Source organism: Lycium barbarum, chromosome 9 (assembly GCF_019175385.1).
Source record: "Lycium barbarum isolate Lr01 chromosome 9, ASM1917538v2, whole genome shotgun sequence".
NCBI classification, from domain to species: domain Eukaryota; kingdom Viridiplantae; phylum Streptophyta; class Magnoliopsida; order Solanales; family Solanaceae; genus Lycium; species Lycium barbarum.
Genome location: NC_083345.1, coordinates 120600394 through 120672482, shown reverse-complemented (window position 1 = coordinate 120672482; position 72089 = coordinate 120600394). Strand labels below are relative to the sequence as shown.

Genomic DNA, 72089 nt, shown 5'->3' with positions numbered 1-72089 from the left:
TAACATTACATTATTGGTTTCTTAATATGCTTGTTTTTGGCTAAAGTGACATTTATTATGGGATGGAGGGAGTATATCTTTGCAATTTATTTACATTTTTCTTATAAAAATTCATTCATGTCTCAATTACGTAGTTAATAAAAGAGAGGAAAAGCAAAGGAAAAACTTGATAATCTTTCAGCTCTCTTATCCACCGCCACCAACAACATCCCCAATATAAAGAGGTTGTTTCTGGTAGACCCTAGGCATAAGGACAAACAATTCAAAACAGTATAAAAAATCATGAATTGTTTAAATAAAAAACATGATAAAGCTGTCTGGAAAAAAAAAAAAAAAGTCGCAACTACCATAAATCAACACGATAATCGAATCCTTATCCGCCAGATTTAAAATTATGGGCCAAGAGGTGGAATACTTTGCTCATTCCTAAAGTAATTTCCTGGATCAACACTATATTTCACCCTAGCCAATTTCTCAAAATTACCTTTGAAATACATTTCACCCCAACTCTTTGCTTCTGAGTACTTCTAACTTCCATTTTGTGTTCTTCCCAAGTCCAAATCTCTTGCATTTAGATATGCTGTTCTTGGATTAGAAACAAACTTCCCCATGTAGTCATAAACACCATTAACCCAATCAAACTTTATCTTCTCTACTGTTTGGTTCGGATACTGCCACATTGCAAAATATTCTATATTATACAAAACTCCTTTTCTACGTGGGAATGGAATTGCATCCTCTAATATTTCACTCATTTTTCCACCATAAGGGGTAAAATGCACAAGTGCATCTCCTATGTTTTGGAACGCATTCCATAACCCATCTAATGCTTTTTCTGATAGCGCCTTTGTCACATAGTCCAATTTGATTTTGTAAAATGTCGCTCTCTTGTCCTTCCTTTTTAACAAATCTTGGATTGTTGTGTCATTTCTATAACTATCTAACCTTATTGTTGAATTAATCCAGCTCATCTCTTGACAATCTCTAAACTTTAAGTTCAATTCAGGGAATGTCCTTCTCATTAGTCTCAGAAGATGGTGCCTCGTCCCTAAATATATCGAGTTAAATGAAGCTTCTATCGAAGATGGCCCTATTTTAGGGCTTATGTTTATTCTTAGGAAAACCTCCTCAAGGAATTCCTTTACTAACTTTTGCCATTTCCTAACTAGCTTTGTAGCACCTTCCTCTTGAGTTCGAATAACGTTAAAGAGAGTGACCACGGGGGGAACCTCCACTAATTGTAACTTCCAAGATAGAACCACCCCGAAACTAGCTGCTCCGCCACCTCGGATGGCCCAAAAAGGTATTCTCCCATTCCTCTCCTATCGAGAATCGTTCCATTAATGTTGAGGATAGTGGCATCGAGCATGTTATCCACTGCAAGGCCATGTTTTCTCATCAACGGTCCTTGTCCGCCGCCACTAATATGGCCTCCAACACCTATAGAGGGCCAAATTCCAGCTGCGAAAGCTAGGGTTTTGGTTTTATTTGCAATGTTGTAGTGAAGTTCCCCTAGTGTCGCTCCGGCTTCTACCCATGCAGTCTTTTCTTGCATGTCGATATCGATTTTTCGGAGGCTGTATAGGTCAACTAGGCAAAAGGGTTTGTAAGAAATGTAAGAAAGACCTTCAAAGTCATGTCCACCACTTCTAATCCTAGTTTCCAATCCAGAAGTTTTGCAACAAATCATGGCCGCTCGCACTTGTTCTTTATTTTCTGGCACAATTATGTAGTATGGTTTCGGGATATTGGGATCGTTGAACCTAGCATTGTGTATCGATGATTCAAGGATAGATTGGTAGCTTTGTGACAATTTAGTATGAACAATGTTGTCAATGTGTGATTGATTGCCATATTCATAGGAGAGGCAGCAAAAGAAGTTGGCATTGGCATCATCAAGGTGACGATGATGTATAGAGGTGACTAAGTAAGGAAGAAAAAATACAGCAAAAATTATTGAAGTTGAACCAAGAGTGACCATTTTCTGGTCACTTTAATTGATTTCTTGAGTTTTATAAAATTGTTAAATTAGAAATTTATTCACATCGTGTAACTTAAGTTACCTACACAAAATTAATTCATTGAATCTAATTCCATTACCATTAATAGACTTATTAATTCAAACAAGTTCTTTGTTAACATTAATGTTGGTGTTTTTTGATGCTTTTGATTTGGTGTAATAATAAAAGAACCTTCAATTCTGTTAATTTACTTGTGTGTTGCATGCATGAATTAATTAATAGTAGCTTGTTAAAGGAGAACCGATCAATCAATGCACAACTGTCATTATATCACACATATAGTTCCTTTTTATATGTTTATTTTACCTTGGCAAAATAAAAACTTAATTCTTTTGACTACTGGACATATAGAATTTTCATAAGAAACTATCTTCTTTTTTCCTGTTTTTTTGGTGCTGGAAGAGTCTACCAGAACTTTATTTTTGACATCAGTAAAAGATTTAACTTTTATTCATTGACAGCATACAAAATTTCTAGTGTAATTTAGCATATCATACTCGGTTGTGTGTCTTATTTTTCAGATTTTTTATTCCACTAATAACAGGTAGATTTTTACATTTATCTTTAATTAACCTAATAGTGCGAGAGTACGTTTTCATTGTCAGTATATAAATGTTAAACTCATCAATAAAGTACATTAGAGATTAAGATAGCAGCTGAGAGAAAAAGGTAATAGGGAAATTGTTCTTATTCTTATTGGTATTTGTCATGAATTCAGGTGCACAAGTTTTGTCCAGAAATTTGAAAAATCAAACACACGATTTGATACAAAATCTACCTCAAATAAGCCCAAATTTAAAAATAAGTTTCACATATCATAAAGAACAAATCTCAATTATCAATTTGCCAAAACAATAATAAAATCTAACAAATTCATTTTGCAACAATGGCGGTTTGTCCTTTTTTTTTTTACCCGGTGTACGGTACTCGCGTTTGCCCGGCCAAATTCAGAATTGCGTGTTGCAAGGCCCATTTCTTGGGGCAGAACTCCTTACATAATTTCTCCATTACTAAGGACTCGAATCCAATATTTCTGATTGAGGGTGGAGGGATCCCGAACCATTCCTACGAGCTACGACCCATGTAATCCATGTAGGTGTGGTTTGCCATTGTTTTCATACTTTAATTCCAATAATACCTATCTGATTTATATTGTGCAAGCTTTTATAGCATGAAAAACATTTATCGAAACAAGGAGTCAAAGAAACAACGACCAAGAGCCTATATTTCCCCATAATTACCTGAAACTTGAAGTGACAGTGGATTGATAGACCTCAAAAAACAAAAAAAGCGGAAGCGAGTAACCTTTTGTCTGAAGTATATTAATATTGGGCACAAATTAAATAATTTTCAAAAATTAAGTATAGTTTAAATGACAATGCCTAAACAGGACACTGAATTACAGTCCAATATCTTTAGGTGGTCTAGTTTACAAGTATCCAACAAATGTATAGGTTTTGTATATTTATACTTAAATATACATATACATATATATACCCAGGGGCGAATCTAGGTATAAAAAATGGGTCACGTGAACGCATGGTCACCCGACTAAACTCGGTATATTATGTATATAATCCCTAAAATGTATCTAATATTAACTGAAGGAACATATGATCAAACTAGACGGAGTGGAGCACAAGTTAAGCGTTGTGCTAGGTTTAATCCCTTAAGGTTGTGGATCGAACACTACTAAATCCACTTTTGCATCTGTTACACCCCGTACCTCGGAGAAGCACTGGTTAAATTTGAATTTAAGTATGTCGAGTTATGGCTAGGTAAAACAACTTCGGAGTATGAGGAACAAGGCATTATTAAGTATATTGTTTAAGTAAAGGATGATTACGATCTCGTAAGTCGTAATCGGGAAAGACTATTTTGAAACACGAGAACATGGCCATTATCATGTATAATAAATGATAAATATCATGTATGGAGAGTTTCGGAAGGTTTCGAGATCAAGCAAATTGAAGAAAATAAGTTTGACGAAAATTTGAGAAATGTTGGGCAAATTTTTAGTCAACTTTGGAGGGGTATATCTCCATGTATATTTGGAGTTTTAAGGCGTTTCAAAAGCCTAAAATGAAGTTCGTCGAGTCTAGTTTCTAATGCAACAGACCGCTCATCGATAGGACATCGGAGTAGAGAATTATAGACGTTACAAACTGAGCTGTCGACGCAGAAACAGTACTGCTACAGTACTGTAGCTACAGTGACGCCGCCTCAGCCCTTATAAAAAGGGGCAAACCCTCATTTTTTTCATCCAAAATATTCTAGAATTTTCAGCCATCAAAGGGGCTCTTAAATCTCCCATAGAATTGAAGATTTTGAGCAAAAATTCAAGCTACGAAATATCAATCGAGGTCCGGACAACGCGTAGACATGATTATGATTTCATTTTGGTGTTGGAGTAGCTTGGGAACAAGTGGATGTTGAAGATCTTGTTATTTTAGTAAATACAAGGTATGAATTATTGAATTGCTTTCTTTATCAATATGGATTAAGGAATAATTGCAAGAATAAAGGTTATATTTTTGTTGTGTTGATGTTGTTGAATTATGGATTGAGGTTTGAAGAGAATTTTGGATAAAATATATATATTTATCTTGTAGGATGTTGAGGATGTTGTTATTGATGTTGTTGGTATTAATTTCGGCTTCTTTACGGAAATAAAGTTATTAAATAGTCGTATCACAAGTTGGTTAGTTGAGAAATTTAGAAAACATCGTGTGGGATGTTTAGGAAATATATTGGTATGGATAATGGTATTGATGATGTTGGTATTGTTGTTGTTGATTGGTTGTTGAAATTATGATTTCGGGCTAGGCATATAAACAGGGGAGATGCTGCCCGAATTTCGACAGAACCTAAAAGGGATTTTAATTAAGGGCTTAAGACGAGCGTATGATTATGATTCTAACAATGATATGAATGGTTGTATATGTAGATTACGAGGCTACGAATAATCTTCAGTGAATTGCAAGACGGGAAGTAAGTTGGAAGTCGAGAAATTATCTTCCAGGTATGTTAAGGCTAGTCCCCTTCTTTCTAAAGGCATGATCCTTTCGTTATAAATCTTTGTATCGTACTCATAATATCATTGGTTCCGCAAATGCTAGAAGTCCACGAATTTCGTGATCCTTATAATCTTATTGAGCTTCTAAAGGCATGATTCTGATACTATGGCTTCATAAAGGTTTCCATATCTTCCTCGTTTTCAAAAGTTAAATGTTTACGACTCCAAGGCATAATTCCTTTCCTAATAATTCATAGTTGTTTTCCCAAAATGCCGTATTTTCCAAATCAGAGATTTATGATTCTGTGAGCTCTTATGATAACAGCGATGAGCATGTTTTTATGATGATAATGATGATGTCAAAAATGAGGATATTTTCTATGATGATTATGATGATGATGATTTTATGGCTAAAAGTCTCAAGTTATGAGATCAATGCTTTTATGAGATGATTTTATTCATAGAGATTTCCATGTACATGAGCTTTACATTATTATGATGACTATGATGAGAACGATTTTATGTTCAAAGGTTCCAAGTTTATGATTTCAATGACGATATGAGAATATTGAGCTATCTTTTGACCTTTCTTAATTTTATTCATTGTTGTTGGTCTCACCTTATAATAATTTTTCCTTCAAGGTGAGACAAAGCGACGATGATTATTCCATAATATAATCGGAGGTTACCGACCTTACGTCACTCCGATGTACTCATAGCTTTTATTTGGCTCTCATGCATGCTTTATATATATATATATATATATATATATATATATATATATATATATATATATATATATATATATATATATATATATATATATATGTATGTATGTATGTATGTATGTATTTTCTCACACCGCGCCGCGCTATAGTCGGCCGGGCAGGCACGTAGATGTGCACACCACTGCAGTGGGTATGTTATGATATTGCCCCGGACGCGGGCTAATAATGATAATACCGAGCCTTAATGGCCGGGCATGATACTATATATATATATATATGACACCGAGCCTTAATGGCCGGGCATGTTACTATGTATATGTATAGAAATGTTTTTTTAAAAAAAGGTTAAGCATGCATGACATTCGCCCTACGAGGCATTCAGATGTACAAGTTATCTCTCTTATTCCTTGTTACTTTTCATATCTATGTTATGTTGCTACTCATGCCTTACATACTCAGTACATTATTCGTACTGACGCCCCTTCTTGTGGGCGCTGCGTTTCATGCCACGCAGGTGTATACAGATGAGTAGAGGATATGGCTAGAAGATGTTCCAGCTGGATTGGCGAGCTCCACTTTCTTCCGGAGTTTTGCCGAGTCAGAGTATCTATGTCATGGTATATTGATGTATGTTAGAGACTTTGCAGACAGAGTCATGTATACAGTATGCCAGTCTTGTAAGAGGCTATTTAAGCCGGTGTATCATTGTGCATTACTTTACAGATTCATATGATTACAGATTTTATTTGATTCGAGAAAGACGAAAAGAATGTTTTCGAAAAGCTTCCATTATGCATTATATTTCATGACTTAAAAGTTCTGTGAGATTATGAGGATAACGAGAACCAGTAGGTTCGCTCGGCTCTAAGTAAAGGTCGGGTGCCCATCATGCCCTATCAGGTTTGGGGTGTGACAACATCTTTTTTTTAAAAAAAAAAAATCTAAGGTGAACTCATCCTTTGTATATACCATACGTATAATATACATATTAATATATAAATTTTGTATATTTAGACTACTGTCGATAATTAGTTTGGCCGAAGGGACAGGAACAAAGGTATCCCCATCTTGGACCAGCATATATTTACAACAACCAAATTGGGACACTATTTGTCTCTGCTCAGTCTTATTATGTGGGTTGGGTAGGGGTTTGGGGTTGGAATCTTTAATTTTTGTCCTTCGCTAAAGTTCCTTGCTTTAGGGTTCGAATTTCCGCTCAGTTAAAATTTTAAGAAAATTCGCAAGGTCGAGTTTTGCCTTCAGGCATAAAGCAAGACATAGGGTAAAACTCTACCTTAAGATAGAGGTTTGCATAAAAAAAATAAAAAAACTCAGTTGGAATTTTACAAAACTCTGCCTTAAGCCTAACTTTTGTCTGAATCGGCTTAATTTTGGTATGAAACTTTGTCTTGTGATTTTATTTTTACCGAGCCAGGATGCGAATGCCAAATATCATGGGATTAGGCGAGGGGTAAAAACTAAAGACGGGCAATTTGAGGGACAAAAATTAAAGACCAGTGCCTTTGAAGGACAATCCGCACAAAAAATACAAAGTATCCCCATCTTGGACCAGCATTGACAACAACTAAATTGGGCGTGTGTCAATTGGTCCACTAGTTGTATCTGCTGCAGTCTTATTCTGTAGAGTAACTTCAGGTGCCACTTAAATTATAAATTCGCAAGAATTTTCAGACATTCGGAAAACACAATATATTTATAAATTTGGGGAAAAAGGTGTTTAGGGTTAGGACTAAAAAGGATATTGTAATGGCAGAATTGGAATATCCAAAAGAACATGATTTCCAAAACGACATCGTAATAGAAGAATGCGATACTGATTTTCATGCTATGTATGCTGGGGGTCATAGAATGACCCGAGAAATGCAAGACAAATATAATAAACAGATTGATGAAAGCTAGGTAGATACCTACCTTTTTTTTTCCCACCCATTTAGGAGGATTTATAGTGTTTCCACACTTCCCCTCCAGTGTGACTCGAACCCAGGACCTACCTACGTTATTCCTATGATGTTTTTTATATTGTTTTTTTTTTTAAATAGAAAATTACGCGACATGGCAAATTTTTAGGGGATAATTTCAATAATATATTATCCAGCATAAAATATTACATTCATGTAGTCATATTTTAATTTACACCCGCATAGCCAATTTTTTTTTTTTTTTGCAACAATGTTTATACACACGATATACAACGTTATACACTTACAGTAGACAATGTATAAACCTTGTACTCCATTAGTTATGAGGAAAAGAAAAACATTTACATTGATGAGAGAGAGGTAGCTGCCTACGTTATTCGTAACATGCTTTTTCTGCTTTTTTGTGTTTGATTTGTCTGTCTTGTTGGTTTATGCAATTAGGGATCGTTTGGTAGTTGGTTAGACTTATGTGTATTAGTAATGTGGGATTAGTTATAAGGGAATCTATGTATTATCTTATGCAGAGATTAGTTATGAGAAAATCTATGTATTATCTTATGCAGGGATTAGTTATGCTGGGTTTAGTTATTTATGTATTTGTTTCGTCTGTTTTTCTTTGTTTTTTGATTTGTCCGACTTGTTTGTTTATCCAAATAGGGATTTGATATCACTTTGGATTTGGAATTGGGTGTTCGTATTGAGGCTCCAATTGTTCAAGCAAGGGGTATGGAGAACAACCCAAAGTTTAATGAGATATCCCACTTAGCCATTGACGATTACAATTTACAGAATGTAAGTGCATTGCCTTGTTCTTTTTGGTTATTACTCCCTCCATTTCAATTTATGTGCACCTATTTTCTTATTAGTTCATGCCAAAAAGAATGACCCCTTTCTATATTTAAAAACAATTCACCTTTATGCACCTACTTATAACAACACAAAATATATGTGGCTCATTTAACACTACAAGTTCGAATGTTTTCTTTTCTTTCTTAAACTTTGTGCCCAGTCAAATGGGTTCACGTAAATTGAAACAGAGGAAATATTAGAGAGAAAACTGTTATTTTGCCATTTGTAATTCGGGTTTCTTCTCTTTATTAGAGTACAAGATATGAATTTGTCAAAAATGTGACTGTGAACAAATCACTTGCTGCTGGATATTGGTGTTACAGCACCTTTCTAGCCAGGGATGTTGATGCTACCATCAATACTTTTCAAGCATTGGGGTTATGGGGAATTAGTGGAGAGAGAATTATTAGTTTTTGCAGGCTTAGGAAAACATCGCGTGATGAAGGTAAATTTTTTAATATGCATCTTACTCCTTGTTACTTACATTGCATAAACATATGACATGCTTATGCTTAGTAATATATAAACTTCCAATTTTTGTGCCTTTTTAATCCCCTAGTCCCATGTGGGGTTATTCTTGCATAGGTGTGTGTTCTTTTTGGGGAGGGGGTATATGTTTTGTCTAGCATACAAGTCATGGATTTATGCCTTTGCATATTGTGTCACGATTTGAGCTGTAGATTAGCTCAATCCGTGAGAATTTCACTAGAGAGGAGAAGAGAGAGTAAGAAAATGGGGAAGAAGTGTAATATTCATAAATTCAATGAAAATGACAAATACAACAGCTAATAAGGACACTGGATTCCGCTAACGTGTAGTGGACACGTGGAATACCATTACTAGGAAACGTAAAATACGAAGGACTACTTTGCAAATACATGCATAGCCATCTTTCAGAGTGAAAACTCACAGGAATGTCTTTTGCTTAGATAGACAAATGTATAGGCTATATAACTTTGATGTGCCTTAATAGGTGCTATTTGTTTTGTATAGGAGAGACTGGGAGCAGTCTCTCAGCTTAAAAAAGTTTCTTTTTGTAAGCTTAAAAGGATCCTACTTGATTGATAGAATGGAGTATGGTCCACTCTAAGTCGGTGCAGGGAGATTTACTCCCTTGCTATGTACCTGGTGCCTTGAATATATATACAGAATATGCTGCCATTCTATAGTGATAGAGATGGAAGAGATTGATAAAAAAAGTAATTTGCAAATACATAAGGACATAATCTGAAAAATGTAAAAGGGCTATAACATAATATGTAAACTAATTGGGCCAGCAGCTAGATGACTTGGATCTCTTCTTCTCTTGTATATGAATGAGCTTAATTTTCCGGCACTTCATATCATGACATATTGCTACACAACAAATACAACTGCCTCAACCCTGAGATCCGCGGTATCTCAATCCATTTCACTCCATTGGATACTTTATATATGCCAACATTTATTGCTAATGTTTTAAAAATTATGTTGCTTTTTTTGCTGGTCTTTAATTTTTGCCCCTCAAATGGAACTTATGCCTAGCAGGGCATAAGTTCTTTAAGGGAGCCGGCACAAGTTGTGTCGGATTCGTTAAAGAACTTATGCCCAGCGGGGCATAAGTTCCATTTGAAGGGAAAAAATTAAAGACCAGCCCATTTGAAGGGCAAACAGACAGTTTCTTCCTTAATAGCTAAAAGACATGAACTAGTCTTTAGCTATCTTGGGTCTTGACTAAGTAAAATTTTCACTTTTGTTTTCTAAAATGCATTTGGGCTTTGACATCTGAACTGACTTAAAGTAAATTGTTGGCCGAACTGACTCTGGTACACGTATTTTGGGTCTTGAACCCTTTTTAGAAATGAGGCTAAAGTGTTTTTAGGCTTGATCCAAAAAAGCATTAAATAGGTTTAAAAACCTAGTCTACGTCATTGCATAAATACAACTCCAAATTCATTTTATTTATTTCAAAGACTATGGGGTTGTTCGTTAGCTGGTTAGAGTTATGTAGGTATTGAAACACCAATGATTTGGATAATCAAGATAGAGGGACAATAATATTGTTCTTAGCCCCTCCTGGTTAGTGTTTGAATTATCTGTGCAATGTGATGCCTGAATGAATATGTTAAGCTTTTGTAATTTATGGTTTGAATTCAGAAATGCTCCTCTTGATTTGAAATGCTTTATAATTATTGCCATTTGAAAACATGAGTGCACACTCACATTTTCTGAGGTCTCTTCCTTCCTCGAGTGAGGAAGCCAGATGAGTATGAGGAAGTTGTGCTCACATTCCTTTTGGGTGGTTTGTTATGCGTCTCGTTGCAAGTACAGGTGCACTGATGGCGTTGCAATAAGCTAGGATATCTCCCTCCTTTTAGTTACTTTTGGTGAGCCCCACTTCATGTCTCGTGAAGGGTAGACTTTATTATTCTTTTGGTACAGTCGGGGATTACCCTGAGCATTGATTTCATTCATGATGTGATAGAAAGATATGGGACATTACTAAGGATTAAGACTTGGTAAAACCAGGAGTACTTTTAGTATGTTCAGAGTTATGTATTTCAGTAGAATATGTAGATAACATGTAGTGTTAGTGAACTTCAAATTTTGGAGTCAAATGGATCCAAATGAAATGAGATAAAATGGATAATGATGATCCAGGGCTGCATTGGCAAGATCCTACGGTGATCAAAGAAAAATTTCCTGCAAGTCCGGGTAACTTTAGGATTGTACTCTACCACCGAACCAGTAACCTTCGTGCCAAGCAAGACCGCTTGAATTCCTTTTAGTATCCATGACATAAGTCGAATCTCAGATATAGAAATACAAGAAGTGTATTTTTGTGAAGAATGTGGAAAATGTAGATAACATGTAGTGTTAGTGAACTTCAAACTATTGTATATTGGAGTCAAACAAATGGATCCAAATGAAATGAAGGGTGTGTTTGGTACGAAGGAAAATGCTTTCCAGGAAAATAAGTTGGCCTCTTACTTATTTCCTTGTGTTCAATACGTTAAAAGCATTTGTATATAATATAGATAAATACTATGATGGTTGGAGGTAGAGTGTAGGTGGTGATAATGGTGGGAGGACCCAATAAAAATGTGGAATGCCATTTGTGGAACATGTTTTCTCTACGACTAGAGTAGTCATTTTCCTCACTTTTTAAGAAATTTCTTTTTATAGAGAAAAAAAATTCCAAAAATTTCTACTAATCGAATATGGAAAAATTGGTAAGTATTTTATAAAACAATATTCCTCCGTACCAAACACATCCGAAATGGATAATGATGTTCCAGGGCTGTATTGGGAAGATCTTACGGTGATCATCTATCCAAAAGAAAAAATGCTTGAAAGTTTGAGTACCTTTAGGATTGTACATTACCGGCCTTGAACCAACGACCTTCGTGTCAAGCAAGAGCGATTGAATTCCTATTAGCATCTATGATACAAGTCAAATCTTGGATGTAGAAATACAAGAAATGTAATCCCTTTGGATTCTTGGGACCTAACGAACCACGTAAGCCTATACCGAAGGAGATAAATTTATATTATTATTGTTGTTATAGAGAATGAGTTCAAAACAATATAGTATTATATTGTTGTTATAGAGATTGAGTTCAAAACAATATCGTAGCTAATTGTGCCAAATATACAGCCCTTGGAAATTAATGTAGTCGAGGGGAAAGTAATTTTTCTTATAGATTTGACTGTCTCCAAAATAAATCTTCCCTGAAATATCATCCTTAAGGCAAAAATGACTTCCACACACATTATTACACATTGTGACTAGAAATTAGCGTAAAATACCCATGCAAAAAGTATTACAAGGATGTTGCGATTGCTTCGATTGAAACAGATAATTGAAAGGAACGAAAAGGCAAAGAAGAATAGAGAAAATTAAGAGAGAATAAACCAGAGGAAAAGATGAAGTATTTGAGGTTCAGGTTACAAGTTCGAGTCATATATCCAGGGGCAGCTCACCCAATTTGGTTGCCTAAAACCAAAATATATTAAAAATGTCTTAAATTTCTTTCATAATATCGTAGGATGATGAGACACAAAAGAAGCACAAATGACTTTGATCTATAGTGATGAGAGCGCAACGTGTGATGTGTAGGTTAGCGCATGTCATGGTGTCGAACTATCCTCTATACAAAAATATGGTATATAAGTGGAAAAGGGTACAAAGATGAACTCATAATCCACCGAGTTTCAAACTTTGAGACACTTGTCTCGTGAAAGAAGAAGGAAGTGTTTAACGTAGGTGTGGAAAAAGTGTTTTTTCTTATAGATTTGTCTCTGTCTCCAAAATCAAGCTTGCATGAAATAATCCTTGAGGCAAAAATGACATCCACACGCATTATTACTGTTACGCGGCGCCTTCCTGAGACTTCTTGGAAGGGCGACGTAAGGCTAAGCAACCGATGATTCCAAGGTTACTGTCCGCCAACCGGGGTTCCCTCCGCACGCTAGACGAGACTGTCAGTGCCGTGCGGGAAAATCAATGTCAAGAACAATTGCGGGAACAGAAAAGTGAATTGAGATTTAGAAAGAAGGCTTGTTTGCATTAATCAAAGCTATTACAAAGAAAGCAAGCGGTGTCGAGGGGGAGAGACGCCAGTACAGAGAATTGATTGCTTGCTTGAAAGTTTTGATTGCTTGATCCCCCTTAATAATGCTTTAAAAATAAAAACCCAAGTCATAGAACTAGACATAGACTTGCTAGAGAAACATAATCAAAATTACATAAAGTAAACTAATCTATAATTACAACAAAAGAGACCTAACTAGAGCAGGTCCATGTGCACCCTCGGTCGGGGCACTGTCATGCGCGTAGGGCACGGTGCGCGCGCGCACAGGGGCGCGTGCACTGGGCGTTGAGCGATGGCACTGTAGCAGGGCTGCATTGACACTGGGCGTTGGGCACGCGTTGGGGCACGGCCAGTGCAGGAGCGCGCGCGAGGGACATAGATGGGGTGACATAGGCAGAAGCAACCTTGTCACTTGGGGCATCCGAGACCACGGGGCAGTCCATGGCGCTAGGCGCTGAGAGGCTTGCCATGGCGCCATAGGGCGCGCCCAAAGGGTCATGGGGCATGGCTGGAAAGCCGCCCATGACATTCTCCCCCACCTGAGTTGGCGACGTCCTCGGCGCCTTGCTTGCAAGATAGTCATCGATCAGGTGCTTGTAGGCTTTGAGGCTGGTACCCCTTTCCCATGTATTTTCTTCGGCATCACATCCTAGCCATTTCACCAGGAACTCTTGGTGATCTTTTCTTGAGGTATGTATGACTCGATCGTTGAGGATGGCTTCTACTACCCTTTTCCCAGTTGCTTGTGGGCCTCGAATACTGGGTATTGTGAGCTGACTACGGGAAGGGTCTTCTGTGTCTTCTCGAAAAGGCTTTAAAAGACTGACATGGAACACAGGATGAATCTTCCACCAAGCTGGGGTATCCACCCGGTATGCTACCTTCCCAATGCGCCTCTCAATAGACAGAGGGCCAATATATTTTTGCAACAGGCGAGGGTCATGGACCCCTGCAAATAGGTATCTCTTTGGGATCTTCACCATCACCTTGTCCCCAACCTGATATTCCACAAAGCGACGATTCTGATCTGCATGTCTTTTCATCCGCTTTTGTGCTTTCACCAGATAGCTCCGCACTATCTCTAAATTTTGCTTCCATTCTTTCGAGAAGCTAGCTGCTCGTGGGGATTTAGCCATGTTTGGGGCATTCACAGTGTGTGGAAGTAGCGGTTGCTGCCCGGTAACAATTTCAAAAGCGTTCTTGTTTGTGCTAGAGCTCTTTTGAGAGTTGAAACACAGTTGGGCCGCATCCAATAGCTTCACCCAATTCTTCTGCGAGCCGGTAACAAAGTGCCGCAAGTATTCCTCCAACATGCCATTGAACCGCTCCGTCTGTCCATCGGATTGCGGGTGAAAACTCGAGCTGTGACTCAATTTAGACCCCAAGCACTTAAAGAGCTGGGTCCAAAAGTTGCTGGTAAAGCGAGAGTCACGGTCGCTAACAATATCCTTGGGCAGACCCCAATATTTGACAACATGGGTGAAGAAGAGTCGAGCTGTCTCCTCTGCTGATATATACTTGAGTGCTGCAATGAAAGTAGCATATTTAGAAAACCGATCAACCACGACCAAGATAGTCGTGAGATCTCCAACCTTGGGCAAGCCGGTGATGAAATCCAAGGAGACGCTTTCCCAAGGCCTCTTTGGGACAGGTAATGGCTCCAACAGGCCCGCTTGTGTCAAGCGGTCAGACTTGTCTTTCTGGCATACCAGGCAAGTCTTCACATACTAAGCGACATCATCTGCCATCTGGGGCCAGTAATATGCACGGCGTAGCAATGCCATGGTACGTTCTTCTCCTGGGTGGCCTGCCCATAGAGTATCGTGACATTCCACTAGAAGAGTTCTCCGCAAATCTCCTCCTTTAGGAACATAAAGGCGGTTTCCTTTTGCCTTCAGGAACCCGTCCTCCATGTAGAACTGGCGAGTTTTTCCTTGACCTGCTAGGTCGACCAAATACTGTGCCGAAGGGTCTTTGGTGAGAAGATCCTGGATTTGATCTTTTATAGTGGTAGCCACTTCGCTCCCCTTGAGGGTGGCAAGCAAGCATACCGATGCTAGATCGGCCCTTCGGCTCAGTGCATCCGCAACATGATTGGTCTTCCCACTTCGGTATTCCAGATTGAAGTGAAATTTCGCTAGGAGTTCCTGCCATCTGGCCTGGCGGCCATTTAGGTTTGGCTGGGTCATGAAATGACTGACAGCCGTGTTATCCGTCTTTACCACGAATGGGGATCCCAGAAGATAGTGCCTCCAAATGCGCAAGCAGTGGACGACAACCAATAATTCTTTCTCGTGAGCCGCATAGCGTCGTTCCGCATCCTTCAACTTTCGACTCTCGTAGACCACCGGGTGCCCCTCTTGTAGCAAGACTCCGCCCAAGGCGTAATCAGAGGCATCCGTTTCCACCTCGAAGGGTTTGGTCAAGTCGGGTAAGGCCAAGACAGGGCTACTAGACATAACCGCTTTTAGTGAGTTGAAAGCGTCTGCTCTCTTTGGCGACCAGTCCCAAGGTGTGATCTTCTTGAGGAGTTCTGTCAGTGGTAATGCAATGAGGGAGTAGTTCTTGACGAACCGTCGATAAAATTTGCATAGGCCAAGGAACGCCCTCAAGGCATGGATATCCTTGGGTGGCGGCCAGTCTGTGATAGTCTTGATCTTTTGTTGGTCCATCTTGATGCGACCTTCTTCAACAACATGCCCGAGGAAGTCAATCTGTTTTTGGGCAAAGAAACATTTGGACAGCTTCACGTACAATTCATGCTCTCGCAACCGAGTTAGGACTTTCCTCAGGTGTTCCAGGTGTTCGCCTAATGTTTTGATGTACACCACAACGTCATCCAGGTATACTACCATAAACTCGTCAATGTATTCTCGAAAGACCTGGTTCATTAGTGTGCAAAACGTGGCCGGAGCATTGGTCAAGTCGAACGGTATGACCAAGAAGTCGAACGAGCCATATCTTGTCACCCATGTCGTCTTGGACTCATCTCCTTCAGCAATGCGGACTTGCCAATAGCCTGTCTTCAGGTCTATTTTGGTGAACACTGTGGCGCCGCCCAGTCTGTCAAACAAGTTCGCCATTAGTGGTATGGGGTACTTGTTCTTCACGGAGATCTTGTTGAGGGCTCGATAGTCAACACAGAGCCTTAGGGTACCATCATGTTTCTTTTGGAATAGCACAGGCGACCCATAAGGCGACTAGGATGGCACGATGATCCCCGTGTCCAGCATTTCCGTCAACTGTCTCCGAAGCTCGGTGAGTTCGGGTTGTGACATTCTGTAGGGTGCTCGGGCAGGTGGCTTCGCACCCGGCACCAATTCAATTTCATGATCGACCGTCCGCCTAGGCGGGAGTCGCTTCGGCATATCTTGAGGCATGCATCCTCAAATTCCTTCATGAGCTCTTTCACGGGCTTTGGAATGGGGCCCGAAGAACGCTCAATCTCTTCAATGCAAAGGGTCGCTAGAAACGTGGGTTCTTGTCGATGGACCCCCTTCTTCAGTTGCAATGCAGAGATGTTTCCTGAGGCCATCTTTATGGTGGTACATGGGATAATGCAGGGTTTGGCCCCGTTTGTTCCCATCATCAGAAGCATATCCGCATAGGGTACGGGAATGATGTTAGTTTGTCTCATGTATTCCAACCCCACTATCAAGTCGAAGTCGTCAATGATCACTACCCGCAAGTCGAACTTGCCTTCATAAGGACCCATCTTTACCGGTACTCCTTTAGTTATTCCACCTACGAATTGGGGCGGTGAGTTGATAGCTTTGACACGACCCTTTCCCTTTCCAACAACTAGGCCAAGACGTTCTACTTCTGTGGTGGCCAGATAGTTGTGCGTAGCACCTGTGTCTATTATGGCCTTAATAGGTTTACCATTTACTCTCAAGTCGACAAACATCAGGGTCTTCTCCTTTCTAGGAGGAGGCCCGCTGCCTGTCTTTGCCTTTCCCTTCTTGGTAGTTGAGCTTGGGTCTTTCTTCTTGCATATGCCGGCACTGGTACCCTCAACGGCCTTGGAAATGGAACAAACAAGTGCATTGAAGGCACCTATTGGTTCTGTCTGATCCGCATCATCCTCATCATCGTCCGTCCCATCATCCAAAATTTGGTGGGCGTTCATCTGTGCATGTGGGCACTCCTTGTTCCAATGTGGTCCACCACAATTATGACATCCTGTGGCGGGCGGAGGCCTCCGCCCCCGATCATTATTGTGAGACGCAGCACTATTGCTGCCTGAGGAGGAACCTTTAGATTTGGCTGCACTCCGATCTCCCCCACTTTTGCTGGGGCCAATATTGTAGGATTGGCCTCCTTTGAATCCTCCACGGGCTGGTGGTTGAGGTTTATCCTTTCGAGTATCCACTTGGTAGTCGCTGAGGCACTCCGCAGCTTGGATAGCTTTGGGCAAAGAGTCAACCCTTTGTCTTTGTATCTCCATGCGGGCATAGGGTTTCAAGCCTTCCATGAACGTAAAAAGCTTGTCCTTGTCACCCATGTCCCTTATGTTCAGCATGAGGGCAGAGAACTCGCGAACATACTCTCGAACTGACTTCGTTTGCCTGAGTTCGCGAAGTTTCCTTCGTGCATTATACTCGACGTTCTCGGGGAAGAACTGTAAGCGAATGGCTGCTTTTAGTTCTTCCCATGTCTCCAGAGCGTCCTCACCCGCCTTAATGGCTTCATATTTCACCCGCCACCAGAGTTTGGCATCACCCTGTAAGTATATGGCAGCAGTTGCTACCTTCCTGGACTCCTCCAATTCTCCCACAGCGTCGAAGTATTGCTCAATGTCAAAGATGAAGTTTTCCACCTCTTTGGCATTTCGAGCGCCCTGATAGGGTTTTGGTTCAGGAATCTTGAGCTTCGGGGTTGTTGCGACAGCATGTGCCGCGCCCCCAATAGGATTGCCTCCTCCTCGGAGTAGGCCTTGTAAGGCAGCGTTGACAACATTGAGCTGATTGGTCAAGTTGTCGATGGCTCCTTGTATGGAAGTCAGTCAGTCTGCCTCCTGAGTCCTCTGGGCGAGGTCCTCATCTCTTTGGATGGCAGCCGTCCGCGCGGCTGCATCCGTGTCAGTAGCTATATTCACAATGTCTTGTTCGGCCTGCCGCATCCTGCGGTCCAGGTCCTCCACTCTTTCAGTCACTGGTCGAAGTCTGTTAACCGTCGTTTCCAAAACTAAGAGGCGGTCTCCATGGTTCACCATGGTCAGAAAATAAGGGCAATAGCAACGTGTTCCCTCGTCCGATTTCGAGCCTAAGCTCTGATACCAACTGTTACGCGGCGCCTTCCTGAGACTTCTTGGAAGGGCGACGTAAGGCTAAGCAACCGATGATTCCAAGGTTACTGTCCGCCAACCGGGGTTCCCTCCGCACGCTAGACGAGACTGTCAGTGCCGTGCGGGAAAACCAATGTCAAGAACAATTGCGGGAACAGAAAAGTGAATTGAGATTTAGAAAGAAGGCTTGTTTGCATTAATGAAAGCTATTACAAAGAAAGCAAGCGGTGTCGAGGGGGAGAGACACCAGTACAGAGAATTGATTGCTTGCTTGAAAGTTTGATTGCTTGATCCCCCCTAATAATGCTTTAAAAATAAAAACCCAAGTCATAAAACTAGACATAGACTTGCTAGAGAAACACAATCAAAATTACATAAAGTAAACTACTCTATAATTACAACAAAAGAGACCTAACTAGAGCAGGTCCATGTGCACCCTCGGTCGGGGCACTGTCATGCGCGTAGGGCACGGTGCGCGCGCGCACAGGGGCGCGCGCACTGGGCGTTGAGCGCTAGCACTGTAGCAGGGCTGCATTGACACTGGGCGCTGGGCACGCGTTGGGGCACGGCCAGCGCAGGGGCGCGCGCGAGGGACATAGATGGGGTGACATAGGCAGAAGCAACCTTGTCACTTGGGGCATCCGAGACCACGGGGCCGTCTATGGCGCTAGGCGCTGAGAGGCTTGCCATGGCGCCATGGGGCGCGCCCAAGGGGTCATGGGGTATGGCTGGAAAGCCGCCCATGACATTACACATTGTGACAGAGAGCTTAGCATAAAATGTCCATACAAAAAGTAGTACTAGGATGTTGCGATTGCTTCGATTGAAGCAGATAACTGAAAGGAAGGAAATGGCAAAGAAGAACAGAGAAATTTAAGAGTAAGAATAAGTCAGAGGAAATGATGAAATATTTGAAGTTTAGGTCACAAGTTCGAGTCATATGCCAAGCCCTAAGCATGTTATTTAAAGGTGTGGTTAGTCCTAAGGTCTGATTCTGAATAAATTTCTCGGTATAAGAAAAGAAGTGATATTGCTATAAGGATACTACCAAAATAAACTACTCCATATAAGTAGGACTCAACTGTAAATCCTGAAACTTCTGCTAACTTGAAAACAAGGGAAATTAAGGTAGAACTAATCTTGTTCACAGAAGGCAATCATGCTTTGTATGATGGCCTTTCTTATGCTACACTAGCACAACTAAGTAAGTTTCCAAATAAGTGTCCACTAATCAAAATTCAAATTACTCATTATAGAGCTTTAAAAACCTCTTGCTAACAATTCTCACTGAACCACAAATATAGATTTTAAAGAGGCTTTTACACATTTTATTTATAAGATTATTTTTCACATAGCCCAGGAGACGATATATATAGGGCAATTTGCAGGATTGCCCTTCATTTTAATGAGCTGTAATTAGTGGGGCATATAGTAGTATCACTAGGATTTTTTAAATTGATGTCCATTATTTTAGAGCGCTAGTTGATGCTTTGTTTGTATTTAAATTCATGAATACAGTAATCTCTAGACCGTGATTTAAAATTTGTGAAAAAGTTATAAATGTTTTCTCTAGTTTTTTAGTGGATGTTATACTGTTATCTACATTTTATATATAGTGAATTAGCTTTGATTCTTCTTAATCGCAAAGTGTAGATTTCGGTCTAATATTTCGAAAGAGCTTTTTATCAAGGCGTATATTGGCAGTATCATAATTTCTAATCGAAAGAAAAATGGAAATGAGAAGAAAGAAAAAATGATTTTTTTTTTGTATTTGCCACTTCATTGGTGTGTTTCAAAGTAATCCCTTTGAATCTATTTTCTTGACAAATATTATATGCATTATTTCTGTTTTTGATTTATTTTTAACACAATTTTAAAAGGAAGTACTAAATTTAGCCAATAAGCTGGAAATATTTTTCAGCAAATACTATTTTGATTTTCTGTAACAAACCAGAATTCTCAATATATATATATATATATATATATATATATATATACTCCACTGATAGCCAAATTACAATTATAATACTCAAAATACTGAATAACAATGGAAAATACTGAAATCAAGTAACTAAGGATAGAGATAAGAATGGGGATAAGAAGTTAGACTTTAAGGAAGGGGATGAGAGGAACATACAGTTTCTTCATTATACGCATCGCCCTATTTTCCTCTCACAAACTGCTATTTATCAACCCGGATCCCAGACATACCACTTAATCAGATGTTGGGCTGCTTTGTCAATACTTATAAGATAAAGTGAACCAAAATGGTAATTTCTAATTGTTAATTCTCAGTCGTTTTAGCCTCGAGTGCTGGTACTTTGGCTCAATGATAAAGGTAGTGAAGTCTGGGATGTGGATAGGCGCATGTCACGTGTTTGAAACATAAAAATGTCTTTAACTACCAACCACCAACATAAAAGACCCCCTTGGCTTGATCACGTGTTTACTTTTTTATATTATTGAACTCCCTTACTAAAAATCTTGACTCGGACAATGTCCTTAACTATCAACCACCTCCTCTACCACTAGTTATCACCACCAACGACTTCTATCACCAATCATCTTCATTGCCATTATCCACCACTCCATTGCAACTCATGTTGGTGCGGCTAGTCATTGTTTTAAATATTTTTCAATAACACCTATTTGATTTTATATTATGTCAGCTTTTATAGGATGACAAATATTTATTGAAACAAAGGAGTGAAAGAAACAACGATGAAGAGCATATGTTTTCCTGTCATGATCTGAAATTTGAGGCAACAATATTTTATCTGAAGTAAATGAATTTTAAATATTGAGTACAAGTTAAATGGCAATGCCCAAATAAAGCATGCCATGAAATTTGTATGGAAAATTTCATAAATAGCTACAGTATAGAATGTAATTACCAAATATATAGTTATAGTTGTGTATTTACAAAATGTAGCTACAGTTGTTATATCAGGCAGAATAGCCGTATCAGATGGGTATTAATTCAACTGTATCAGCTGAAAATCGCGCAAAAAAGTTGTGTCAGTGCTGATTTGTCAATAGCTATGTTTCGTAAATTTTTAACACCAAAGCTACATTTGTCAATACAGTCTAAATATTTGCCATATCACCTAATTTTCTCAAATTTTACCATCTTGGACCAGCATATATATTGAAACAACTAAAGTGGGCCTGTGTCAATTGGGCCACTATTTGTATCTGCAGTCTTATTATGCAGGCTGACATCACGTGCCACTTTAGTAATTGAATTCGCAAAAAATTTCAATTCAGGGAAAATAATATATCAAGGTATTTTAAAAAAATTTGAGAAAATAATAATCAAATAAAAATTGTTTGACATCCCAAATAATAACACCTTCACATAATTTGAAACGAAGAAAGTACTATGTTTCTATCAAAAATTTGGTCCAGGCTAATGACGGAGCTAGGAATTTTGTCAGGGGTGTTTGAATTCATATAATTTATGTATTAAGTGTGTTCAATATGTAATATATGTATGTAATATATAATAATTGACATGTCTACACGGTATATTTTTTTGGCGAAGGGTGTTCGACCTTGCCGGGCTGTGGCTCCACCACTGGTCCAGGCTTAGGACGGACCTATTGCAACTAGTATAGGAAAATAACACTCTATGTATAGTTGGAGAAATTATTTACTCGAAATGGCCCTTTTATACACTTTTATACAAGATTTATACATTATTTGTAGTGACTGTATAATGTTGTATATGTGTTTATAAACACTATTTCGAAAAGAAAAAAAAAGCTGGCTATCTGGACGTTAATTAAAAATATGGCTATGTAAATGTACTATTTTGTGCTGGATTGTATATTATTGAAATTATTATGGAGCCGCTTGGCCATGAGAATTTTCACTTTTTTTGTATTTTTTTTCACTTTATTTTGAAATCAACGTTTGGCAATGAAAATTTTAAATATAACTTAAAGTTGTATTTGAAACTTGGGAATTAGCTAAACCTTGTTTTCACTTTATTCATTTTCACTACATTCAAATAACTAAATATTCTTTGCAAAAACTATAAGTAAATATAACTCTTTCTTCAATTCCAACTTTAAAATTCTAAAAAAAAAGAAATAAAAAATATTTGATTTTCTTAGCCAAACGCCTACTATATATATCTTCACAGCTAAATTGGGCGTGTGTCAATTGGGCCACTATTTGTATCTGCTGCACCCAGTTTTATTACGTGGGCCAACATCGGATGCCATTGAATTGGCAGATTGGGGGAAAGCAACAATATTTATAAATTTGGGGAAAGGCGCGTTTAGGGTTAGGACTAAAAGGATGGCAGAGGTTGCTCGTCAGGGGAAGCGAAAATTGGAAGAGGAAATTAGTGTGAAGAATAATGTGGAAACAGAAGAGTATGATTCTGATGATGATATGTATGCTGGTAACCAAAGGATGACCCGAGAAATGCGGGACGAGTATAATAGACAGATCGATGAGAGCGAGGTACGTTATTCCTATCCCAGGGTACCAAGGTAGGGGTAAGATCTGCGTACCTCTTGTGGACCACACTGGTTATGTTGTTGCGTTTTTGATTTGTCGTGTCTTGTTGGTTTATGCAATTATTAGGGTTCATGTGGTAGCTGGTTAGAGTTATGTAGATAGTAGTAATACATGATGTAGTTATGCATGTATGCCGGTATTAGTTATGCATATATTTGTAATATGGGTATTACTTGTTCATGTATAAGTTATTTTATCTTCTGTCCTGCATAAAATAGTAAATAGATTTCTTCATAATTTATATATGTATTAGTTATACGGAAAAGAGAACATTTATATCGATGAGAGCGAGGTAGCTACCTACGTTATTCGTATGGTGCTTTTTGCACCTTTTTTTTTAATTTGATTTGTCTTTCTTGTTGGTTTAGGCAATTAAGGGCTGTTTGGTTTTGGTTAGAGTTTATGCATGAATTAGTTATGCATGTATGCTGGTATTAGTATGTTGCAGGATGGATTTTGAGCTAAAATCTACAACTAAAGTAGTTAAGCTAAGCTATACTACATATAGATAATTGATAAAGTTCTAAAAGGGTTACATAGCAGAATATAAGGGAGAAGCCCTAGCTAGCTTATGGGGTCTATAATAACTATTACAAGGGAAAATGGGGTAATTGTGTAAATAAAGAAACCAAACTTAAGGGGTTCAGGTACAACCAATGAAACTTGTGTACTTCTTCTGTAAATCAACTATCCACAGGTGTGAACTACACTAACTGCACTTGGTATAACCATTGCAAGCACCAGCCAGTCTTTCTTATTCTATAGGTCCGAAAGTCATTCTGCTTCATTGTAATACAAGTATTAGTTGTTCATGTGTTAGTTATTCATGTATTAGCTATTCATGTATAAGTTATTCTATCTTCTAGCCTGCATAAAATAATACATAGGTTTCTACATGATTTATACTTGTATTAGTTATGCGGAAGAGAGAAACATGAATTAAACATTGTATTAGCAATGCTATTTTTTACGTGGAAAGACAAAAAACCCACCAAACGTTGTATAACTTATGGTATTGATGAGAGCAAGGTAGCTACCTACATTATTAGTATGATGCTTTTTATAGTTTTTGATTTATCTGTCTTGTTGGTTTATGCAATTAGGGTTTTGATATCACTTTGGATTTGGAATGGGGTGTGAGTATTGGAGCTCCAATTATTCCACACCGGGGGGGTGAAGAGCACGACCCAAGGTTTAATGAGATTTCCTGCTTAGCTATTGATGCTTACAATTTGCAGAATGTAAGTGCACTGACTTGTTCTTTTTTGGTTAGGGATAATAGCAGTTTTGGTCATTCAGTTATTGGTAAATTCTAGTTTTGGTCCTTGTGATATATGATTCGACACATTTAACTTTCAATTATTAAAATGTGTGTTTTTGGTCCATTTGAGGAAGGAAATGTGTTATATTTGAACTATTTAGAAGTATACTGCCCTGAAATATGGTACATTACCATTTTCCAGAAAGAAAAAAAAACATAATGCCCTGAAATATGGAGGAACAATACAAGTTTACATAGCACATGGATAATTAAACACAGAAGGGTTAATAATCCTGAAAATATGTGAATATTCATAAGCAAACGGATCAAAAGTGCATGTTTCAAGTAATTGGAGGTTAAATGAGCTTAGTCAAATCTTACAAGGACAGAAAGTAGAATCTACATATAATTGAGGGACCAAAAGCGCTATTAATCCTTTTGGTTATTAGAGAAAAAAAAGTTATCTGCCCTTGTAATTTGGGTTTCTTCTCTTTATTAGAATAAAAGATTCGAATTTGTCGAAAATGTGACTGTTAACACATCACTTGCTGCTGGATATTGGTGTTACAACACCTTTCGAGCCAGGGATTCTGATGCTCCCAACGCTGTAAAGACATTTCAAGCATTGGGGTACTGGGGAATTAGTGGAAAGAGAATTCTTTCATTTTGCAGGCTTAAGAAAACATCCAGTGATGAAGGTAAACTTATTAATTTTCACAACTCCCCTTGTTACTTATATTGCTTATACATGCCTATGCTTAGTAGGAACTTCCAATATTTGTGCCCTCTTGGGATTTCCTTGTCTCTTGTGGGGTTTTTCTTGCATTGGCATGTTTTTTTGGGGGGGAGGGATCTATGGTTTTTCTAGCATACAAGTCATGGATTTATGCCTATGCATGATACACAAAAATACAACTGGCCCAACCTGAGGTCCGCGGTATCACTATCCATTTCACTCCGTTGGACCCTTTATATTCCATATGCCAACATTTATTGCTAATGTTTTAAAAATTATGTTGCTGCTATTATGTGTCCATTTCACCAAAAAGCTTTAAGCTCAAAATGCTGATCTGTAGTTATTTAGCAACAAGGATTTTGGCTAATTCACTATTAAGAGCATCCCTACCTTTGTGGTTGAGTAAGGTTTATGATGAACAAGGAGAGAACCTCGTATTCAAGTTGTTTAGAAAGCAGAATGTGTCGGACAAAATGTAGCTTTTCAGAAAGAGCATCGAGTTATCTAAATCATTAGAAAAAGTTCATGTTTAGTGAAAAGTGTAAAAAGAAGTGGAGAAGTTCCTAATGTCACTTTGTGAGCCCTTGTTTCCTTTCTTTTCAAATTGTTCAAATGAGAGTCAACGGGGACAATATCCTTCCTAATTAGGTTACTTTGGCAAACACTTTAGTAGGCGGGGTTTTTGTTTCACGTCAAATAATGTTATACCTAAAACATTCAACACCCTTGCCGTTGCAACTTGTCTTTCTTGAGAGCAATTTTTGCATTTTCTGGTTCTAGGTGTTTGCTTTCTGCAGGTTAGAACTGCCAAATTGTTTTATATACATACAAATTATGAGAAATTGATGTTTTAAATTTGTTTTGGGTCAGCCCTGTTTTGCTTTTTTTTTTTTTTCAAGTGGCTAGAATCATTAACATTTTATTTTTGGCAGGTGATGAGTGCCCTCCCGATTCCAATGTTGACGTGAAAGCTACACAGTGAGCTTGTCATCTCTTTAAGCTCGTCAGTCTTAGAGCCCGTTTGGATTGACTTATAAGTTGCTTATAAATTGCTTATAAGCTGTTTTCAGTTTTTTTGAGTGTTTGACTGACTAGCTTAAAGTCATTTTGTGCTTAAAATAAGCTTAAAAAAATAATTGGGCCCATTTGACTTAGATTATCTAAAGCAGCTTATAAGCGGAAAACAACTTATAAACCAAAAAAATAATTTAGACTACCAACTTATTTTTTTTAGCTTATAAGCTGTTTGCAACTTATAGGCATAAGCCCATCCAAACAAGCTCTTAATCTTGTAGTAGTAATTATTGAAAATGTAGCGTCACTTGTTCTACTATTAAGACCTGAAAAGAAGTGTAGTGATGTGTCTTCTACTCTCCTAGTTGTTTTATTAAGAATGTAGAATTATTTGTGTTATTACTAAGACAAGGAAAAAGGTGTTTTGATGTTATGATTATGCTTGATGATGAAGCTTTTATCAGAGTAACTTGGGGTTGAGGAACCCTTTGTAGCATGGTGTGTTGTTTCACTTTTATCTATCTCTGGTAGTGCACTATTTTGTTTAACATGATCCTGCTTGGTCACGCAACTGCTGATCTACATGAACTCTGCGATTGTGAGAGTCATCATACGATCGTAAGGGCTCTCGCTCTTGATGGTCCTCAATTTGGTTGCCGTTGCCTTTTACTTCTCATTATGGAACATTACATATTCATGGTTTAAAAAACATACTGTCGTTTTCTTTTCAAATTTCATACGCTTTTCATTTCATTTGACATGTCACTATTATGTTACGCTATGTACTTTGTTTTATTATAATACTAGATGGCATGTACCTGTGCTACGCACGGCCCAACACTTTTGATTATAGTGTATCTATATGTATGTAGTTGTGTTTGGATAGAATAATAAATATATTTTATATTATTAATAAACATATATAAGTTTGCACTGTTTTTATGCATATATATATAGTATATTCAAAACACGATTAATATAACATTGTAGTTTGTGCTCTGTATTCAAAATTTTATTATATTAGTGTTTGTTATGAATACAAAGTTTGCAAAAATTTATTAATACTTTTTAAAAGAAAAGACTTGTTTAAAAGGAAATTATTTTCCTCTTTTTGAGACAAAATAATAGTAATACTTAAGCATCAGTTGATACTTTGAATTTTAATTCGAATAATTTGAAGGTGTAAGATATTCTATTGTTAATGTATGTAGATTGAACTTAAACAATACTTATTATTTTTTATCAAATTTTGATTTGGATAATTCTAGTTCAAATTATTAAATTAATTTTAAATGTTTAAAACGAAACAAAGTAGAAATTTGATTTTCTATTTAAACGAAGAACTACTATTTTTTAATTTTTGGTGAATGTTTTTGATTTAACTCATTTTACTTGTCGTGTTGTCCTTTGCACATTTTTTTTAAGGAAACGTCAATTAGAATTATATTTTGACTAACTTACCTTATTTATTATTTGATTTCCATTTAATATTATTTTTTCTTTTACGACATTAATCTTCAGAAAAACATAATATATATATATATATATATATGTAAACGTAACAAATAAATAACATGACGGAATAGCAAATACAATAGTTAAATAGCTAGACTAGATCTCAGGCTAATATAAGAAAAGAAAGGAAATTGTATGGTTTGGCTACCTAACCTTTTGAAGAAAAACAATAACATGGAGTCCACATTTTTTTGCTGTTCAATGATTTCATTTGCTCCCATAATGGGTTGATACGCATGTAGCAATGAATCCACTATTATTGACTCAATGAGGGATACTTTGGGAATTACATGGATATTGCTTGATTTTTTAATATGGGTTCCACTTTTTTTTTAATGAGTTTGGAGGTGGTGGAGTCCACCTTTTTTTTTTTAATATATATATATATATATATTAGTAAACATAACAAATAAATGACATGGCGGAATAGTAAATACAACAGTTAAAATCTAAATTAGATCTCAAGCTAATATAAAAAAAAAAGAAGGAAATTGTATGGTTTGACCACTTAGCTTTTTGAAGAAAAGCAATAATTTGGAGTCCACGTTTTTTGCTATACAATGATTTCATTTGCTTCCACTAATGGGTCGATACGCATGCGGCAATGAATCCACTATTATTGACTTAATGAGGATACTTTGGGAATTACATGGATATTACTTGATTTTTTAATATGGGGTCCACATTTTCTTTTATATTGCTTATTTTTTAAAATGGGGTCCACCTTTTTTTTTCCACTACATGGTTTGGAGGTGGTGGGGTCCACCTTTTTTCCACTACATGGTTTGGAGGTGGTGGGGTTCACCTTTTTTTTATTTTTTATTTTAAAATAACATGAGTTAGAGGTGGACGATGAAACCGCCTCCCCTCATGTTTCTACATAGTAGTAATTTACAGAACCGATGTTAAGCACACCAAATAGCCATCATCAACAACATAACTCCACGATCTGACTCATGAACTTTGATCTACATTTTTATTTGTCACATTTCGCTTTTTGAGAGTCAAACTAGATGGACTTTGATCTACTTTATAGAATGTATTTTTTCATCATATTAATATGAAAAGACTTGCAACATATAGTATTTCTCGTATAGGTTTTGAATGAAAATTTTTATTTTGTGAGTCACATAACCAACACTACTTATGCGAGTCTAGTTCATTATTTGATAAGTGGACTAGTGGGTCCACAAGCTTGTATTTAATTATAAAATATAAAAGATATTATTGAAGTCCACATTTTTCTTACAAATTAGAAAGGGAGCAAAAACATATAACCGAAGCAAAGAATGAACAAGGTGCTTATTTCTTCGTTCTTGTGAAGGGAAATCCCCTTTGTATTTTAATTATCAAGAAAGAAAACTTCAAAGGTTAGAATATAGATGTGATTGCATGGCTCGTATAAAGTTTAAGATTTCAAATGGGATATGGGAAGTATTTGAATTTTCTGAATGAGCATAATCATCTGATGATAGAGAAAATTTGAGGCATTATGTGATTGCATGGCTCGTATAAAGTTTAAGATTTCAAATGGGATATGGGAAGTATTTGAATTTTCTGATGAGCATAATCATCTGATTATAGAGAAAAATTTGAGGCATTATGTGATTGCATGGCTCGTATAAAGTTTAAGATTTCAAATGGGATATGGGAAGTATTTGAATTTTCTGATGAGCATAACCATCTGATGATAGAGCAAAATTTGAGGCATTTCATATTGTCTGGCCAAAGGCTTATAGGTGCTACTAAAGACATTCTCAGTTCTATGGTTGATGCTGGCATTCGCACTAAAAAAGTTGTTAGGTATATTCAAAATGAAGCAGGTGGTACTGAGAATGCTGGATTTATTGAACAAGACATTCATAATTTCATACAAGCACGTAAGAGAAGTATAATTAATAGTGGAGATGCTCAAACTCTTCTGAATCGTTTTATGCATATGCAATCAAAGGATTCAAACTTTTTTCACTCTTTTCAAGTAGATGGAGATGGAAGAATGTGCAAATTTTTTTTGGAGAGATAGTATATCCAAGTTGCACTATGAGTGTTTTTTTTTTGGAGAGATAGTATATCCAGGTTGCACTATGAGTGTTTTGGGGATGTGATGATTTTTGACACTATATATCGTATAAAAAGATATGACATGATTTGTGCTCCATTTGTAGGTGTGAATAATCATTAGAAGAATGTTTTTTTTGGATGTGCATTCTTATGTGATGAAACAACAAGTTCTTTTGTTTGGTTATTCAATACATTTTTGAACGCCATGGGAGGAAAAGCACCAAAAACCATTTTTACTGATCAAGCTCCTGCAATTGTAGAGGCCATGAAAGAAGTTTTTTGTAATACTTGTCATCGCTTATGTTAATGGCATATTGAAAGAAATGCTCAAAAGAATATACCTCAACTTTACTGGAAACCAGAATTTAGAGAGAAATATTCTGATAAGCTCTTATAGAGGTGCAATCGGAGTCGGAGTTTGAACCTGTATGGCAAGAAATGATTAAAGAAAGGGATTGTGGGAGTAATAATTGGCTTCAGAGGTTGTATGATTTGAGGGGAAAGTGGTATCCTGCATTTAGTCGATCAATTTTCTCTGCAGATATTAAATCTACTAAGAGGAGTGAGAGTACTAACAGGGTCTTTACCGAAATGGCTTGCAAGACCATGACTTTAACTGAATTTGTTCATCATTATGAGCAACAGGCAGCTGAAATGCATGACATTGAAGCAACGGAGGATTTTAAATGTCTAGGAATACCTAAGCTTGCGATAGAAGATTATGGCATATTAAAACACGCTGCCACTCTATACACAAGAACCATCTTTACAAGATTTCAACATGAACTTTTGCAGGAAATATCTAAAAAAGTGATCAATATTGAAATGAATGGCACTAGTCACACATAAACAATTCTCAAAGGAGAAAGTGGTCACTTTGAAACTGTTCAATTCAATTCTATGGACAATTCCATAAGTTGTAGTTGTCTTATGTTTGAATCTCTGGGTTGGCTATGTTGCCATGTACTGAAAGTTTTGTTCCTTAAATTGGACTTTTCTTATATTCCTGCACAATACATCATGAAAAGATGGACAAAGACTGCTAAACAAGGAAATGAATTTGAGGAGTACAATAAAAAGAAAACACCAACTTCATCTATGGCCATTCGCTTAAATAGGTTGATCAAAGAATCATTTGCTGTAATGACTTTAGCTGCAAATGATGTCGATTCTGAAGAAATTACTAGAAAATATTTGCATCAAGCGAGGGTTGAGATTACTAAAGTACAAACTGAATTATATGTTAAAGGTATTCATAAAAATTGTCCCAAATCTAGTACATCTACTGGCCCTTCTTCAGGAATTCATGATCAAGTTTGGATCCAATTAAGAAAAAGGGTAAACGAAATGGATAGGGAAGATTGAAACCGAGAATTAAGCAAAGGAAGAAAAGGGCACCACAAAAGACATTAAAAGCTAGAGCAACAGAACAACAGGAACAACAATCCTTGGGATTAAATTTTAAGGTTTAATCTCTAAACTATCTAATTATAATTTTTAATTTGTTACTAGTGCTTATATTTTAATTTGTTTGTCGATCTTGATTCTTTTTTCTTTTAATTCAATGATGCAGCTATTTGAAGATCAAAATACTAGCTTCACACAATTGTTGACTCAGGCTTCAGCTAGCCAATTTGAAGGATGCATTGAGAACCAAAATTCAAACATCACAGGAAGAAATATTGATTTCACTAGTCAAGAGAATTAAGTTGAGGAATCTATTTGTACTTTAAATTGGAACTATTGGTACTGACAATGACTATAGTTGTTTCAATGATTGAATAAATTCCTCTAAACACCTAAATTTCTCATGTTTATTGTATGAATAATTTGATGAGTCAATAGTTATTAATCAGCTTTCCTTACTTTATAATGTTGTGATCGTTAGGCCTGAATGACGACTTTTTCCCTCTTTGTTCCCATTCCAAGCACCAATTTAGCTAGTTAAACGGCTGTGCTGGCTTCTTTAGATACTCAGAGATGAAAATGCGTGTCTTAACTACTCTTTGATGCGTTGAACGCAGAGGCAAATTTAAAGTGTTGGTACTAGGTTCATTTGAACCAAGTATTTTTGACATGGAGTATAAATTATGTGTAAGAATTTATTAAAAATGACAACGAATAGTTGATATGAACCCATAACGAGAAATATATAATGCGTTCAATCCTAAGAACCTTAAAGGTTGAAACCATAAAATTTAAATCCTGAATCCATCTTTGGTTGAACCCCACCTTGTGCAGTTAAGAGTTCGACCCGATGACGGGCGTCGAAGATAGTTACAGCGTCATCAATCTACTTATTAGTACATTTGGAAATACTGAAGGATTGAGTTGGGTGGTTGCTCGAGTAGTCACCCGATTAGATTGGTTAAGATCTGTTTATTAGCAAAAGAACCAGTAAGGATTATTTGTGTAAGGTATTTGGATTCTTCATTGAAAAAGAGAAGTCTCAATTTTTCAAAAACCGGGTCTTAGTTTGATGCAGAAAATTGGACTCAGTTACTGTAGTTTTTTTTTTTTTTCATGAACAATAAAATTAAATATGATCTTAATTGTGTAAAGAGCTGATAAGTTGCAAGCAAAAACCTTGTAGAACACTTTGCAGCAACTGAAGTCCAAGCAAAGACGTTTGGGGGAACAGATGCCGTCAAATTTGATTTTGGAGATCTTTTCAATTTTTGATTTCCCTTTTAGCTAAGTATCCTAATAAGGAAAAATGTGGACTTCAATAATATCTGTTATATTTTATAATTAAATACAAGCTTGTGGGACCCATTAGTCCAGTTGTCGAATAATGAACTAGAATCGCATAAGTAGTGTTGGTTATGTGACTTACAAAATAAAATTTCTCGATTTTAAACATCTAAATTTCGATGCTAAAATATTGAATAATAATCTAATCTAATTTAGCTTCGAAGATGTCACACCCCGAACCATGGCCTGGGCTAAACACGACACTCGGTGCCTTGCTGCATGTGACCGAGCGAACCACATGGCTTGCTGAATCATCATGAGGCATAACATGAGCGGAATATAACGTGAATGCATGATGAGCCTTTATAACACGTAGTAAGTCATAATACTTAATAAAAATACTTGTTTAAACATCAGTGCGGAAATAACATGAATGAGCCAAAATGACTATATGACTCCGAATGTCTGACATAACATAACTGACTTGTCTAGTCTATGAAACCTCTATCATGAGTCTGACTGGAAAACATACTTACTGGGACAAGGCCCCCAGCATACCTTAGAGATAACTAATCATAAACCAAAAATTAACTAAACCCTGAATGAGATGGGGCTCACCAATAAGTTGATACGAATGCTATCCTACTGAGCAGATGTGTCGTCCTGTATATCAGTACCTGCATCGTGAAATGCAGGCCCCCGGGCAATAAAAGGGGACGTCAGCACATTGAATGTACTGGTACGTAAACAACTGAATGAAATAACATGGGACATGAAATAACATGATAAGAACTGAAACTGAAAACCTGAACATGAACATAAGCATGAGTACATATGTATATATATAACATAAGTAAAAACATGATAAGTAGGGAGAACATTTCATAAACCGACATGTAATATCACCACGTGGGTACGTGGAGTCTGGTACCTACCAGCAGAGCCCCTATACCTTGTCAGGGTATAAGGTGATAACGTGCCTGATGGATCCATTCAGTGTAAAATTAAGGTATCGTCCTAACTGGGCGGAGCGATCCTTGTCCTATGGTAGCTACATAGTTTCAGGCTATCTGATCCTTCTCGGTAATTCGTGCAACTCCCAAAAACATGAACATAATATAGTTGGCTAAGAAGCGCATGACTTTCGTGAATTAACTTGTACTTGTCTTGTAATCATGATTTCACGAAATAACTTGTAAACATGGTTTCATGAAATAGCTTGTAAACATGTTCTTGATTTATGAGTAATAAAAATAGTTCATAATCATACATATAATTGACTTGAAAACATGCTTGGAACTTGCTAGGAAAAATCATAAAGTTTCATATAACCATAATGAGAACACATGAGGAAGAATTCATGATTCATGGATTAAGCTAGGGTTCCTAATAACCGTAATAGAAGATTAGGAATACAACAATGAATATAAATACAAAATTCATGTACATAAATACATAAATACGGGCTACCAATATGTTGGGTTTAATGCCCTAGGATTTGAACTTCATGAATATCAAGAAACGGAGCATGGGGAAGAATATAGAGATTCCCACATGTGGATGGAAGTTCTACATACCTTAATTGCTCCAAAACTTGAATTAGAGACTTGAGTTTTGAAGAAGAATTCTCAAATCTTGATTCTTGAACTTTGAGATGGGTTTTCTTGAAAAACCTAGATTAGGAAGAATGATTTCTTGTTTAGATTACAAGGATATATGTTAGAATTGAGTTGGAATAATTAGAGTGGGCTTACCTTGGTGTTCTTGATGATGGAGGAGAGTAGGAGGTCGTTCTAGGGTTTGAAGGAATGAAAAATAATGAGTTGAACTGATATGGACGAATATATACTGTCCTGTGAAATTGCAGTTTACGTTCTGAACAGTGCTGGCCGTATTTTCAGTTTACGGGTCGTAAATTGAATTTACGGGTCGTATTTTGCAATGCGGACTGCACTGCGTCTCTTCAGTAAAATGACTATAACGCTTTCCACAGATGTCTGTTTGACCCCCATAATATACCGTTGGAAAGGTATTTCAAATATATACAACTTTCATCAAGGAAGATTTTCCAAATTCTAAATAAATTTTGAAATACGAGCCGCAAAGTGAAATATGGTCCGTATTTAACCATATGGCATCAAAATGCCAAATTCCAGAATGTTCAGAAATTCTTGGTTTCAGTTTACGATCACTGTTCATGGGCGTAAACTGAAATACGGCCACTGTTCATGGGTGTATACCACCATCTTACAACTGAACAGAGAAATTCTAACTCTCACATTCTTTATCTGATTTTCTAAGTCTAGGATCATGATCAAAGTTTAAGTTAAAGGTACGGAGTGTTACAATGTCTCCCCCTTGGGATCATTCTTCCTCGAATGATGGGTCATGGTTAAGAATATGGCTGGACATGGCTTGAATACATGAACATGAATGAAACATGACATAAAACATAAGAGCTTGACATGGTTACGTGGGAGCATGATCATGGATCATGAGAACTGAATGCATGATTACATGGAAACATGGATACTGAAGCATGGGACATGAAACATGAGCGCTAGATACATGACATGAGCGTGAAACATGAGACATAACGTGACATGGACTATGGAAAGTTACCTTGAGAGTTCTCTGTCTGCTGCTCAAACAAAAATGGGTACTTGGATTTCATATCCTCCTCGGCTTCCCATGTAGCTTCCTCAACCTTCTGGCTCCTCCACAAGACTTTCACTGAGGCTACTTCTTTAGTTCTCAACTTACGAACCTGACGGTCAAGAATGGCTACGGGGATCTCCTCATAAGTCAACCCATCCTTGACTGTTATAGTATCAGCAGGAACATTTTGAAGCAAAAGGGAGTTGAACCTACGGCAGAGGCGGTGGTTAGAATTATTGAAGGACTATGATGTAAATATTTTATACTATGCCGGGAAAGCGAATGTGGTAGCCGATGCGCTTAGTCGTCAATCAATGGGCAGTTTAATTGAAGTTCCTTCAGAAAAGAAAGAGATGGTTCATGAGCTTAGCCAATTAGCTAATCTTGGAGTGCATGTAATTGATTCGAGCAACGCAGGAATTAGTGCTAATGATCCTACAGTCTCGCCTTTGAATATTGAAATAGCAGAGCACCAGTATGAAGATCAGCGAATGTGTCATTACAGAGATGTATCTCGTGAGAAACAAAAGTCTCCATTTGAAGTTTCCATGACCGGAATTCTTAGATATCGAGGAAGGTTATGTGTTCCCAATGTTGCGGAATTGCGTCGTCAAATTTTAGAAGAAGCTCACTATTCTCGGTATTCTATTCACCCAGGTGCAACAAAGATGTATCACGATCTTAGAATGATATATTGGTGGGATGGCATAAAGAAAGACATAGCAGAGTTTGTGGCTCAATGTCCGAACTGCCAACAAGTAAAGATTGAACATCAGAAGCCAGGAGGCTTATTGCAAGCAATGGACATCCCTACGTGGAAATGGGAAGTGGTCAACATGGATTTCGTTGTAGGGTTACCCCATTCCCGAGGCAAACATGACTCTATATGGGTGATTGTGGATAGATTAACAAAAACAACTCATTTTCTTCCAGTCAGGACCACATATTCGGCTGAAGATTATGCCAGGTTATATCTCAAAGAGATTGTGCGACTCCATGGTATTCCAATATCTATTATTACAGATAGATGGGCATATATTACAGCTAAATTCTGGAAGTCTTTTCAAGAGGGCTTAGGTACCCAAGTGAAGTTTAGCACGACATTTCATCTGCAGACCGACGGACAGGCCGAGCGGACTATTCAGACTTTGGAGGATATATTAAGGGCATGCATATTAGATTTTGGTGTTAGTTGGGAAGACCACTTACCCTTGATTGAGTTTGCCTATAATAACAACTATCACTCCAGTATTCAAATTGCTCCATACGAAGCTCTATATGGGAGGAAATGCAGATCCCCAATCGGATGGTTTGAAAGAGGAGAAGTACAGCTAATAGTCCCTGAATTGATTCAGCAAGCGGTAGAAAAAGTTAAGGTGATCCGAGATCGATTGTTGACAGCCCAAATTCGCCAAAAGTCTTATGCGGACAATCGCCGACGGGACTTGGAATTTCAAGTTGATGATTGAGTATTTTTAAAAGTGTCGCCCATGAAAGGGGTGATGAGATTTGGTAAGAAAGGGAAGTTGAGTCCCCGTTACATTGGACCCTATAAAATTATCCGCAAGGTAGGTCATGTAGCCTATGAATTGGACTTGCCTTCAAAGCTTGAATTAGTCCATCCAGTCTTTCATGTCTCAATGGTCCGTAAATGTGTTGGAGATCCTACGAGGATTGTTCCAATGGATGATGTGCAAGTGACAGAAAATCTAGCATATGAAGAAGTGCCTATTGCCATCTTAGGTATGTAAGTACGAAGACTTCGAAATAAGGAAGTAGCTTCAGTCAAAGTGTTGTGGCGAAATAACAACCGGGAAGAAATGACTTGGGAAGCAGAAGAGAAAATGAAATCCACATATCCGCACTTATTTCAACCCCCAGAAGAGGTTCATGATGAAACACCAAGGTTATAAGGTATGTACACTTTCTTGTTTATGCATATTGGTCGTGTGTGGCCAAATTCTGTTACTATTATATTATGGCCCTATGAGGCACAGTTACTATGGGTTGTTGTGACAGGATGGTAGTGTCATATTACAGGGGAAACTCTGGCAAAATTTTTGTAAAATTCCAGGAGAGTTTAACATTCGAGGACGAATGTTCCAAAGGGGGAAATGATGTTATATCCCGTATTTTCGTACGTTGGATTATTCATAAGCTGAGGTGGGGTTCACATGTCGAGATTTTTTTTAGGACATATGACAAGTTATATGAATAATATATGCGAAGTTAAACACAACCCAAGAAGGACCCTTGAGCCAAATCAAAGTGAAAGCCCTCCAAAACAATATTTTTAAGATACGTTTTCGAGTGATTTGACTTCGGGAGGTCATAAACCTATCAGTATTTGGGAATTTGGGAAAACTCCCAGAATGAAAGTTGTAGATAATTGAAATAGCTTTCCAACCATAGGTCGTGGTTCTGCATGTGACATCGGGATAAGGAGATATGGACATTTTAAGGCAGAAAGGTCGAGCTGAACAGTGAATTTGGCCCAACCCGATTCCAACTCGGGTCAGGCCCATTACCCATGATATTTAATGAAAATTTTCAGCTTTCTAGTTCATTTTTCAGACCAAAATTTCCAGAATTTTCAGAGATAGAGAGAGAGGAGAGGTAGAGAGAGAAACCAAATTTTCACCACAATCTAAGCCCCGAATCGCGAAGCTCATGAAGAGAAAAGTGTTGTACGTCGCGTTACCTTCAATTTGAGATAAAAATCAGCCAAGAAGGAGATGGTGGAAGTGGTTGCTGCATACTTAAGGTAAGATTAAGGTCCATTTTTCATTGTTAACAAGTTTATTTAGAGTTTTAACGGATTAGAACGAAGAAAATAGCATTATAAACTCGTTTATTGTTTTGTTGGGATTTATGGATTAAGGGGCTGTTTTAAGTGGATTAAATGGATGGAATTAGCTGAGTTATGATGTATAATAATTTTTGATATTGTTGTTGATGTTGTTGATAAGTTATTGTTCTTGAATTTGGGAGAATAAAGTATATAAAGATATTGTATATAAAGCGTATACCGAGCTGTTTTGTGCCGATATTTGGGGCTGTTTTATGTAATTTTTGTGGCTGTTTTGTGACAATATTTTGGGGCTGTTTTATATAATTTTCGTGGCTGTTTTGTGACAATATTTTGTGGGCTGGAATATCGGGGATTGGCTGTAGTTGTTGCTCTTATATTATGGATATACGGAAATAAAGAAATGTATACAAGCATTGGCATCCGAATGTATATTGGGCTGTTTTGGGAGTAATTTAAGAATTGATTTAATTCTAGTTTGATATGATATTGTTGGTATTGTTGTTGTTGGTATTTTTATTGATGTTTGGCTAAGTTGGAATTTCGAGGATTGTTAAGTTTACAGGGGAAATGTTGCCCGAATTTTGTTAAGTTTCATTCGTACTTGGATTGGTTAGTAAGTGATGTGGATAATCTAACTGTGGCCTATGTTATCTTAATTTTAGACCTGCGAGCTCGAGAAGTAGACGTTGGACATTAGATAGAGTTCAAGGTATGTGAGGCTAGCTAGTCCTTTCTTTCTAATGGCATGAATCCTATAGCATAAATTTCTTTCCTCTTCATGAGTTCCTATTTTTTTTTTTCCGGAAAGCTAAAAGCCTAGATCCATAAATGTCTATATAAGATAAGAGATATGATTTGATGATGCCATATTGATAATGATGTTATTTATTGCTTACACTCACCTTATGTACTAATTCCTTCAAGGTGAGGCAGAATGTCAATAATTGCTCCATAATGGAATCGGGGGATCACGACCTTACGTCACCCCGATAGAGTATAGTTGATCTTGAGCCTTATGCATGTATTATGATAAGATAAGCATATTATGATAATCATATTATTACAAGTATTTTATGATGAGCATGTCATGAGCATATTACACCGCGCCTAGTTGGCTGGGCAGTCACCGTTAAGGCGGGCAGTTATACGGATACACCATGACCTTTTGGCATGGGCAGATACCACTAGTGGGCAGCATGAGATGGTACTCCGGACGCGGGCTAATGTTATTGATTATCACACCGTTCCGATATGGACGGGAAGCTTGCATATTATGCATATATGAGATTATGATGAGTATGAGTAAAACAACATGCATTACTTCTTTTCTGATTGTCATTCAGATTTAGATGTTTCATATTGATGTTCCCATTATATTATCACTGTCTTTCTTCATTGTTTATGCCTCTCATACTCAGTACAATGTTCGTACTGACGTCTGTTTTCTTTGGACGCTGTGTTCATGCCCACAGGTAGACAGAGAGGTGAGCTTGGTCCAGACCCTTAGTAATTGTCAGCTGATTGAGAGCACTCCATTGTCCGGAGGTGCTTATGATTCTTCTTTTGGTATATATGCATATTTTGGGCACGACGGAGTCTTGTTCCGTCTATATGTTTAGTATGTCAGTAAAGGCTCGTAGATACGCAGTGTGGGTCAGATGGTCTCACAAGATGTTATTATTATGTATATATTATTTTGATGGCTGAGAGACAAATGTATATAAGTATTTATGTTTCTATATAAAATATGATTTTCCTACCATTCGTGTATAAAATTGGTAAAAGAGCATTAAATGAGTAAGATGAGTATTAGAGCGAGTGGTGCTCGGTGGCTAGCCCCGGGTACCCGTCACGGCCCCTAGCTGGGTCGTGACACACGCACGAAATTCGTGCGTGAATGAGGCCAACAAAAAGGTATATCATCAATGAGCAACCTAAGCTATATCATCATCAACATACTTAGATACGTTTACTCTCTCATGCTAACACGGTACTCACCAACTGCATGATGTAAAAATCTCTAAAGTGGCGATTATTCTGATCCAAAATAACACTATCAATAATCAAACACGGTATCTCACAAGAGGATCCTTAAGAAGAATTCGTGATAGACTCTCCATGCATAATCCTCAAAAGAAAATGAATTGAACATTGGACTTTCCTCCAGTGCTATGGTGTTTGAATTCTCGTCGTCAAGGCCATCATCTTCTTCGTTGAGCACCGCGGTTTCATCAGTGTCACTCTCGGCAAGTGATGGCGATTTGGGAAGCAACGGAGAGACAGTGCTATCATGAGGAAGTGTAACTAACAATGTCAGTGATACACAGTGGGAGTTAGTACTACTGCTGGTACTGTTGACTTCCACTACATCACCACTAGTCGGTACTGGTCTTCCCCTCACTTTTTTCACCTTTCCATTACTCCATACCTGCCCATTGTCAGTTTTTTTTAATACCATTAACAGTTAAGCTAACTTGTAATAATATAAAACTTTCTATAATACTCTCAATTTGATAACACTTCAAATAGAGATTCTTTTATTGTAATTCATCTTTACTTGTACCAACATTGCTAATTTCGCCCATTTTTATTTGAGAGTTAAGTATTTTACGCAATGGTATCATTCACGCATTCGTGCGTGAAAGGCCAAATTTTTATTTTTGCAGTTTGGTCCTTCCACGCACTAAATTAGTGCGTGAAACCTAATTAGGTTTTTTTTTTGTTAGTTTGGTTCAATTTTTTTTATCCTACAAAAGTCGCGGATTCGTGCATTTACGGGTAATACTTTTTGACCGGTTAGGTATGGGGGGTTAAAAGCCCAAACGTATAGAGAGTCACCTTTCAAGAAACCTCATTCATAAAATGAAGAAAAAGAAAATTTATCTAATCTGTATTGTGTAAATGTGCATAAGTGCACAAGATTGAAAACATAACTGGGGATTGCAATTAAAATTTTAGTTGACCTGGCAATAGTTTTTGTCCAAAGGCTTGTAAAATAGGAAGTCGAAGATACTGACCTCCGTTCAACCCTATTGGAGGATAGAATTTGCTATGCACTGACCGTAATAAAAAAAATCATATTATCAGCTCATCTAAGAAATATTTACAGATAATGTTCGTAAATCATTGGAGATTAATAGCTTAAAAAATGGGATAAGCTACTTGCTATAACATGTTTATACACACTTATAGTGGCAAAATTATTTATAGTATATGAATTAAATGTACGGATGAGCTAGTATGCATCCAAATATCCAATGCAATGTTGGAATCTACATAGGAGATTAGGGACCATATTATAGATTACTGTATAGATCCCGTTGCACAAGGTCACAACCAAGGAAAACTGTGAATAGTATGGACCATGAATTGTTCTACCTATTTCAGCAAAGCAATTCAATAAAATATGTTCTTGTTATTAGGGTTGTTTTCGTAGGATGGGATGAGATTTTCTTGTGGCCCATTCATTGGCTGTGTTGACGTACTTTGCAAGCATCAAATTTATCTAACCAAGATAGCAACCCAAATAATGCACAGGTTTTACTTCATTCTTATCTAACAAGGGCAATTGTAAGACTCACACTTTCAAGATTGATAAAAGATGATAGATTTGTTGGTTGGTGAATGTTGTTGTTCGTACCTAACAAACCTAAGATATTGTATTTCCTCTAACAATGTGCACTGTACTGATCTTATTTTTTTGACTTGGGATCCCAACACCTATAAATGATCTGAGAATTTAATTATCTGTTTGCACTATGATATATAGAAGATCTATTATGCCGGTACACTATTTGCAGTATCTTTAGCTCATTACGCAATCTATAATGCTAAGCTAATGATGGCGCTGTTTGAATAAAAGTGTTTTCTCAATTACTCCTGAATTAACAAGTGTTAAGGTATGTAATTTCAGTTAAAGAGCCTGTTTGGATGGGCTTATGCCTATAAGTTGTTTGCAGCTTATAAGCTAAAAAAAATAAGTTAGGGTAGTCTAACTTATTTTTTTTGGCTTATAAGCTGTTTTCAGCTTATAAGCTGCTTTAGATAAGCTAAGTCAAATTGGCCCAATTATTTTTTTGAGTTTATTTAAAGCACAAAATGACTTTAAGCTGGCCAGCCAAACACTCAAAAAAACTGAAAACAACTTATAAGCAACTTATAAGCCAATTCAAACGGGCTCATAATAACTTCTTTGTAATTTCTATTTTAAGTCAGATAATATAGATTCAAAATATAAATGTCCGAGAAAGAAAGCAAGTGACGTCGTATCGACGGAACTGGGGATCATCCTTCAACGAAGAAATAGGGTGATGAAATTTTTTGAATTTCCTAACAATATATGTATTGTGTGTGCGCGATGTTAAAAATTAGCAAGCAAAGTCACAACAAGGAGTTGAATGCCTAGGGAGGACCTTTTCTTAATTGAAGTTTGCTTTTAACAGAATTTTCACACTATCATGAATATAAAATCTTGTCTCATAAGGTTGGAGCGAATTTTTATTAAGGCTTAATATATCGATATTCTCTTGTATTTGTCAGTAAATTTCATTAAACACTCGAAATATGACTTGTTTTAATTGAGCACGTGAACACATGATAAAGTGTTCATATTAGACGCTTTCGGTTCAGATTTTAAAAAACAATTTGCGCAGTTTCTCAAGTGTCTATTAGGTAGTTAAGTTAACAACATAAAATGTGTCATCTCCTTTAATTATACAAATCAGTCTCAATTGAAACATGTCTGAGGTTTTACGACTTATTTGGGTTAATGCGTATAATTAAAAGAGTGACATTTTCTTAAGTAGTTAACTTATGTACATAATGGGTACTTGAGAACACGCGTCAAAATTTATCTAAAACTTGAACCAAAAATATCTAATTGGAACACTCTACCAAATGTTCAGATAATCAATCGAAATAATTATTTAAATAAAATTTGGTCATAATTTTAATAGATTATCAATGTATTAAGCCATTTATTAACACGTATGCAAAATTGTTATATTCTGTAAGCAATTAAAGAGACTGTGTTTTTGTGTTTAAGAAATGAGGGCAACATATGGCCTAATGAAATGGGTCCCTACTACCGTCCTTGTAGTCTCAACAAAGAAAGTACTAGCCTTTATTTCTCTGTCTTGATCATATTCTTTAAGCATTTAGTATTCTTACCGTCTCACTCCGTGTAACTTTTATTTATTTAATCATTAACAGCTGTCTATATTCAATAATATTTTAATTAAAACTCTTCATTTTATTTTTAATGAGATGATATTTAATTACATAAATATTTATAACTTATTTTAAATTAAATCTCTCTTTCATTCTTAAATCCCGTATCAATCAAATACTATTATTCTCTCCGTTCACTTTTACTTATCCATTATACTATATATAAATTCACTTTTACTAGTCCATTTTAACATATATCAAGTAAAGACAATATTTTTTCCCTGTTTTACTTTTAACATTAACCATTAATTCCTCAAAGATATAATAAAATATGCAATTCATTCATTATTTTCTTAAAGTAAGTGTAAAGTTCATCATGGACGAGTAAAAGTGAACAGAGTACATAAATTGAAACGAAGGAACAATTAATATGTTTTGTCAATTTCTCTTTCTTGGTCTAGTCATACATTTAAGTAATGTCTTTTTTTCAAGAAGCCAAAATCCAATAATGATTGTACTGCTTGTTATTATTGACACCTGAAATAAATGTAGTCTCGCACATGGAGATGGCTTTAGCAGTCTTGAGAATTATTACGCAAAAGCTCTTCCTATCATCACCAGTTAAACAGCAATACACAAATGAGGAGGCCGGAGAATATGAAAAGCATGGAGCAATATTCTGAGAGATCCTTTGATTCCCTTAATGAATCAATTCATTCTCTCATGGGATTGAAAACACACCTAACTTGTAACTGGGTGGACTCTGTTGGTGGAATAATCAAGGCCCTCCAACCACAACCATCTGATAAAGAAGTAGAGCAACGACAACAACTACCAGATGACAATAATAATGAGGACTTTGATACTGCCATTTCAAAGATTAAAGGTAAATTATATTAATGGATGGATAGATCACGTTCATTCTGAATTCACTGATTTTCGATTTTGGTTTCGCCTCAATGTCTCATGTACATCACATCTTAGGTGAACTTGAAGTGTTAGATGCCTGCATTAAGAAACTAAACGTCCAGAGGAGGCACATTCTTAATGAGCTTCTGGACTTGAAAGGTTAGTCACTTTTTTATTCAGATATCAAATGCAGGATAACGTGACAAACTGTTTTTATTAGACACTAATGCTTCGTATCACAGTTTTAATGACAAAAGTTTAATGTATACTAAAGAAGAATGTAAACACTGTTAAATGTTAGACATTAGTGTTAACAAAACACTACTCCTTCAGGGAATATACGAGTTTTTTGTCGGATAAGACCTATTAGCATTGCCAGTCAAAAGTCAGTGAAAGCTTTGGGTTCAAATGAGGTGTTCATAAATTTGGCTGACAATAAGACCAAAAGTTATAGCTTTGACAAGGTTTTTCATCCTTCTTCCTCACAAGGTACTCTGTATCCTTCATCTAATTTATTTATTTTATTTTTAATTATATGGATTAAATTGTGACCTCTTTATTGATTCTTTACTTCGAACTTCTTAATTTACTAATTATCCTACTTTGAGTAATATAAATCATTTCTATGTTAAAATAACTTTTTTTTTTCCTTTTTGGAACATTCTCTACAGTAACAGGTATAATAAGAAAATCTTTCATCATTCCAAGAATCATTTAGTTCGAAACCTTCCGTTGGCTTAATTTTGTCTCTTGGGACAAACTGACACGTTCATTATCTACTTCTTGCCCGCACTTGCTCAGTTCCTCTGTGGCTACCTATTAAATCACAGCATCAGATTTGAATTCACATATTTTTGCAACCATCCGCTAATTAGCTATCCATATTACTCCGAAAAACTGTTTAGATATAGAATTGTTCAATTGAAATTCGAAAAGCTCCAAGAAGTTGTTTCACAATTTTTACTCCAAATCACTCACAGAAATTCAAAAATAACTCCAATCTGTATTCATGTCCAAACACAACTGTATTTTCAACTTGAAAACAAAAACTCTACTACTTTTTTCCAAATTTCACAATTCTTATGTTCAAATGCCCACTTACTCTTCCTTTAAAATAGTTACTCCCTCCGTTCATTTTTACTTATCCACTATAAATATTCATTGTTGCTGTTGATTCTCTACTGTACCAAAAATATTATTTTCCCTTTTGCTTGTCCACTTTAACATATCAAGAGAAAATCAAATTTTTTTCTTGTTTTACCCTTAATATTAACTACTCATTCCTTAAATCATTTCACGAGTCCATTGAGATTATATATCAATTAATATGATATTATAGTAAAATATACATTTCATTTATTATTTTATGAAGGGAGTACAAAGTCCATTATAGACAAGTAAAAGTGAACGGAGAGAGTATAAAATAAGGAATTCAATTAGAAATTTAGTAATTCTTGGAATATTGTTACGATCCAAAACCAAAGGCTATGGCTGACACCTGAAGCGCCACTGACCCCCGGCATACCCTAATCTCTAACATTACGTTCATATCGAATTAAAGCGGAAAATTAAAATTAAGTTAGCGGTAAGTCAATAATTCACAAAGGATGAACGGTCAAATTTGTCCTTGAACTAAGCGAATTAGAATAGATTTTCCTTCCATTAATAGTTGGAATTAAATACGCCCTCGCCGTTTCTAAGATAGGCTAAATGTGCCCTTATTTTCAAACGACTTAAGCTTAGCACCCGATGATACAAATGCCCCGCAATTAAGAATCAGTTTTTTAAGATAAAATGGTCAAAAGCACATATGAGGTATCACTTTTTTGCGAGTTTCCTACCTGAACTATTAAGTGTTTGCGTTTTCTATTTGAACTACCACAAAGTATTTATCAAAACACACCTCGACTAGTATCTGATGATGCGTGGTGTAATCTCCTTTTTTGCTTAAAAATGGTAACAAATGGCACTCCACGCAGATAAAGGAATTAATTGGAAAATTAAAACAAATAAGAGGTAATGGTTAAAAACACACTTTTTTTTGTGAGTTTCTAGTTGAACTATCAAGTATTTTATAGTTCAGGTAGGAAACACAAACGTTTGTTAGTTCAGGTAGGAAACTTGCAAAAAAAAAAGGGGGTAAATTAGAACCTTTCACATATTTTAAGGTAAGGCTGAGCATAAATACCGAAAACAGAAAAGCCGGACCGAACCGAACCGAATTTTAAGAAATCGAAACCGAAACCGAAACCGAAAAAATCGAACCGAACTAGTTGGGTTCGGTGTTTGGTATTCACTTTCAAAAAATCGAAACCGAAATAGCCGAACCGAACATTGATGAAACCGAACCGAAGAACCGAAATTTATACATTACCCAAAAAAATTAAAATAGTTCAGACCCATTAAGTTTAAGCTCCAAAAAAACCCAATTGTAATAAGCTCTCTTTTGCTTTTGTATCCCTAATTTTCCATTTCAGTTGAGAAAATCAAATATCCTTAACAAAGAAAAGTGATTAAGATGTGTCTTTAGGATTAATGTATGTCCTTTATGTGTTTTCTTAATTATTCTTCCTGTATGTACATAACACCTAGTAATCCTATATTATGGTTATGGTTTTTTGGTCTTGTGTATCCTGTTTGTTTGATTTTAATTTTAATTTGTTAGTTTTATGTTTTGTTGTTTTTGAGAATATGAATTAGTGTAAATGGAATCGTTTCTAATATCATATCAAAAAAATCAAATTGAAAAAATCGAAACCGAACCGAACCGAACTTCAAAAAACCCAAAACCGAAATAACCGAACTAGTTTGGTTCGGTGTCCACCTTCAAAAAACCAAAACCGAAATAACCAAACTGAACTTTGATAAAACCGAACCGACGAACTGAACGCCCACTCCTAGTTTAAGGGCAAATTTTACCCTTCTCCCATTCCTTTTTCTTATCCATTGAAACTGTTCCAGTAGAATCGTTTTATTCTTTTGGGGTAGGGAAGGTTTAGTGAGAATTGATCTTTAGTCCTGTTGGATTCAAAATAGTAGCTCTGTTACTGAGTTGTTACTCAATTCTTTGTGCAGAAAAAGAAAAAAAAAAAGAGAAAGAAATCCTTCTCAAAAAAAAAAAAAAAATTACCTTCTACATTTCATGAACCAATCCAGGACATATACGACGTGTCTTGTTTTCATCAATGCTGAATTCTCTCTTTTTTTTATTTTTTTCTCTTTTTAAAGAGTTGCAAATTACTTTGAAGAAATTGAAACTAACACAAAATCAACAATAATAAATTACTTCAATACCTTTTCTAGCTCAATATGCAAACCTGATTATTAATTTGCTACGGCAGGTGAGGTCTTTTCAGAAATAGAACCAATAATCAAGTCTGCTTTGGATGGCTATAACGCCTGCATATTTGCTTATGGGCAGACGGGCACAGGGAAAACATTCACAATGGTATATCCTCAACTACTTCCTATGTTTAGATTCACTTCCGTTTTAACATGCAAAGCAAAACATCTCAACCAGAAGTGTAAGCATCCTACCGTAAAATGATATACAATAATTATTGCCCGCTCATCGCCCAGTGTGCAGTTTACCTCTCTGTCGCTCAGAATCTTCAAAATGTCACTGGATGTGTGTTAGATTCTTCAAAAGTAGTGCATTTTTGGAGGATCCGACATGGGTGCGACAACATTCTGGAGAGTTCGAGCTACATAGATTTAGCTGCTAGAATTGTATAAAATGACCTCTCAGGATTATTCTACTTATAGCACTGAGTTAAATAAGAAAAGGTCAGAAAAATTAGCAGGCGATAGAAAGTCTACTATAAAATTTTGGAAAGCATACTTTTGCATTTCTAATTACAATATTTTTGGTAACTATACCTACCAGGAAGGCACAGAGGAGTTTCCAGGGGTTGTGCCTCGTGTGATTGAGGCGCTCTTTAAGCATGCAGCAGACAGTAACCCTGCATTCCTCTTCAGTTTCAGTATGATGGAGATATACATGGGATATTTAAAAGATCTCCTCATCCCACATAGTCAGACAACAAAGTCAATATTCCCTTTACCACCATGGTAAGTCACAGAACTAACCTGTTAATCTGTTGTGAGGTTGCACAGCTTGCATGGTTTGCTGACTGAACTGTCTACTTTGATGGATCTGGGCCTATTCAGCAAGTAATGATACAATAAAAACTCCAACATGATCTAGTTTATTTGTCGATAACTTGAATGAATGCACATGCATAGACATCTTAAGAACTGTTTCAGTTGCCTAATCTGCTAATATTAAACACGAAGATAAGCCATTCAGAATGGCAGGTTTCATAAATGTCAGTAAGGAAAAGTTCCAGACTCTTCTCATATATCAAACCTCAGATGATCAAACACTACTTCAATGATGATCGATCAGGTTAATTGATGATCAATACTGTAAATTGTTATTTTTCCTAACTGTTGTGTCTGGGCCAGCTTGCGCACACCTTGACTAATTTCATGAGGTACCTGCTATATCCAACCAACACAGATATCGGGTAACCCTGTTCACCAAGGCTGGATAGATGGGAAGAAATCACCTAATGTTTTGCCTTCGCTGGGCTTTGAACCAGAGACCTCATGGTTCTCAACTCACTTAATTATTCACTAGGCCACTAATCCTAGTGTTTACTGTTGACAGCAATAGCTAGCTGACACAAGTTCTTTAAGATAGCAAGTTCTTGCGTCAACTTGCTATTCCTGCCAAATGAACCTAGTCTACATGCAGTCTGCAGTCTGCATTATGATCAATAATTAATTCTCATCCACTGCCTACTTTCTGGAAGAAGTTAGCTGCTTTCTCAAATTAATCAATTTTTCTACATGCAGTCTTTCAATCCAAACGCATTCCAATGGAGAAATCACTATTGAAAACCTTGTGACCATACAAGTAAATGACTTGAACCAAGCCATGAGACTGTACAAGTTAGGACGTGGTTTCAGATCCACTGCTTCCACAAATTCCAACCGAACATCAAGCAGATCTCACTGGTAAATCAACTCACTTTGATACAAAATGTCAAGTAAAAAGGTATTTAAGTTTTATTAAGGCCAGCTAAATGACTATGATTAAAAATACAAACCTGATAAAGAGATGTCTATGTGGCTACCTAGAATTTGCTGCAGTATTTGGAGGATAACTCTGAATAATGTAGATCACAAATCTCAAAGGTGTCTAAACTCTAAATAGATTCCCTGTCTGCTCCATACAGCATGATTCGCATATCAATTTCCAGCTTTAGTGCTAGTGAACGGAGAAGGTTAACAAACAAACTTTGGATGATCGACCTTGGAGGAAGTGAACGTGTTCTAAAAACAAAAGCAGTGGGGAGAAGATTTGAAGAGGGAAAAGCAATTAATCTTTCACTTTCTGCCCTTGGAGATGTCATCCATGCCCTCCAAAGTAAAAAGCGCCACATTCCTTACAGGTAACTCAACAAACATAGAATTAGATACTCAAGGAATCAGCTGGATGAAAATCCAAGCTGACAGATTCTGACCACTCTAAAAAGTTGTATGCTTTCAGTAATTGCTGATGGTGACACATAATTATAGAAATTTCCCCATAAACTCAAAACTAATCCTGATCCTAGTGTTTACTGTTGACAGGAATAGCAGGCTGACGCAAGTTCTTAAAGATTCCCTAGGTAAGTATGCATCCTAGCTGTATGTTCATATGACAGACTGTTTAACCTATGCTAAGAGCCTATGTTATTCTGCATGTTAAATATCATCTGATCTGCAAGTTGGGATTAAAATGAAAATGAAATGGATGTACAGCATTGGTTTCTTCAAGTAACGGATTGTGATGGCTTAATATAACATTCTCGTTCAAGTTCTTCATTGACAAAAACAGAATACTTAAATTACATGGGCTCCACATCTGGTCATGCTAATAGTAGCAACTTAGGATGAAATAACCAAAACAAAAGGAAAGAAAACTTTGATGACAAACAGAGAGAGGCTAATAAGTAGATGCAAATGGACTTTCCCGCAAGTCCATCTGCAAAATTTCAGTTGTAGCTACTAAAAAGGCTGCATGATTTCTGTCAGTTAGGCTGTTAAAGCTAATGGGGGTAAAACTATTCTGTTAAGGTAATGTATAAATGCTAAAAGTCCAGTGATATACCTCGCTAATGTTCATAGGTAAAATGGAGATTTGGGTGATGAAGGAGGCATCAACTCAAACTACTGATTTTTTCTTTTGAGAAAGGTAACAATAACTCAAACTTTTGATCTATTGAGGGCTCATCACATTAGATGAATAAGAAATGGAACATGGATAGATTACAGTTATAGATCAAAATAAATAAATATATAAATAGATAAAACCGTTATGGTGATAAAGCATAGGGATATTGTGCACAGCTTAGCTATGGTCTATGAACTTTATCGAGTATGTCCTATGCTGAAGTGAAGGAACACGAAGAACTCAAATGAAGTGAGTTAGAATATGCTACTGGAGGAGCGGAAAATGTTAATAGACTTCATATTTAATTAAGCTGCTTAATGAATGTCAAACTGAAACAGGAGACCTGCTTTAGTAACCTATAGCATGAGTCATACGATGTCCTGCTTTCATGGACTGAAACAAGAACGACATCGTGTAGTCTCCTCTGAAGTAAAGCACATCGAAGATTCTGCAGGTGTTCACAATTAGACTTCTTGACAAGTCTAGAGTAACATAGGTAGTATCGGAGCGTTTAATCAATCTACAGGCCTTACTTCTGGACATTATTCTCCTAAATGATGTGAAAGAGAAGGAGATAACTAGAGTGCTGAGAATGAATTAGAAATGGACAAAGGAGAGAGGGATAACTGAACTTTCAGTGATTTGCAAGTTTGCCAGCTGTTTTAGATTTTTAGCAATCTTAAAGAATTCTACGCTGTGGATTAAAATTCCAGAGTTAAGCATCAGCTTGGAATGTGATACCATCCTTTACCATATAATCGATTCAATCAAAAAATCTGTAAACCGCATCTTTGCTGTCTAACCTTGCTGTAAAGTAGGATGGCGAAGAGCTAAGTGGAAAACTAAAAGGCAAGCCTTTACCCGGATGCTCAATGTTCAATCTTAGAGGACAAAGGGAGTGAAATGCTCGTACATACATATGTCTACGTATGTTCTTGTTAGTCTTCCTTTGCATATCAGAAGCAGCAACCCCTAGCATGAGCCTAAGAAGGAGAACTAGGGACAAGCACCAATGAGTGGATTAAAGTATCATTGAGAGATGTAGAGAAAATTATCAAAACGGTCCTTATGTATGAGGGTTGGATTGTTTTGGTCCTTGATATATCCCACTTGATTGAAATAGTCTTCGATGTCTGCAAAATGTGGATGGTTTTGTTCCTAAACCCTAAATTAACTATTCTCTGTTAAAAACACACGGCCCCTTCCTGATATCCTCTCTTCCCCTTGCTTGCCAGCCTCCCTCTCTGCTTCTTCACTGCATCTTCTTCCTCAATAACAGGAGCCCTATTTATCATGAAACAAAACTAAGGGAGGGTATAATCACAATAATATTGTACTCCTAGTTCACCCTATATATTGATGCTTATTCAAACTCACACATTAACTTCTGCAGCCTAAAAAATCATTTTTTTTTTCTTCTTTTCAAGTAACTTCTGGCCTCTGGATCAGGAGGGGGCCGTTAATTTTTAACAGAGAATTGTTAATTTTAGGGTTTTGGACCAAAACCATCCACATTTTGTATACATCAAGGACTATTTCAATCAAGTGGGATATATGAAGGACCAAAACAATCCAACCTCCATACATCAAGGACCATTTTGATCATTTTCTCAAGAGATGTATAACATGCGGAAACAAAACAATCTGATTTCTTTGATATTCCTGGTTGTTCTAGTAACTTGAACTGAATAAGTTCTTATAGGACTATTCTTGTTTCATACGCATTGGAACATTCAACAAATGTTTTCCATAACCATGCTTGTATGTCACATTCTCAGGGACATTTTCCATTTGGTCACCCAACATGCAAAATCTGGACCAGTAGAAAATCACATTTCTTCACTGCTTTTTAAGATATATTCACACCAATTATGTCAGAAAATTCATGTGTTCTCTTAATATCCAGGTGATGATTCCAAAACACTAATGCTTGTTCATGTCAGTCCCGACGAAGAAGATTTGTGTGAGACATTGTGTACATTAAATTTTGCAACACGAGTCAAACTGGTTCAATTCAGAAATGAAGAATCAACAGTAAGTCACTGAAACAATCAACTGAGCCTAGTCGTGGAATCTGTGCAACTTGATACATTATTACAACATATCTCTTTTCATTTCTTGTCATGTAACTGATTGGTTATGACTAGTTCAAAATGTTGTCCTGATTGTCCAAAAGTAATGGAAAATTCCAAGCGAGTGTACATCAGCTTCAACACAAAATACTTGCTGAAAGCACAACCACAAACAACCTTAGTAGGAGGAATGTGAGATCTTGGCCATTGATCAGCCATTATTAATGGCATCGATATAAATAAGATCTTTTGCTGATTTAAATTTCAACAATGGAAGTTGATAGACCAACATCTTCATAATCCATATTCTTACTATGATTCATTCGTTAGTGTCCACTTGTGATTTGACCTACGGCTGATTGTTGGATATATCACAGACAACTACTTGAATTTCATGTTGGGGTCCTACTCGAGTGGAGGATGTCCTTCCTCAAATAGTCTATCAATTCCTCCCTCATACTTTCCAGATTCTGGAGAGTCACTTTCTTATGATCAACAAACCCTTTATGCCCGAGTTCAGGGCATAGATTCTTTGAAAGTGAATCAAGCGTACCCCTTAACATATTCAACGAGTCGCGGAAACGGAATAGAACTCTCTTCCCTGATTTGACAGAGTACATTTGGCTCCACCTGATCTAATACTTAAACTGCTATGGAGGAGAGATGCTTATTTGCTCATTTTATGTGTTCAGTACACCCCCTTTTTTCTGGGCTGTTTCTTTTTCTAGACCCTAAGGCCTACAGACCTTTTAGGTAAGGTGAAATGAACAGGAATTTAACCGAACATAAGGCAACAGATGGTGTTAGGAGGTAATGTTAGTTGAAACGAGAGATACTTAGTTATAGTTGAACTGTAGGCGCTTTGAATTGTTATTATAACTTACAAGAAAGCAAAGTTGCAGTCTCACTACTAGCTTGAGCTTCTAGATCGGACGGACCTGCATGATTCAAAAGTGCTGCATAAACATAGAGGAAAAGGCATTAGACATGTATATTATCATAACAAGTTGAAGTTATTAAGACAGCCTTTTACGGAGAAAGAGGGAGAAAAAAGGGAATGAAAAGGAATAAAAGAAGCTAATCAGAATTCAGACAAAGGTGGAGATAATTAACAACTTTTTAATAAAGTTAGTGATTATATAACAACAATTCGGTTAAAGAAATTTTAATGTTTTTTATGTATGGCCATAATCTCAAAGCTTCAAGCAGGAAAGTAGAACAATATACAAACTCATGACAATGGCCAAGAGGAATATCCTGATATGCCTAATATAAAGGACTAACTCTTTATACATCCCATGGCATGATAAAGGCATAGCTCATTCGTCCAAAAATTAAGGATTTGGCTGTCGTACCTCGGAATTAAGATGCAAACACCTCCTGCTCTCCCATCAGTGATTCTCTATTTTTACAATAAACTGTGACATCTTGAATTGCAGGAAGTGAAGACAGAAAAGGAAATTGCAAAAAATAATCTGCTGCAGAAGATGAAGCAAATCGAGTACAACCGCAATGATGTCACACAAGAAATCAAGAAGTTGAATGAGAAACTAGGAAAGCTGACAGTAATATCACCTTCTTCAACTGAACTAGTGGATCTCTCAGATGTATGCATTGAAGGGTTAGGGTCTAACATGAGATTTAAAAAAAATAGTGTCACATCTACCCCATCAGCAGACTTTCCCAGATTTATGAGGCCTACTGTTTGTAGCGTAAGTAAATCAGGAAACGCTGGAGGAGAAATAAGAGCCTTAAAACGTAGAGCCTCGCTTCCTCCTAGAAAAGGAAAAGGATCCTCCCACTGTGCCCAGTCTGTGGCTTTTCCCATTGAAGGAACATCAGAATGTTATTCAGAGAGCAGTGTTTCCAGAACTAGCTGCCTTGTTGGTCCAACTATGAAATTCAGTGTCGATAATGAGACAGAATTCAGCGAAGACACATCTGACAGTGACATTAAGGTGGCAGTTTTTGCGAAACAAGATCTATCAGAAAGAGATTCAATGCATAAAAAGTCTAATTTGAGACTCAGCAAGAAGAACCATGCAAATACAACACAAAGAGTATCAACCCAAAACCACTCAAAGGTTGACAATTGGCTTCAACTGCACAAGTGCACATCAAATATAAACAGGTGCACTCATAAGAACAAAAGAATTCCGGCGATACCAGTTCCAGAGACGAAAGCAAAGGTCAGAGACAGAATTGTGCAGGATTTACATGATGAAAAGGTCTCAGGAAAGGGGTTGAGAAAAAGAAATGTGAACCATACAGAGGCAAAATCAGCTGATATGGAGAATCAGTTGAGCTCAGAGTTAGAAGCAGAAGTTAATGTGTCTCATGCAGTTTTGAAGCATTTTATCGATTATGAGAAGTCATATCCTGCGTGTCCAGCCTGCAATATTGCTAAAATAACCATAAATGGAACAAAAGGTCAAGTACTCGATTCAACAACTAAGGTCGGTGCATGCAGAAGTTTTAGTGGACATGCTGATTTGAATGATCTTAAACTGATTATGCCAGACGTTGCATATCAAGGAAGATATAATATCTCAGCAATTAAGGTCAACAGCCTTAACATAGGCCTGATAGAGAGTCCCTCTAGCTCAAAGAAGAAACCAGACTATGAAGAAATGCTTGAAATGGAAGAAAGTAACATAGAGAATATGCATGTCTCAGGATGCGTTATAGCAGGAATAAAGCCCTGCCAGTATGAGTTAACATCTCCTAGTGCTTTGTCCATTTGCAAGGCAAATCAAGTGGATTCGCACCTTCTTTCCAAATCACTAGATAATACCAGAACCGGAGGTAAGACTTTTGAGATCCCATCTTTACTTGTTCAACCAGTTAGTATAAGTCTTTTTGCAATAAACAAGAGAAATGAGACCATTTGCTTCTTTTGTTTTTATCTTCAGCATAAACTAAGATTATGTTCACTGTCTCATGAATTTCTTAAATTGCATCTTCAACAGGGTTCCTGAATCTTTTGAAACCAAAAGTACACATCTTATATAGCATTGTTCTTGTCGTATTGGGATTTGCAAGCCTAGGTCTTGGGCATGACTTCTTCTATGCTTTGACTCTCTAAACAACTTGCTTATCACATGCCAAAACATGATGCACATATGATGCACATTTGGAGTTTTCCTTTCGAAAACTAGGTACCACGTGATGATATAGTTTAATGAAGAGATAAAGAGAGTTGTTCTCGGCTGCTAGGCAACCGTGAGGTTAGAATCTCATTCCCAAGCTCAAATTGTTGATAATGCAGGAACTGCATATGGAAGGAAAGGCTCAATATGTGTTTATTTGTGGTGGTTCTTTTAAGTGCCATCTCATGATTCTCCAAATCAGGGTGAAAGGTCACTATATGTACATGTGTTAAATATTTGATGGAGTTCAACAATAAATTAAACTCTTTAGAACAAATTATTTGATGGAGTTCAACAGTAAATCAACTCTTTAGAATGTTAGAAGCTGTCCAAGACGCACTTTTGTATTTTGTTTTAGTATTCTTAAAGTATCACAAGATACTAAAAAGAAATTAAGGAAAATAAGTCCTAATTTGTCCCTCAACTATTTACTTTTGTTTAATTATACCTCCATTAGAAGTTGGCAACAAAAACCCCGCGCAGTTACCCAAATGTATCAGTATACACCCTTATTCTGTAAGGTCGCTCTTGCTGGCTAATATTATCAATGTTGGAGCTGCATAATTGCCAGGTGTGAGCACATGTGGGAAACATTACTCGTTGACCCTTACATGAAATTTGACCTAACTCTCGAAATAAAAGTCTACCCTGAGGTAGAACAAATCTTCTGTTAACCCTAAATTATGCATTCAACAAGAAGCTAAGTGCATCCAACTAGATAATCCAAACTAGAGTTTCATGAAACTAAGGTAAACTATAACATTGCAGTAGCAGTAGTTAAAATAAATCAGCAAGTTGTGTGTATTTAAAAGAAAATGCAAAAATTAAGCAAAATTAACAAGAATTGCAGATAAGAAAATATTGCCTGGGCCAAGAGACATCAAGGACTGCATTTGGTTTCTTCCAACTGAGTCACTGAGAAGTGTCAATGACTTGTTCCTGACCATACCCAAAAACAGAGAAGGTTGAAAATGGGCAGCTCACACCTATTTGGCTTCCACCTCCACTTAAAGTAGTCAGTATTGGGAATTTCAAGCTTCATACAATTTCGGTGAGCATGGATCATAAAACAGGTCATGTTGCCATAATGTGGAGCACCGCTATTAGGATCCCATTCTCCGGTAAAGATTTCACATGTCTCGCACTCTTTAATGAATAAATACATAGACAACCCTTAAAGTTGTCAATTCTTTTCATTTAGACACCTCAACTGAAGCGTTCACCTATTAGACACTTCAACACCAATGTGTGCCTGTTAAACACGGCATGCTGATGACACATGCTGTGTGTTTTACACCTCTCTTTAGCGCGCTAAATGACCTTCTAAATTCTGGTTTCACTTTTACTTGAAGTTGGAGGTTAATTCTGTTTTTCCAGCAGCAGATTCTCGTCGGAAATTCAATTTTCGGAAGCACCATAGACTGCTTCCAATTGATTAACTCCCAAGAAAGACGCCATTCTTATTGTTGGATCATAATTCGTTGACATAAAAACACTAGTACGCCATTCTTATTGTTGGATCATAATTCATTGACATAAAAACACTAGTACTGGTGTATTTCCCAAAGGAAAGCTCCATGTCAATGAAATACACTGCTAAAGCATGAATATTCTTGAGGTTCTTTGCGCTGTACTAGTGTATTTCCCAAAGGAAAGCTCCATTTCAGGGAGATGCTTCAATGGAAAATTGAAAGCGAAAGCAGAGATGGGAGAAAAGTAATTATTCACTCTCGAGAAACTTCTACAGGATTCCTTTTCATTTTCCATTTTTCCACTGTGTCTGCTGAAGTGGCTCTTAAATTACATGTGCCAGCCACTCACGTGTCAAGAGGACATGGACAATGGTGAAAACCAATGAGGATTCCATATTCTAAACTAGATTAATGAGGCAGATATGATACGAAAGGATAATGGCGGGAGTATTTTTGGTTTCCAACTTCTAACAGAGGACAAATTTAAGTGGAAATGGATAGTTAGGGACAAATTTGCTAATGGATAGTTAGGGAAAAATTTGAACTTTTGCTAGATTTCCCAAAAGAAAATGCAAGATAGTTTATAGATCATTTTAAGAAAAAATGATAACCAGAGCAGTAAGAGAAGGAAATGAAAAAAGGAAGCCCCATGAACAGCAGCTTCACGGGATTTAGAAGGAATATTAAGAGCACACAAAATGCATTTGGAAAGACTTCCTGCCACAGTAAACCAAGAAAATACAACCAGTTGAAACTTAATTTGAAAAACAAAATTAAAAGCTAATATGTAATCCTTTAAGCAAGAGTTGTCACTAACTTAGTGACTCTAGCTAACTTGGTCAATTAGGTACCAGTCATCAACAGAAGATTCGAAGTGGGGACCGGAACAGAAGAAGAAAGAGCATTGCTATAAATCACATTTGCATAATACATCCTGTTCTTTCTAATGTCAAGTGCTATGAAGAATCTTAAACTGTGTTCTTTTAAAGCCCTACTTACTTCGTATTTGGGTACACTTGTCCTTGAAACAATCAGTCAAGTTATGCAAAGTTCTACCCCTCTTCTTATAAGTGATCCCTTGAGGGTTATCAGCAGCAAGAAGCCCTTCATATCCCCAATCTTCATTCAGTACCGCCTTTGACACCCTGTTTAACTGTGACAGAACTCTGTATATACTCTCACACTCAGAATGTGATCTGTCGCCTGAATAGAAATAATAAACTCTGTTTTTCACCTTGATGAAGCTGCTGCCTGGCAACTTCTTGACTCCTGTGTCCCTCATGATCTTTCTCGCTACACTAGCTTCACTCCACCTACCAAGAGCAGCATATGTATTGGACACAAGAGAATAATTCCCACTATTATGCGGTTCGACTTCAGCTAGATGCCGCAGAGCTTGCTCCCCAAGTTCAACATGACCTTGCTTCCTCGCTGCAGCAAGAATTGATCCCCAAATCGCTGCATTTGCTTCAAACGGCATCATTTTAACCACATTTACAGCCTCATCAAGGTAACCAGCACGCCCTAAAAGATCAACCATGCAACCATAGTGTCTGATGTCAGGACTAATACCATGTTTCTCTTCCATTGTCTTAAAATACAATCTTCCCTCATCCACAAGTCCTGCATGGCTACACGCAGATAATACCGCTATCAACGTAACACTATTCGGCCTAATCCCAACCATTTCCATTCGCGAAAACATGTTAAGTGTTTCTCTTCCATATCCGTTAACAGCCAACGCAGAAATCACTGTCGACCAAGTAACAACACTCCTCGTTTCCATGCTCTCGAACAACTCAACCGCCTTCTTTACATTCCCCGATTTTGCATACACATCAATAAGTGTATTATTAAGAGACACAGTTCTGCGTAACCTGTGTTTTATAACATAACTATGTATCCATTCACCCAATTCAACCTCACCCAAGTGAGCACAAGCCGAAAGCACAGCTAACATCGTTACTTCATCAGGCTTCGCGCCAACTTCCATCATTTTCCGAAAAACACCAATTGCTTGAGAAAACTGATTCCCCTGAGCGTACCCCGCAATCATAGTAGTCCAAGAAACCACATTCTTCTCACCCATATCATCAAACAAGTACTTCGCGGTATCCATATCACGAGCCTTAACATAACCCGCAATCACAGCATTCCACAAGCCCACATTTCTGTCAGGCATTTTATCGAACACCTCGCGTGCATCAGATACGCACCCAAAAGAAGAATACGCCCGTACAACAGAAGTTGCTACATGTACATCATTGTTCAATCCAGTTAAAATAGCTTCACAATGAATTTTCCTAACGGTGATAAGACAAGTTACTGCATTTAACACAAAAGGGATAGAGTAAGTATCATGATATAAGCCAATAGCTCTAGCTTGTCTATAAAGGAAAATAGCATCCTTAAATAAATGCTCTTGTTTAGAGAAAATACTGATCATAGTATTGTAAAGATATATGTTTGGATTGGGGTTTGAAGTGAAAATTGAATATGCATAGTTGACAAAGCCAAGGGTGGAACATGTGTGGAAAAATTGGCTGAGAATGAAGTTCTCTTGATCTAAAGCACGATGTATCATAAAGCCATGTGTTTGATAAATGTGATTTTTGTGGGAACATTTTTTAAGCAAAGCTAAAAATGAGTCTTCTAGTTGAAAACTGGAGTTGTGATAGTTGTAATGGGAGTTATTGGAATTGGGTTTTACTACAGCATGAACAAGTTTAGAAAATGGCCGCAACATTTGCTTGTTTGGCGCTTGCATCCATTTCTTACAACTTTATTATGCCAAAAGTTAATTCTTATTAAGTAAATGGTGTTTTAGAATTTTTTTTTTTTTTCAAAATAAGTGATCTTTGTGATTTCGTGATAAAATTGATCTTATTTTTTCAAAATAATTTTATAAGAGTGAACACTTCTTAAGGGGTGTACATAAGCTTAAAAATTCACTTATTATGAAACAGAGGGAGTATTATGTCTGTCCCGATTTATGTGGCACCGTTCGTATTTCGAGATTCAAATAAGTTTTCTAGATTCAAACAAGTCTATCTTAATTTTTTCGTATATCTTTTAAATATTTTGAATTGTCAATTATTCTGACTTAGAGTGCTTTTTACATAGTTTCCAAATATGTAAATTTTATTTTAAAAAACTTAAAGATCCTATGACCGAATTGATTGTTAAAATTAAACTGTTTGACTCTCAAAATTCGAAATGTAGTACATAAATTGAAGCAGATGAAGTTATGAAAGCCAAAACAGCCACATTAATTTGTGAAGGGAAATTCTTGTGAATTGTTTAGGGGGCTGAATGGAAGTATCCCCTATATTGGGGGCAGTCACCGAACGGTGTGTCCCCTATCCCCTTATTGGCGCTTCCGAATTAAGTCAATATTAAATTTAGGGTGCGTTTTTTGTTAGGATGTTTTCTAATTTTTTCATGTGCGGTTGGTTGAAATGTTCTGAAAAATACTTTTTTTAGGCTTAAAAATCAGAGAAATTACTTTTTTAACAAGAGTAAGGAAAACAAATTTTATATTTGGCATTCCATAGTAATTGCTTTTTCTTCATCCCAACATTCCACCCCCACCATAATAGCAGTCATGGAAGCATAACTTCATGATGTGGTATGGATTAGCACTGTCACGACCCGGCTAGGGGCCGCGATGGGTACCCGGGACTAACCACTGAGCACCGCTCGTACTATTACTTTTTAGACTCATTCCACAACCATTTATCAATTTCATGCTTATTTTACAAAAGAAACTGCTTTCCATTTCAGAACATCATGCTTTTATACAACATCATATATCGATATATTTACACAAAAACCGCGTCGTGAAACCACATGACCCACATTAAGTATCTACGAGCCTCTAAGAGATGACATTTACAATTGTGCACAAAATAATCATCATAGACACCTCCGGGACAATGGAGTGCCTTCAGTCAGCTAGCGGCCTCTAAGGATCCGGAGCAAGGTCTCCTCCCTGTCTACCTGTGGGCATGAACACAGCGTCCAAAGAAAAAGTACGTCAGTACGAATATTGTACTGAGTATGTAAGGTAGGAATGAAATAAACAAACATAATGGAAAGATCATGCGTCATGAGACAAGGACATAATCCACACAAGTGTCATAGGCAAATGTAATACTTACTTATATCACATTTTATACTAACATAGTATACATGTTATCTCATCCCATACATCATCGCGTACATCATCATATACATCATCACATCATAATCGGTATCGTCACCCGCGTCCGGGTAATCCACCTATGCCGCCCACTAGTGGTGATCATGCCCGGCCCTCTAGTCTCGGTGTGACATCGCAGCCCGCATTAGCGGTGACATGCCCGGCCATATAGGCGCGGTGGAATCATACGCAGCCCGCCATCGCGGTGACATGCCCGGCCAAATAGGCGCGGTGGAATTGTATCATCACAGAATCAATCATAACATAGCACTATTTCACATCGTCATCATATTACAACTAGCATTGTTAATCATCCTTTAGACATCTCATACATTAGCATTAAGAACATACATTAAGCCTTAAGGGCAACCACACTATGTCGGGGTGACGTAAGGTCGTGAACCCCTGAGTGTATTATGGACCTTTATGAGTATCATGCCTCGCCTTGAAGGAAGTAAAACATAAGGCGAGTGTTAACAATAAGGACATCATTAACATTGTAGGAACATCGTAGGAACATCGTGTCACAATTTCTCGAACCTCTATACTCTAGCTCATTATCATCGTTATCATGCTCATAGGTGATTCTATATATGGAAGGACTCATGAGCTTCATCTTGTAGAAGAATTGTGGAAAACTTGAAAGATTCGTGTCTTTGAAAGAAGAGTTAAGCCTCACATACCTTTCTCATTTAAGCAATCTAGCGTTCGCTTATTTTTCTTCAATGCCGCGTCTCTACCTTCAAAAGAGGATTCGTACTAACATTATTCAATCAACCATAAGAATGCACTACTAATTCTAGAGAAAATTGGGCAGCACTTCCTTTTTTTATACTACTTTTCCCGTATTTCATATCAACTCCCAAACATCTACAACACAACTCACAATATCACAAACAACAATCATCATTTATATACTTTAGGCAAAATCCACCATTTCTCTCCAATTTCTTCACATTTATGGTTATAGGCTCGCTATCGTATTTTCTCACGTATCACACTTGTCTCATCGTCTACATATCATTTATAACATATTCATACTCACAACACCCTAACATTTATGATTCAATTCAACTACTATTCAAACATGACACTATTCACTTTTGAATGACCCATTTGCTATGCCTCTCTACAAGTCGGGTACCTAAACCTTCCAATACCTTAAACAACATGCAATGGTCATGAAACTTACCTTGGATGATGGTTGAACAAGCCTTAAGTGGAGTTTCCCTTCTAGCACCAAAACCCTATTTTCTCTCTTTTGGTTTTCCTTGAGGAAGATGAACTTTACTTGGGTTTCATACACTTTGATTCATGGATTTTGTGTCATTGATCATGGATTTTCCTTGAATTTTTCTTGTGGATGAATGTTAGAGAGAGTTATAGGGGTTTCCTTGGCCAAAAATGATGAAAAAAATGTGATTTTTGGTCGAGTTGGGTATATTTAAAGTGGTCCAGAAAGTTCTGGACCGACACAACATGCGACACGCTTTGCGAGACGCAAAGCATGCTCTGCGAGCCGCATGTTGTGTCGCAAAGCCTGCCAGCTGACCAACCCTCACTGGCACACTTTGCAGTTGAACTGCGTAGCCGCATGTCTGGTTTGCTAGCCGCATGTTGCGCCGCAAAGTGCGCCAAAATGTGATATTTCGCCCCCAAGCTGTCTGTCGTAGAATGGCCATAACCTTTGATCCCGATATGCTGTGAGGGCCCACGACCTATGGTTGGAAAGCTCTTTCTATTATCTACAACTTTCGTTATATGGTGGTTTTCCAAATTCCAACTTTATAATAGCGTTTTGGCCCCTCCAACCCAGATCATCCGAAATGTTTCCTTAACTCGCCCTTTTGGATGGCTTATGCCCATGTTTGGCTTATGGGTCCTTCTTGAAACTTACTTGACACTTCATTACCAATATAAGGGATATTATAATTCTCCTCCAAAATGTCTTTAAGACATCATTAATTCGATACGCGTAATTCTTGCCCTTCGTCAGTCAATTCACTGTGCATGAACGATTTTTTTTTCTGGGGTGTAACGAGCACACACAACATAGAGTTTATACAAGTGGACATCAGGGCTTTTGGGCGCTACAAAAGTCCAATGTGCTACTCACATGCAATCACGGGCTTCTGTTTCAGGCGACCAGACTGGCAAATCTAATTAAGGCCATTGTGGTCATTTATGTAATGCTCCTTATAGTTTCTATAAATAGTTAGTGTAGGATTTATTTCCACAAGTGGGTTTTGATGAATTAATGATAAAACTCTTGAGAGATTATTAGAATGAATTCCTTTGTTGGTTGAGACCAGTGGCGGAGCCAGGATTTTCATCCAGGGGATTCAAAAATTCTAAAAGGTAAATACACGAAGAAGTCAGGGGGTTCAACATCTACTATATATACATAACAAAATAATTTTAACTTTGAAAATACACTGTAATTTTTCGCCGAGGGGGTTTGGAACCCCCTGGAGCCAATGTGGCTTCGCCCCTGGTTGAGACTTTGTTAAGGTGGCTTGCAAGGTAAAAAGTGTCTAGTTTTGACGGAAGAGCTCGGGCCAAGTATAATTGATGTTAGGCCTAAAATGCATTTATTTAGCTATTGTTGCCTCACATTTTAGTATTTTTAATTATTTTTTGAGTATAAATTATATTACTTTGTGCTTAATACTATATTTTTACTATGTAGTAATAAAGCGGTGTGAAAATAATGAGATTTGGAGCAAACTGGAATAAATCGGAAAGTTGCACAAAAATGGGACAAAGCTTACGTTGAATTGAAATTGCAAAATAAAAATGAAGACAAAATAAAGCACTAAGGGGACATCATGATCATGCAATGATTGAAGAGTTAAATGAAGAAAAGGAGAATGCAATGGAATTTTGAGGAGGAAATAGTACCTGGCAGCGAAAAATGGTCCCTGGAATTTCCTCTTGGGGTGCCGCCCCAGGCGTTGCCCAAGGCGGTGCGCCAGACTTATTTTCGGGTATTTTTCTTCTGCAATTTGAATTTAGTTTTTTAAAGCTCAGACCTTTTGATACCCTATAAATACATATTCTACACAATTTTTACATAACTTGGGATAACTTGAAACCCTTAGTTCAAAACTTTAGACTTAGAGAGAGCTTGGAGCTGCCGCGGAGGTCGTAGTTACAGGGTTTTACTTTCTCTTCTCTGTCATACTTATTTTTACGTTTTTATTTGGATGATTTGTTGTTTTTCCTCTTTGTCTATATGGAGCTAAACTCTTTAATTTTAGGGTTTTGACACAAACATAAAAATTGGCTTTTGATTGTCGTTTCTATCTATTATATTTCCATATTTTTGGGTTGCTTATTTACTCTTGTGCTTAATTGTTTAATTACTTGATCACTAATTGAACACTATCTGTGGTGCGTGAATTGGACTTGAGAAAGAAAATTCGCGTACGTAATAAGAATAAATAGAGTTTGTTCGACATTATTGTTTCGCTATTGAGGAAAGAGATATACCCTTTAGCCCTACTTAGTTGAATACGGAAAAATAAATGCGTTCTTGTTACCTCTGAAGACCATAGAGATATAGGCGTTATAGTACCATCTACATGCTTGTGAGTAGTTCGAGAGAATATTATAAAGTTACAATTAACCCGTCAGTTAGTAACCCATAGGTAGAAATATTTGAAGACTCAACTGGAATGTTAGTGGTCATAGCCTTAGATCTATCTCTTCTCCGATAAAAATCTGCACTTTCTTGGTTGAAGTTCATTACTTGTTTTATTTTATTTTATTTTTAGTTAGTTAATAATTATATCTTGAGATTTTATTTCTTGTTTAGATAAATAGCATCAGTTTAATTTAGTAAATAGTTAATCATAAGTCCCTGTGAGTTGTCATCACATTCATCTTATAAAGGTATCGTAACTTTTCATTAATGCATACATTGAAGTTTAAAGACAATTTATGAAAAACCATATCGTATTCGTAGCATGAATTTCGTATAAGTATCGTATGATAGTCTTTATAATCTTTAGGCTTAAGCTCATCATTACCATTATTGTTTCTATAACATATCTCTTACCTTTATCTCACATGGAACCCCTTATGAACATAGGCTCGTAACTCTTCAGAACATTGGTCATAGGACATGTATTTGAGCTTATAGACAATCTATAACAATGTCGGGGTGACATAAGGTCGAGAGCCCCCGATTCCATTATGGAGCATTCATAAACATTATGCCTCACCTTGAAGGAATTATCATATAAGGTAAGTGTAGTCAATGAACAACATCAATAGATCGTAATATGGATCATTAGCCTTGTAGGACCATAATATTGTAGGCCTTAGAATCTTTAGACTTAGACTCATCATCATCGTTATCGCATTCGTAACATACCTCTTATCTTATTCCATATGGCTATTCATGAACATAGGCTCTTAGTTTTCCGGAATGTAAGAAAGTCATGGAGAGGTAAGGAAATAATATTATAGGAATCATGTAGGCATCATTAGCTTCGTAGGAATATCATATCATGAGCTTTATGACTTCTAGACTTAGATTCACCATTGGTGTTGTCATGCTTGTAACGTATCTCTTTTCTTTATCTCATATGAAGTTCCTTATACTCATAGATTCATAGTTCCCAATATGTAGGAAGATCATGGAAAGATAGGATTCACACCATAAGAGTCATGCCTTAGAAAGAAAGGACTAGCCCTACATACCTTTGTCGTTTAATTAATGTATCGCTTGCTTGTTCTCCTTTGATGCTCACGTTTCTACCTTCAAGAGAAGTCGCATGAATGTTAGCCAATCGATTACTTAAATGTGCTTACTATTTCTAGGAAAATTTGGACAGCATTCCCTTTTTTTATACGACTTTTCCCATATTCTATATCAACTCCCAAACATTCATAACGACATTCACAATATAATAGACAACAATCATCATTCATCTACATTATCCGTAATTCACAATCTCACTCCAATTTCTCCACAATCATGGTCATAATCCATTTTTGCGTTTTCTCACATATAATACTTATTCCATGTTCTAAATGTCATTCGTAACATACTTACAATCACAACATACCAATATTCATGATTCACCCCAAATTACTACTCAACAATGTCACTTTTCATTCATTCATGACCCATTTCCTATATCTTCTACAATCCATGTGTTTCAACTTTTCAATACCTTAAATAACATGTAAATACCATAAAACTTACCTTTGATAGTGTAGAAATAAGCCTTGAGTGGTATTACTCTTGTTGCACCAAAACCCTAGTTCACTTCTCTTGAAATTTCTTGGCTTGGATGAACTTTGATGGATTTCATACACTTGGTTTACTTGAATTCTTGATATTGATCTTTGATTTCCTTTGTTTTCTTGTGAATGAAGAGTGAAGAATGTTCTACAGGTTTCTAGAGAGAAGTGGTGTGGAAATGAAATGAATTAATGAACTTGGGTCTCATTTTTAATGGCTTAAAATCTGATCCGTCGGGCAATTCTACGCCAATTTTGACGGGCCGTCAAAATGGCCCGTAGAACTGCCCAGTCGAATATGAGTCACTGTGACCATTTGACGCTGGGCTGTGTCAATTTGACGGAGCGTCAAAATTTTGACGGGCCGTCAAATGGTCCGTAGAAATTCCCTGCCCAGACAGTCTGGCGTAGAATGGCCATAACTTTTGATCCCGATATCCCACGACCTATGGTTGGAAATCTCTTTTAATTATCTACAACTTTCATTCTTAGCGTTTTTCCAAATTCCAAACTTATAATGGCGTTTTGGCCCCTAGAAGTCAGATCATCCGAAAATGTTTCCTTAAATCGTCCTTTTGGATGACTTATGCCCATATTTGGCCTATGGGTCCTTCTTAGGACTTGCTCAACTTTTCATGTACTACTCATATATCTCTTCATATGGCCTTTATAAAACTCCGACGTTTGGGCCCCACTTGACTCGTAGCGACGAGGGCTTTTCGGCAAATGACATGAACCAGTTCAACCTATATGGTCTCCCAAATGTCATATGTATGCCATTATTACACTCTTATAATATAACCTTTCTCCTTAATCCTCGCATAACTTTGCTCTTCCTCCGGCTGATACTAAGCTGGCTACGACCTTGATAGCGCGAAATTTTCCAAGGTGTAACACTGGTAGACCCACAGTATTGCCGCAAAAAATAATTACTTTCAGTGGCATTTATTTAGCGGCAATTACTATAGCCACTAAATCTGGCTTAGAAATGTGCTATCCACCATATTTTGAGGCTTTTGTTATTGCCAGTAAAAATATAATAACTGCCAGCAAAGGAAATATGATTTAAAGGCAATTTTTATGGCATAGATTCACCTTAATCCATATATTTAAGCAAACACTAATTTATAACATTTTTTTTCTTCCTAAGAGAACAAAAATTGTTTCCATTCTTCTAAAAAATTCAGTCTACAACAGCAATTCTAGCTTTGTTCTATATTTCATCTATTAATCAAACACAAAACAAAATATTTCTCTTCATAGCCAAAGAATTTTTAAGCATCTAAACAAACTTGCAACACACTCTCATAAAAAAGACCGAAGCCTCAAGCCCATAACCTCATTCGATTCCTCTTTCTCCTCCAACTTCTCATTTCTTGGATTTAGCTATGGCAAGAGCAGTAGAAGCACCATAACTATCGCCTGCAGGAGCAGGCATGGGTAGAATGTCCTCCAGCGAGTACAGATGCCAATTTTTCGCGTCCAGCCTTTTAACTCAGTTATATCCTCACCCTTGACTTCTGATAGAGGTAGCTCTAATATATCATCATGTCCTTGGTCCAATAATAATTTTTTTTTTTGTCAAAATGTTCAGGAGACATGCTAAGAATTTTAAGCAGTTCTGGCTTAAATATTGACCTTCAGATAGAATGATATTCTTGTTAGTATACAACCACTGACAAGCCCTATTCCAGAAACCTGCGAAGATATCGCTATCATTATATTTGGTGAATGCAACGTCTAATATCATCAAGAAAATGGATGAAATGTAGATGCTCAAAAATCTTGTTTTAAATTCTTGAGCTGGAAAGATTTCTTCCTGCTGCACCCAATGCGGTGATGGGAACCTGATGAATAAAATAAAAGAAGGTGAATTATTCGTTATAACATCAAATTTTAGGAGGGAGATATCTAACATCCATAGAATTGAGAGAGTAAGAGTTGAAACATGTATAATTGCATAGATTATAGTTCTGATGTCAGAGGGCCCCGGAAAAGAAATACAGTTAAAGAAACAAAAAAATTTATGGTTTAACACATAATTCTTTGCTTTAAATTCTTAAGCTGAAGGGAAATAAAATGAGATTTTATATTTTACAGGCCTTCGAACTTAAATTGGCAATATAGATACAAATGGCGAAGAAAGTAGTCTAAGGAGATTAGTGAGGTATCAAGTTCTAAACATTATCTTTTCTCATCTGCTTATCACATTAGGTGATTATACAATAAAGTGATACCTGACAATGTGGGATTGCTACAGGACGTCTCAAATATGCTACCGGTGTAGAAACCGATTCCATTGATACCACCAAACTGTTGAAACACCATAAGTCCAACTCCCACGTGACATGACCATAGATTCATCATAAATATAAATTAACTAGCAGTTTCAGCTACCAAAATATCGAAAACGATGTATAGGAAAGGAACTTTACTATGAGTGAGCGCGAGTATCTTCTTTGAAACAAATCAAACAAGTTCATTTTGAAACACAAACTCTCACTTACGATTTAGAGCCAAATCTGGATAAGTTATCAATGGTGGCTTCTCTTGGTCTCCATAAATGATAAACTATAGCAGACACAGAGCCGCTACCAGTCCATATCATTAACGTGGGACACTTAAATTTCTCATGCTAAGATGTTCTTTAAATTGCGGAATTCTCACATGATTGTGAGGTAATCTGTAGTTTGAATGCTTTTCGTACAGAGGATTGAAAAGATAAAATCTAACATTCAAATAAAACTTACAACAATTTGCTTCTCTTTTTTCCCCACAACAACCTTTTGTTTCTTCATATACAGCCTGCTACCCTTGTTGGTAAAAGATAGCATCTTTCGTGCTTTGCAGCTACAACTTTTTTGTGACTTCCCTTGAAAGAGGAAGCTCTCCAACACGACCTACGAACGTGATAGATATCATCTGCAAAAGTATTGCAAGAACGCAAAGAACCAGAGGTCCTGCAGTTCTACTTGCTTCTTTAGTTCAATAACCTCAGCTCTATCACGACATCCCTTATCGTGAGGGATTCCATGAAGTACTTCAAGATTTGTTCTTATATATATGTGTGTGTGGGTGCGCGCGTGCATGTGCGTTTGTGTATGTGCGCGCGCGCATAACTTAGTTACAATCGATATGATGAATTGTAGATGTTCTGTAAACATGTCATTGCTGTAGAATTTTTTTGTTAATAATGAATCCAATTGAACTCATACCAAATAAATTTAAGTGCCAAAAATGAAAGATGGGATCTTTCTTTCCTTTTGTACTTTTCTAATTGAGGTATTTTGGTCCTGGCATCTAATTCAGCATTTTATACTAATGTATTTATAATCAGTGAAGGGCTCACATTGAACATTATTAGTGCATATGCGCCGCTAACGGGCTTAGGCGAGGAGGAGAAGAGGCGCTTTTGGGAGGATTTGGACGAGTTAGTGGGAGGCATACTGCCTACTGAGAAGCTATTCGTGGGAGGTGATTTCAATGGGCACATCGGGCCTATTTCGGGGGGTTATGATGATGTGCATGGAGGCTTTGACTTCAGGGACAGGAATGGAGGAGGAGTCTCACTTTTGGATTTTGCAAGAGCTTTTGGGTTGGTGATAGCCAATTCGAGTTTCCCAAAGAAGGAGGAGCACTTGGTAACCTTCCGTAGTTCAGTGGCTAAGACTCAAATATACTTTTTACTCCTTAGGAAGGACGATAAAGGTCTGTGCAAAGACTGTAAGGTCATTCCGAGCGACTATCTTACAACCCGACATAAGCTCTTGGTGATGGATTTAGGGATCAAGATGATGAGGAAGAAGAGGGTCGTGGATGACCGACCTAGGATCAGATGAGGGAGTTTGACCACGACTAGTGCCCTGGAGATGGGGGAGAAATTGAAGTTTATGGGGGCCTGGGATAGTAGTCGGGATGCGACCAGTATGTGGGATAGGATGGCTAGTTGCATTAGGGTGCTAGTAAGGGAAGTGTTGGGGGTCTCCACAGGTAGTCGTGGTCAGCATCGAGGGGACTGGTGGTGGAATGGAGAAGTTCAAGGGAAGGTGGAAGCAAAGAAGGTGGCGTATGCGAAGTTGATAAAAATCAAGGATGAGGTGGAGAAGTGGACGAATAGGGAACTTTATAAGATGGCAAGGAAGGAGGCGAAGTTAGCGGTTTCGATGGCAAAAACGACAGCTTTTGAATGCCTTTATACTGAACTAGAAGAGAAATGAGGGGATCAGAAATTGTTCAGGCTAGCCAAGGCGAGGGAGAGAAAGGCACGTGATGTGGATCAAGTGAAGTGCATCAAGGACGAGCATGGTGTTATACCCCGTATTTTTGCATATTCGGAAATTTCGAGATAATTGTGACTTGTTTGAGATAAGGCTATATTTTGATTTTAGTTAATATGTACATGCTGTTCATGAAAAATATTGACGCGGAAACATCGAGGAAGGCTAAGGGAAAAATTGGAATTTCGGAAATTGGTTTCGTGAATTACAAAGTGTGATCCATAGCTAATTGGGCTAAAAAAAAAAAACAAAGGCCCAACATTTGAAGGGTGGCCGGCCAAGTCTTGGCCCAAGCCCATGGATTAATTAAATCCATGTGGTTAATAATAAATAAAGGGACCAAATTGTTCATTTCTAGAATTTTCAAGAAAACAAAACAAGAAAGAAGAAGGAGAAAATAAGGCCATATTCGGCCATAACCATGGAAATTTGGCTCCATGAAATCTTGTCCAAAAAATTTGTTTCTTCATGTATTTCTACTAATTCAAGGATGCTCTTCAACGTGGTATAATTGTTGAAGCAAGAGAATCACTCTTTGGTGCAAAATTCCAACCTTAGCTAAGTGAGGAAGTTGAAGGAAAAGGTAATAATTCATTCCTTTTATATGTTATGAAGGGTTTGGTATGTTGTGATATGTGGGAAAGAATGAAATTCATAATCATATGGATGTTGATGTTGTAGCCGTGCATGGTATGTGTGTGTAGCCGTGCATGGAGTGTGTGTGTAGGAGTGAAGATTGAATTAATTTCATGTAGTGTGTTGGTTGTTGTTGTAATGCATGGAAAAGGATGAGAATTCATGAAAATGGATATGTAGTTGTTGTAGCCGAATATGGGGATGGTTTGGCAAGTTATGGTAAATTGATTCTATTCAATATTCTAGTTGTTGTATTGTGAATTCTATGATGAAAAATGAGGATTTAATGGTTAGAAATGAAGTTGTGGTTGTTTGTGGATTATGGAAAAAAGTTAGAATGACATTAGTATGGTTTCTTATAATTGTAGTAATGATATTGCTAATGTGTCGGGTGGAGTAGTATGTTGATTGAGTCATTTTGAATGTCATGCGAGTTGATTGAATGTGAATGAAGTGTCGTTGACATGTTGTGCGGGTTGTTGGAGCGTTCTTGGATATTGTTGAAAGGTTTCGGGTTAGCATTTGAATATGTGAATTGCTTGAAATATTCTTGAATTGATTGTTGATGTTGTTGGCAAAATTGTTAGTATTGTTGTTGATAATGTGGCCGAGTTCCATTCTCGGGTTTGTTGTTGTTGAATTGGCCGAGTTAGATTCTCGGGGATGGCGCATTTACAGGGGAAATGCTGCCGAAATTTCTGTAGACAAATGTTAATTCTAGATTGAATTTCTAAGAGCTTATGATTAATGTTTGGTAAATGTGACCATTTGTAGATTTTGGAGAGTTTGGAACTTGAATTTGGAGTAGCGTAAGAAGCGGAAAAGGTATGTAAGGCTTTACCCTTCCTTCTTTTGGCATGTCTTAGACATAATAGGTTTGGATACGAGCCTCGGGGATGATTCTATTCCTAGAAATCCGAGCTTAGATTTGGCCCTTTTCCATTCAATGGAATTGAATTAGAAACTCTATGTTTTGTTGGAAAATAACATAACTATCTGTAACTTCCACAATGGGACCGAATTATCCTAAGA

General features: G+C 37.1%; 5 protein-coding genes across 7 annotated transcripts; 2 read left to right on the top strand and 3 right to left on the bottom strand.

Annotated features, from left to right (window-relative positions):
- Positions 1-527: 527 nt before the first annotated feature.
- On the bottom strand, positions 528-1022 carry LOC132612264 (tetrahydroberberine oxidase-like). The gene has a single exon (XM_060326567.1). The coding sequence runs from the start codon at positions 1020-1022 to the stop codon at positions 528-530; it is 495 nt and encodes a 164-aa protein (XP_060182550.1).
- Positions 1023-1234: 212 nt separating this feature from the next.
- Positions 1235-1981, bottom strand: LOC132612263 (berberine bridge enzyme-like 18). The gene has a single exon (XM_060326566.1). The coding sequence runs from the start codon at positions 1979-1981 to the stop codon at positions 1235-1237; it is 747 nt and encodes a 248-aa protein (XP_060182549.1).
- Positions 1982-22591: 20610 nt separating this feature from the next.
- On the top strand, positions 22592-26440 carry LOC132609712 (uncharacterized). The gene is made up of 4 exons (XM_060323824.1): positions 22592-22888; positions 24049-24186; positions 24706-24904; positions 25875-26440. The coding sequence occupies exons 1-4, from the start codon at positions 22721-22723 to the stop codon at positions 25922-25924; spliced, it is 555 nt and encodes a 184-aa protein (XP_060179807.1). The 5' UTR covers positions 22592-22720; the 3' UTR covers positions 25925-26440.
- Positions 26441-41390: 14950 nt separating this feature from the next.
- On the top strand, positions 41391-56169 carry LOC132609709 (kinesin-like protein KIN-14B). Its single transcript, XM_060323820.1, has 12 exons — positions 41391-41595; positions 43418-43751; positions 43850-43933; positions 44108-44263; positions 47116-47222; positions 47661-47845; positions 48635-48796; positions 49018-49233; positions 49415-49452; positions 51904-52031; positions 53509-54874; positions 55039-56169. Exons 2-12 carry the CDS (start codon positions 43505-43507, stop codon positions 55152-55154), a joined length of 2805 nt encoding a protein of 934 aa, XP_060179803.1. The 5' UTR covers positions 41391-41595; positions 43418-43504; the 3' UTR covers positions 55155-56169.
- On the bottom strand, positions 47104-59621 carry LOC132609710 (pentatricopeptide repeat-containing protein At5g56310-like). Of its 3 annotated transcripts, none has more exons than XM_060323823.1 (5): positions 57690-59621; positions 52954-53025; positions 47864-47936; positions 47658-47736; positions 47104-47495 (listed from the first exon to the last, which is right to left on the bottom strand). In XM_060323823.1, the coding sequence occupies exons 1-3, from the start codon at positions 59455-59457 to the stop codon at positions 47917-47919; spliced, it is 1860 nt and encodes a 619-aa protein (XP_060179806.1). In that variant the 5' UTR covers positions 59458-59621; the 3' UTR covers positions 47104-47495; positions 47658-47736; positions 47864-47916. The 3 variants fall into 3 exon arrangements, with proteins under 3 accessions (XP_060179806.1, XP_060179805.1, XP_060179804.1); XM_060323822.1 differs by having other exon boundaries at positions 47104-47492; XM_060323821.1 differs by having other exon boundaries at positions 47104-47464.
- Positions 59622-72089: the final 12468 nt, after the last annotated feature.

Coding starts and splice junctions, on each gene's coding strand:
- LOC132612264 (XM_060326567.1), bottom strand. CDS start 1,022: ATGAGAAGGACATTCCCTGAATTGAACTTAAAGTTTAGAGATTGTCAA.
- LOC132612263 (XM_060326566.1), bottom strand. CDS start 1,981: ATGGTCACTCTTGGTTCAACTTCAATAATTTTTGCTGTATTTTTTCTT.
- LOC132609712 (XM_060323824.1), top strand. CDS start 22,721: ATGGCAGAGGTTGCTCGTCAGGGGAAGCGAAAATTGGAAGAGGAAATT. Junction 24,187..24,705: donor ATGCTTACAATTTGCAGAAT/GTAAGTGCACTG, acceptor TCTCTTTATTAG/AATAAAAGATTCGAATTTGT. Junction 24,905..25,874: donor GAAAACATCCAGTGATGAAG/GTAAACTTATTA, acceptor TATTTTTGGCAG/GTGATGAGTGCCCTCCCGAT.
- LOC132609709 (XM_060323820.1), top strand. CDS start 43,505: ATGAGGAGGCCGGAGAATATGAAAAGCATGGAGCAATATTCTGAGAGA. Junction 43,934..44,107: donor TGAGCTTCTGGACTTGAAAG/GTTAGTCACTTT, acceptor CTACTCCTTCAG/GGAATATACGAGTTTTTTGT. Junction 52,032..53,508: donor TCAGAAATGAAGAATCAACA/GTAAGTCACTGA, acceptor CTTGAATTGCAG/GAAGTGAAGACAGAAAAGGA.
- LOC132609710 (XM_060323823.1), bottom strand. CDS start 59,457: ATGCAAGCGCCAAACAAGCAAATGTTGCGGCCATTTTCTAAACTTGTT. Junction 53,026..57,689: donor CAAGTGTACCCAAATACGAA/GTAAGTAGGGCT, acceptor ATGTTTATGCAG/CACTTTTGAATCATGCAGGT. Junction 47,937..52,953: donor GACTGCAACTTTGCTTTCTT/GTAAGTTATAAT, acceptor CTTGCTGAATAG/GCCCAGATCCATCAAAGTAG.